This window comes from Pogona vitticeps, chromosome 2 (genome assembly GCF_051106095.1).
Source record: "Pogona vitticeps strain Pit_001003342236 chromosome 2, PviZW2.1, whole genome shotgun sequence".
Taxonomy (NCBI): domain Eukaryota; kingdom Metazoa; phylum Chordata; class Lepidosauria; order Squamata; family Agamidae; genus Pogona; species Pogona vitticeps.
The window spans coordinates 28,394,137-28,466,225 of record NC_135784.1 but is presented as its reverse complement, the minus strand read 5'-3'; the positions used below and the strand labels follow the sequence as shown (position 1 = coordinate 28,466,225).

Below are 72,089 nucleotides of genomic sequence, written 5' to 3'. Positions count from 1 at the left end.
TGCAGCAAGTGATTCTTTTTAGGGAAACCCTATGTCCGTTACGATCTCTTGATTCCGTGGTGTTGCATTTAGTATTCTCATCAGTGCAGCCTGCTTTCCAGATCGCCAACTTGCCCCCTAGATGAGAAAAATCAGCAATGTTAAATAGGAGGTTCAGAAGAGCAGTGACAGAAGCATGGGAGAAGAAGAGGGTAATATCAACTGGAACGAATTAAGGAAGGAATATCCCAAACCACTTTAAGCCCACTGCTGTGGGATTTAGGGAACTTACGGACATAAACTGCTTCCGAGAAGCACTGGTTCTTTCCACAAGTGTAGCAATCCTTGATTTCATTCCCCAGGGATGTATCCAAACGGCACCAAAGACCGTGGGCTGAGAAAGAAAAGACAACTCTAGTTTGGCCTTGCAAACATCTACATGATAGCCACAAACGGATGCCGGAAAAACAACATCCTAGGTCTCACTGTGGAAACACATGCCCAATACTTAGATTATATTTCACACTTCAAAGAAAATCCTTTTAGTGAACAAACAACATAAGCTGGGAGAAGTTGGATACCAACTCTTGCAGAAACAAAAATAAGTCACTGGATAAATACTAGGTTGACATGGCAAGAAGAAGCTAGGAAGCTGGGAGAGCTACTGAAGAGAAAACAACAACAACAATTGAAACAAAAGGAAATTGTCTGCAAATATAACCGCCCACCAAACAGCATACATGACTGCTCCAGGCAGGGAAGACCAATCAATGCATAATAAATAAAAAACTATTAACTATTAACTACATCAAAAGATGTAGGAACGGTGAAGCGGCAGGACTGAATGACATTGGGAGTGAGCAAATTAAGCATTTTGGGCAAAATACAAAAGAATGGCTCCTTCAACTCTTTTCAATAACCACGGGGCAAATAAACAAGTTCTAAAAGTACGGCAGAACATGAAAAAAATTGTTATTGTATGAAGAGGTATAGTAAGGTACAGGTAAAGGTTCCCCTTGACATTTAGTCCAGTCGTGTCCGACTTTAGGGCTCGGTGCTCATCCCCGTTTCGGAGCCATGGAGTCAGCATTTTGTCTGGAGACAGTTTCCGTGGTCACGTGACCAGCGCGACTAGACATGGAACGCCGTTACCTTTCCACCAAGGTGGTACCTATTTATCTACTCGCATTTTTACATGCTTTCGAACTGCTAGGTTGGCAGGAGCTGGGACAAGTGATGGGAGCTCCCTCCTTCGCTTGTATTCGATTTTACAACTGCTGTTCTTCTGACCTTGCAAGCACAGACGCTTCTGCGGTTTAACCCACTGCGAGGTATAGTAGGATAAAGTAATTGGTATAGAAAGAGCGTCATGGTGCAGTGGTTAAACTGCAGTACTGCTCACAGCCCAAGTTCAATCCCAGGGAGCCAGTTTAATGTTCATTCAGACTTCCATCCTTCCGAGGTCAGTAAATTAAGTACCCAGCTTCCTAGGGGGGGAAATGTGTAGCCTGCATAATTAAATTGTAAACTACCAAGAGAGTGCTGTAAGCTCTATGGGACAGTATATAAGCAGCATGCTTTGCTTTTCTAAGAAAAATAATAACAAGCAAAGAATCACCAGATCCCCACAGTTCCAAGCCAGTCTCCCTACTATGCCACTTGTGCAAAGTGAAAGAATGATACTAAATCATCTCATAAAACTGAACCTCTTCTAATTCCAGAATAGGCAGGCTTTATACCTGGCAACAGTCGTATAGCTCAAATCTTAAATCTAAGACAGCACACAGAAGATAGTTTTGAAACACCTAAAATAACTGGAGCAGCATTTGTTGACCTTACAGTGGCACATGATCCTCTCCATCATCAATCACTGCTTTAAAAAATCTGACCTCCTTACTAAAGCTCATAGTCTGATAGACATGGTCCCCATTCTACTTCAAAACTGAAGAGTCTGTTGTATTTCAAGACAGGCACAGGCACCAGAGAAATTGAAGGGACACATTCCCATTGGGTAGCATCGTTCACATTAGAAGACTTAATTTCTGCAATAGAAGGTATTTTCTTATATTACAGAAAAACTAAAGAAACAAAAACAAAAACAAACCTTTAAAACAGATCTGTGCTTTCCACTTAAAGAACAGAGCAGCAGAGAAGTTCCAAGTTAGTTGGGAAAGCAAGATTTTGGAACATAGCCCTGCCCTTACGTATTTGGGTATCACTCCAGATCAATCTCTGACTTAGAAGAACATCATCTAAACACCAGATAGTTGCAGCCAGAAATAACATATATAGGACACTGCCTGGGTCAGACTGGAGTGTACACTCACAAGAACAACAGCTTTGTCCCTGTGCTACTCCATAGCACAATATGCTATTGCTGTATGGTATAAATCAGAACATGCCAAACAAGTACATGTAGCTGTTAATTAATGATGCAAGGTTATCACTAGCTGCCTGAAATCCACCCCAATTTTTATAATCTATTACTAGGTTGGCATTGTCTCTCAGGGGGGCTAGCAAATACCAAAGAAAATAAAATTAGAGATTGCGTAACCCCTAACCCATCCACTTCATGAGCACCACCCCCTTAGATAGCTGCTAATAGCTTTTTAATGCTAGAGAGAGGTGCATGTGTGTGTGGGGGGGGTGTTGATCGACAAATGCGGCTAACTAATTTGGCTGGCTTTACGTATTTTGCCTCTTGACTTGAGGGGATAGTGTTTCCTGCTCCACCTCAGGCGGCTTAGTCACTTCTGCCAACTTTCCCCTAGAAGAACCTCTCAATTTGTCATTTCCCCTTTATTAAGCTAATGCAATCCTCTGTCAAGGGCATTAATGTCTGAATGACCTTCCTATCCAAAAATGACCCACTGAGACCTTCCCGATTATGATCTTCTCTGTAGGCTTCCCCTTGAGCCACTTTCCTCTTTACCTGCAGAGCAGAAGACCAGCATCACAAAGCCGAGCAGAAAAGTGATGTTCATCTTTGGGTATCTGAGTTCTGACCACAGAGGAGAACCAGGACGAAATGTGTTGAGACAGGTGCGTGAGGTCAATTTATTCATTATTCAGAAGTTGAGCAAGGAATACGAATGGGCGTTCAAGGAGGTGTCATTATGTTCTGGCAAAAAACATGATGTATCTAAATACACCGTCCCAGTTCTAGAAGAAAGAAGGTCTTCTAGAAACGGTGTCATGATGGCAACACAGACATTTGGTGATATCTCAGGAACACGTGTTGCAAAACGTTTTGGAATCCTTTTCCATGCAGGCAGGCATTCCAAACTTCCAAACTTCCATTTGCCCAAGTGCTCAGAGCACAAGTCCAAATTAATTACGGTAATCCCATCCCATTAATTCTGTCCCACTAAACGTGATGCTGATATTCTCCACTCACCACTCACTCTTTCAAAGTTCAGGCCATCTTCGCTTCCCAGGCTCCCACCGATCCCCTCCCTTTTATTCTTTCTTCCACACAAAGGGACATGTCGTCTTCGTCCCAATACTCATGTGGGTGTTCTCTCTCTACTACTGAAACCTTGTTTTGCCAGGGCCTCCGCCCCCCCCCCCAACATGAACAACTTAAAGGAAGGTGTTTGCAAAGAAGCTCTTTGGAAAAGCTGGTTTCTTTGTTTTCAGCCATTCCCAACTAGCCTGAATTAGCTGAGAAAAACATCCTTATGTTCTGCTAAAGCCACATCACTCACTCACACTTATAAGCTCAGGGACATCAGCTCTAAAGGGGGCAACTAGACTAACATATAATACAGGAAATGCTCCAGAACTGGGATAATCGTATTCACATTATTTTATGTTGATTACATGACATAGAAATCAATGCAAATTAGACTGGAGGTCCCTCTTCCCCCATCCATAGTCCTTCAATCAACAGTACAATAATCACATCTAGTCCACTCTCTGAAGGAAAGCACAGAACCTGATTGGTTACATCAGCAGTTAATTTCTGGCCCGACATGGGCACTGGATCCACACACACACACCCTCTGCAGTTTGATGAGGACCAGGAGTGGCAGACCTTTGGAGGCCACGTGGGCAGGCACCACTTTATGGCTCCTTGCCACCTGGGAACAGAATTGGCCCTTCAGCCCCTGAGCTTGGCCAAACCCCACATCCCACCCCCAACTCCCCTTAAGGAGATTCTTTTGTACCCAGAGATGACAGGTTCCTGCCTGCTGCCTCAAGATCACCTGGATCCACCGCAGTGACCCAACCTCCACAGAAGCTCCTCACCTCTCACCAGACAACCAATGAGCTCTGGCTGCAGCCAATGAGCTGAGGCTCCCTGTACATCATTTAGCCACACATGCTCCCAGTCCAATAGGTGTATTCCACTGTTGTGGAAGAGGAATGCCACTTTGTAGGAAATTTCTGTGTGTCGAATCCATCTACCCCTGCCGTGGTGTCAACCTGCACCCAATAGCCCTGGTCACCTTTTATGTCCACATTGCAAGAGTCCTGAGCACATCATCACGTAGTACGCGTCTTGACAACGACAGAAGACTGAACCAAATTATTGAGGCACCAGGCATGAATGAGTGCAACTAGTCATTTCCCCCTAGTTGTAGCAGCAGCACATCTAGTGGGCTATTGCAGCCAAGGTGGCACCACAAAAAGGGCATTATCTGGCTCCATCTCATGCCCCTTGATTTGCACACTGCTCCATGAAGCCCGAGGTTTCATCACCAGCCATTGGCTGTTGCATATTTAGCAACCTAATAAAAAATGCTACCTGATCAGCTAGATCTCATTCCATTGACCTGAATGAATGAATGAATGAATGAATGAATGAATGAATGAATGAATGAATTTACTCTAGTTGATTTCTGATTTTTTGTTCTGTTGATTATTTTATTTTATAATGTCATATCAATTTTATGTTGTGTTTTATGATTATTAATTGTGTCCAGTTCTTTGTTGTACACTGCTCAGTGTGGACCCAAGCCATATGGCACAGTTTAATACTGTAAAAAATAAATAAATTTTAAAAAATGTAAAAATGAGGTAAAAGAAACTTATTTATTTATTTATTTGTTTGTTTGTTTGTTTGTTTGTTTGTTTTTTTATTTTATTTATATCCCGCCTATCTGGTCACACAAGGACCACTCTAGGCGGGTTGGTTTTGCAAGTCAATGACCGCCACCTGCCAATCTCTTTTGTGTGCTCTGGGGGTAGATCTAGTGTTGCCACCTCCATCACCACCTGAATCCTAAAGGAATGGAAAGAAAAGTTGTCAGGTAGAAAACCCACCCTATCAATCACCTCCCTGGCAACACCTGCAAATTGGTATCTTATCCACAGTGTACCATCCGCATGTAATAAGACCGGGCCATCCCCTTGGAGGTGAAGCTCCGAGAAGGCCCACACTCCCCAGAGTGGACAAGGGCACCCCTTATTCCATGGTTTTGACCACACATGATCACTTTTGCCCGACTGGTCAATCTTAGATTATCTTAATAGTAGGGCCAAGTCCCCTTCCTCGAATAGCACATCCCACTAGTGCAGTGCTCTTCCTAGCTTGTCCTTTTTTGAACTGACCACCAGCTCCTCCGCCTGATTGCACCAAAGAAGACAAGCATGTAGACCGGATAGAGCAATTGGGACTCCTATTCGGACCAGCATATGTTGCCCAGATGCTTCAACAGTGCACATGGTATTCAAAAGGCAGTAAGGCTCCATCTACCTTCATCCCTTGGAGAAACCTGTTCCCAGCCAACTATGGCCTGTTAAATAAAAAATGAACCACAGGTGTCAGGGTGGCCCTGCACCTGGCTGAAGAAAAAAAATTGCTGCCAGGTGTACGTGCATTGTTTTGGGCGTGGGGCCCTTTGTCTGAAGATACCTACAGTACTATCTCTAGGCTCATAGAGGAGGCTGTGATACCATATCTAGAGTATCACTGCGTCCGCGGTGAGCCAAGAGACAGTAGGATCCTTGCTAGGAAAAAAGACCAGAATGTTCCCTATGTGTAAGCCTGCCAAGTCTACTAGGGCCAGCCTGCGTACCAGCTGTGTAACCCTTTTGGGTGACTCTCTGCTGACCACCTTGGCCCCTGCCTGGTTATCATATGACCACCTAACTTTTTTTATTCTTCAATGCCTTCTGCCAGAGCTTAACTGCTACTGCAATTGGGAAGAGCTCAAGGAAAGTCAAATTCTTGGGAATACTGGTCCCTGACCATTGCTGAGATCACCTCTGTGCATACAACCCTCCACCATGTGTGGGGCCCTTACATGACCAGCCAAAATTTATCATTATTTGTAAAATCAAACTTAAACTTGGACAAGAAACAAACATAACTACCCAAAGGTTATCATACTTTGAGATGTACCGTAAAAAAGGATGTATATGAGAATATTTTTTTTTTGAAAAAATCTTGTTTGATGTTGGGTCCTGTCCAGAATAGTGTTTTCTTTTTCTTTCTTTCTTTCTTTCTTTCTTTCTTTCTTTCTTTCTTTCTTTCTTTCTTTCTTTCTTTCTTTCTTTCTTTCTTTCTTTCTTTCTTTCTTTCTTTCTTTCTTTCTTTCTTTCTTTCTTTCTTTCTTTCTTTCTTTCTTTCTTTCTAAGGCAGTGTGGCCTTAAGCAAGCTGCATAGTCCCAGAATGTCTCCCACAAAAAAGGGGGGGGAGGAGGAATGGTAACCCACATCTGTGTATTCTTATCTAAAATCCCTGGAAAGGGTTGCCACAAATTTTTATTACAGAGAAAATCAAGAATTTAGATAAAGAAGATCTATTGAATTGTGTTATCTTTCTTTTTCTGTAGAACCCTTAAGACCATGTTATTTGGCCAGACCGGGGAGACAGATCTTCTGCCCCCCACATGCCTAACCGCACAGCCCCTTCGCGCATGCACATGAATGTGCGTGCACACCCCACGAGCAGCCTCACCCCTTCGCGTATGTGCATGAGTGCCTGTGCACCCGTGCAAGCGAGCACCGCCCCTTTGCGCATGTGTGCAAGCACGGGGGATGTGCTCTGCTCCCCTGCGCACAGACCCCGCCCCACACAACCAGTCTGTGGTGTCAGAATGGGTGGGGGACCACTTCTCCAGATAACCATCTGAAAGCTCCATCCCATAAACACCTGTCTGCCTTCTATTCAACAGAATATGTGGTAAAATTCTGAATTAAAATTATAACAATAAAAACTTCCAGCTACATAGCAGAGGAAAGTCCAGACAGAGGCCTATAGAGCAGATTAATATTTGACAAGTCTACCCCAACTAGGCCACTCTTTATTGTATAGTTAGTTTAATTAAATTTATCTCTTTTTACTTATAAATCTATTGAACCCTGACGTTGGCAAACTGATTTCCTCTGACACTGAACCCTGACAGAACCCTGACTGAGGTAAAAAGACAAGAAAAGGAATCTGAGGTAGAGAGGGAATCAATTGGCTACTCTAAGCGATTGGCATTCACTCAAAGTCCCTCCAATCCAATCCCCCCAAAGGTGTAATATGCAAGTTGCAATTCCAGCACAGTCCAGTCTCCTGGTTAACTTCAAGACCTTCTTCCAGGCCTTCTTCTAAGCCTTCATTTTGTGTTGCAATGCTTCCTGGAGGTAGTGGCGTTTCAGGAGCTCTATTTTAGAGACCATAAAGGGCAACAACAAACCCATCACCCCCAGGAAGCATTGCAGCAGCTTCCTCCCAAGAAGCAGGAAACAGGAAAACAGGAAACTTAGAGGAAGACCTAGAATGAGGCCTCCCTCTTGTCCAGATGAGTAGAAGGAAAAATTCTGCAGGCACATGTTTGTGGGTTGAAATTCTCAAAATTGGGGAATTCATGGAAAACCTAGTTTTTTGGTGTCCAAAAATTGGATGGGCCCACCCCTAATAAGCATAATTCTAGAGATGGCAGACTTGCCCTGTGGGCCAAGATCCATGTCATTGGCAGGAGTATATAGCTGCCAATTAAAGACTCCCTGCTGCAATCCAGGGGCTTGCCTGACCTGTGCTCAATGAGAGGGGTTCCATACAAGTGGGGAAAGCCTGAGAATGAAAGCAGGAACCCTTTAATTCCTCTTTCGTTTATTAGAAGCAGGTAAACACTTCAACCTCAGTGCATCAGAAATCTGGACAGCAGAAGAACAGGGAAACCATCTAATGCCATATCAGTCGTTTAAAATTGCAATTGATTCAGGGCTCATAGGGTTGAAGTGCCATGAAAGACAATGGCATTGGGCTAAACCCAATTGTTAGTTCCAGCTAGAGAAGACCCAGTGGTTCAATGAGATTTATGTAAGTGTTGAGTTGAGATGTCCAATAATGTCCTTGGGTCCACATTGGTTTGCACCAAGAATTGAATAGAGTGTTATCCCCCCTCCTAACCTGCCTTCCTTCATCCTTGCAATTTGCACAATAGCTGGAAAAGAATTTCACATGAGACTGAAGTTGTTTCGTTTCTGCAAAGGGCTGGGGAGAGAATTTGGACTTCATGTAAAACAAACATAAGCACGTACACACACAACCTGTACGTGCTAGAGTTGGAAACAGATAACACTGCTTTCTTGAGAAGACCCACACAGCTCTGTCAACATGCACACTGTTCTTAAAAGATTATCACATCCACTAATTAGGAGCATCAGACTTCCACAACTCTTCCCAGAAGAAGGCATTGCCGTAACATCAAGCTCACCCCATTGGCCGTTCCTGAATCTTAGAAAGTATAAATGGGGAAAGAGTTACGCTGGTACCCCAAGGTCTCTCCACTACAGAGGTTTCTGCAATCCCTGGCAAATTTACTCTTCTGAGCAGCTGAAGAGAGAGACTCAAAATGGATAAGATTTTTCTCTTTGGTTTCTCTTTTCTGCTTTTCTTCGTTATTGGTAAGAGACCGGGAGATGAAAGGGCATATAGGGCTGGGTTATAAATCTAGATGTTTCTCAGTCCTACAGCTTGCGATGGTATTTTCTTTCTTTCTTTCTTTCTTTCTTTCTTTCTTTCTTTCTTTCTTTCTTTCTTTCTTTCTTTCTTTCTTTCTTTCTTTCTTTCTTTCTTTCTTTCTTTCTGTCTGTCTGTCTGTCTGTCTGTCTGTCTGTCTGTCTGTCTGTCTTTCTTTCTTTCTTTCTTTCTTTCTTTCTTTCTTTCTTTCTTTCTTTCTTTCTTTCTTTCTTTCTTTCTTTCTTTCTTTCTTTCTTTCTTTCTTTCTTTCTTTCTTGAGATTTCCCAGACAAAAAGATGGCCTGAGTTTTTGTACTTGCAAAAACTTGCAAAAATTTGCTGATCCATAAAGTCCCTTCCAGCTCTGCTTTACTAAGGTGATTATCAGCAGCAGAATCTAGGGGTGCTTTTATGTCCTGCATACGTGTTTGGAATATCCGACTGTTCGCCATGAGAACAAAAAAGAGACTGTAACAATTTGGCTGGTGTTCTCATCTTTAGTGACCAAGTGATCATATTGTCAACTTCTAGGAGATTTATTTGCTCATGCTTGGGAGCGACAGGACTTGCCCTTGTTTCATTGCACCATTGCGGGGAAGGGGATGTGCACCAAAACTTTGTAGTTTCAATGAAAACTTTGTATTTCTACTAGAAACGTTGCTTTTTCTGCAAAATTTAAGGCTTTGCTCAAAACATGGGCTGTCTGGGGGGAATGCAGTCTTTTTCAGAAAAAAACAACCCAAAATATCAAAAATGCCCCAGTGCTCTCCTAATCTTAAATGGAGAAATCCTTTGGATGTTTTTAACGTGTATTAACAGAAAATAAAGTGAACATTTACATCCCAAGGGAAAAAAAATACTGGATTAGACCTTTGGTCTGATTTAGCAGGTTTCTTCTTCTTAAATCTCACATTTGATAGTAGCTTGTTTTAAATACAAGTTATATTTTAAATTTCAATATTATATTTATTTAAACTGTATAATTTGAATTTTATTGAATTTCTCTAATTTGGATATAATTATAATTGATGCCTATTGTAATTGTTTCATTGCTATTAATGTTTTTCCCAGTTATTATTTGTTAATTTTTATTACTGTTTTGCTGTATCACCTAATAGTATTTTGCCTATTTAGTTTTTCTTCTCTCTTTTCTTCTTATTTTTCTGACTGATATGGAGAGGAAGGCCTGCAGGCCCAGCGAGGGTTCTAACATCACGGTGATTACGGGTAAAGGGAGATATGGTGCTGGTACAATGCCTACTCGTGTTAGAAGAACAGTGAACAGATGTTTGAAGGCTGTTCACTGTTCTGGCACTGTGACCAACTGCCAATATCGAGGTAGGCAGCCTAGCTGGCCCTCTACTCTGAACCTGGTCCTGTTGAACGCCAGGTCTGTATCCAACAAATCCCAGCTAATTCAAGATCTTATTCTGGAGGAGGATGCAGACCTGGCATGCATAACTGAGACCTGGATGGGTGGGGAAGGAGGGGTTCCTCTGACCCTTTCCTGTCCTCCAGGTTATGCAGTCCAGCACCAGGACAGACTGGAGCAACGGGGGGGAGGAGTTGCCATTGTCTATAGAAAGTCTCTAGAGGTTACTAGGCGCTCCTCGGTCGTGAAGCCAGGTCGGGAGGCCCTTCATGTGCGAATTGGGGCTAGGGATGGTATTGGGATCCCTACCGGAGCTGGCGGACTTCGTCTCCGCGGCACTGTTGGAGTCCCCGAGACTTCTGGTCCTGGGTGACTTCAACATCCATGCGGAGGTGGAGGTATCCGGTCCAGCTCTTGAGTTCCTGGAAACCATGGCTTCCTTGAACTTATCCCAACATGTCAACGGCCCCACACACATGGGTGGCCACATGCTCGACCCGGTTTTTTCCACCGAGTGTAGTGAGCGTGGTCTAATGGTGACTGACTTTGTGTCAGTCCCCTTGTCATGGTCAGACCATCACCTAATAAAATGTAACCTCGCAATGGCACTCTCTCCTTGTAGGGAGCATGGATCTATTTTGATGGTCCGCCCTCAAAGGTTACTGGATCCAGTGGGTTTCCAGGATACCATGAGAGGGATTCCAGCAGAACTGTCTGGCGCTCCTGTCGAAGCTCTGGTTGATGGCTGGTTCTCCGTCGCTACTAGGGCCATAGACACAATCGCTCCCAAACGCCCTGTCAGAAGCAGAGCTCGGCCAGGACCCTGGTATAATCAGGATCTACGAGCAATGACGCGATTAAGGAGACGGCTAGAGTGCGTTTGGAGAAGGAAACCGACGGGTCATAATAAAATAGCTGTCAGGATCGCAACTAACCGTTACCTAGCCAAGGTAAAGGCTGCTAGAAGATCTTACTTCGCTGACCAGATAAGCGAAGCTTCCAACCAGCAGGCAGAACTTTTCTGTATAGTTCGCGATCTATCCGGAATTGGTCTGGGTGAAGGGCCTCCCTCTAGTATTTCACCTGACCAATTTGCAGCATTTTTAAAATCTAAAGTGGAGGCCATCCGTCGTGACCTTTCTCTTTTTTAAATACAATGGATCGAGCAGAGATGTTCAGCGCTCCACCTTGCCTGGTAATTCTTGACTCCTTTCAGCCTGTAAGACCGGACTTGGTAAACAAGGTGCTTGATCGCTGTCGGGCCACCACCTCTTCTCTCGACCCTTGCCCGGCCTGGCTAATCAAAGCAGCCAGGCCCGTAACAACCAAATGGGCCACCGCAATAATTAATGGGTCTCTTCAGGAGACACTCATTAGGCCCATTAGGAAGAAACCAAATTTGGCGACGGACGACATTGGCAATTATAGGCCCGTCACCAATGTTTCTTTCCTTAGCAAAGTGGTTGAGAGGGTGGTGGCAGATCAGCTTCAGGCGCTCTTGGACGAAACCAATGCCCTGGACCCATTCCAGTCGGGCTTCAAGCTGTGCTATGGTACAGAGACGGCACTGGTCGCACTGATGGATGACCTGCTGAGGGAGGCCGATGGGGCAATATGTCCTTGTTGGTCCTCCTTGACATCTCGGCAGCCTTTGATACCGTCGACCACAGTATCCTCCTGGGGAGGCTCTCTGAGTTGGGAATTGGTGGCCTGGCACTTGCCTGGCTCCGTTCCTTCTTGGAGGACTGACCCCAGAGAGTTCAGCTTGGGGAGAGTGTCTCGGCCCCGTGGAGCCTCAATTGTGGGGTTCCACAGGGGTCGATCATCTCCCCAATGCTGTTTAATATCTATATGAGGCCGCTAGGTGGGGTCATCAGGGTCTGTGGGGCATCGTGTCACCAGTATGCTGATGACACACAGCTCTACATCTCCTTTTCATCTACCTCAGTGGATGCCATACTGTCCCTTCGGCGCTGCCTGGAGACTGTACTGGAATGGATGCAGTCGAACGGGTTGAGGCTGAACCCGGACAAGACGGAGGTCTTGAGGGTGGGTGGTCCTTCCACCAGTGGTATAGGCAACTCCCTTTCTTTCGGGGGGACGACCCTTGTCGCAAAGAGTGAGGTCCGCAGCTTGGGGGTACATCTGGACCCGGCGCTTACCATGGAAACCCAGGTGGCGTCTGTGGCCTGCTCTGCCTATTTCCATCTATGGCGGATTGCCCAGCTGCGACCCTATCTTGATGGGGGGGCCCTCACTACTCTAGTCCACGCGCTCGTAATCTCAAGATTAGACCATTGTAACGCACTCTACGTGGGGCTACCTTTGAGGCTGACGCGGAAACCTCAGATGGTCCAGAATGCGGCAGCCAGGCTTCTTAGTGGGGTGAGAAAACACCAACATATCTCCCCCACTCTGGCTGCTTTGCACTGGTTGCCCGTCTGTTTCCGTGTTAATGATTACATATAAAGCCCTAAACGGTTTGGGACCTCAATACCTGGCAGATCGTCTTCTCCCACCCAGATCTACCCGAATCACCTGACACAGCCAGCAGGGACGGCTAAGGGGTCTGACGCCGAGGAAGGCCTGGAAGGAAAAAACGAAATCGGGCCTTCTCGGCGGTCGCCCCTCGGCTGTGGAACACACTCCCCACTGAAATTCGGCTGGCACCCTCGCTGGGCATTTTCAAAAGCCAGCTGAAAACTTGGCTATTCAAGCAGGCCTTCCCTTCAGTCAATTAAGTCATTCTTATTTTTCTTCTTTTATTCTTGCCATCTTGGGACTCTTTGCTTTAAATTAACTGTTAAAATCGTAAATTTATATTACATTTTATATCATTTTGTTTTTTAATGTAAAACTGTATATTTTAAATTGTTTTTATCTTCTAAGTTGTGAGCCGCCCAGAGTAGACTATGTCTAGATGGGCAGCATATAAATGCAATAAATAAATAAATAAATAAAAATAAAATAAATAAGTGATTATTCCTTTCACTTTTACCCTTCCTCCCTCACAGCCCAGGGACTCAGGTGTAATGAATGCGTCTTTCTGGATCCTGCAAACTGTCAAAGGCACAAAAGAGAATGCAAGCCAAAGTTTGGGGGATGTTCAACAACATCTGTCTATACTCTTGGTAAGGCACAGGAATGCAACATAAATAAACATTCAGTTGTCTTGCTCCACAGTCTAAAGAAACAGAGTTTTTTGAAGTCTGATCTTAACTTAATACCTCAAAGCTGTGTCATCAGTAACTACGTTCCCAGACTTGGCTGAGAAGCAAGAAGGTGTTTTTTTTGAGGAAAACCTATTAGTTCAAGAGGCACTTTTTAAATTGTACTTTCACATTTCATGTACCATTGAGCTGCTTTCTTCCTGTTCCCCCTAAAATCATTCCAGTGTGTCATAAACTCAAATTTTCAATGACATGCTCACCCACTCTGCCCTGAGGCATGGTCATAACCACACCTCCCCACCACCCCACAAGTGGGAAGATGTTATGTTCTCCCCTCCAGAAAAAAAAGGACATTGAATAGGGTGGGGGTGTTGCCATTTGTGGGGGTTTTCCACACTCACTAGAAGATTCACCTTAAGATTTTAGTGCCCTCTGAATTCTGGTGTTTTGGTACAAAGCCAAGACTGCTCCACCCCAGCAACAGCCCTGCCATCAATTCACATTTTCATCAATGTATACTTGTATGCAGGTTCATTTATTTATGTGTTTCAGTAATTATCTGCATCCACATTGCTCACGTATATCCTTGAATTTCTGTTTTCTTGTGTATTTGTCTGTTTTTTGGAGAAAGTTTGTCTTCAAATTATTAGCAATGTAGAACTTTCCTGGCTCTTCTTATCAACCTGAATGATCTCCAGTATAAACCAGTCTCTTTCCAGTCTGGGCCCATTTCTATTCAAACAGATGTCTGTTTCAATCAGTTTCATAATCCAAATTAGATTTTTAAAAAAAGCAGGATCATTTTGCAATTTTAAATATGTAATGTCCCCTAACATATGCATTTTGTATGCCATTCTGGCTAAAACATACATTATTCCATGCAGCTTTTTCCATTAGGCAGATTTTGGTAGGCAACTCAAAGTTTAGAAGCTATTTTTGAATCACGTTTGAGATCATAACATTCGGAGAAACAGACAAGCCCACAGAATACTATGATCTACCTGAGTTCACTAAGTGCAAAGTGGCTTGAGTAGCTGAAAAATAGGAAGAAAATGAAATGCTGCCCCGTCCCTCAGCACGCCATCCTAGCAGAGCTTACAACTACTCTGCCACTACCTTGCGCAGAACTTTGGTGGGAGTATATAAGCAAAAGCAGTGAGTAACAGTAAAAGCCTCCCTCAACAATTTGCACCTGTGGTGCTGAAGGTAAGGCTATATAATCCTAAAGGGAACAGTCCCAAATTCACATGTTTCCTTTCTTGCAGATGGTAAAAGATTTGACGGAATGCGATATAGGTGTGTCAACAATTGGTTTGAAAATCAGCGATGTAACACTACACAGAGGACCAGAAGAGGCATTTTTGTGACGAAATGCTGCGAAAGTGATCTGTGTAACGGAAAGGCTCCTTCCCCCTTTCCTCCTCCTGAATGTAACCAACCCTCTCCAGATGTTGAGTAAGCTGAAGATGCTCGAAGGCTGGACCTTAGTTCTCCTCTACAAGAGCAACGTCTGTCTCTCCCAGATTCCTGTTTGTGTCCTTGTGGAAAATTCTACTCATGTTTTTGTCCCTCTTTGCAATGCTTCAGAAATAGAGAGAGAAAAAAAAATTACCCGGTGCTAATGCCTGCAATCATTTCCATGCAGAAAATGCAACACGTGGTCTCACATTATGGGCTTGTTCTATTTGCACTCATTGGATTAGGTTGGAGTAGCTCCAGATCCATACGCTGGGGGGGGGGGAGGTGGGGTGAGAAGGCGTGCCCGACTTGGCTTGTGAACAGCTCTGTGGCAAGAATCTCACTACTTGCCTCCAATCACAGTGTTTGTTGTGAGGGGAGGAGATCTCTTTCCCCCATCCTCTGCACTTTTGATACTTTTAAAAATTAGCAACAGGATCATTTTTGAAAGAGCTTGCTTAGAGTTTAGCAGAAGTTGTGGCTTGTTTTTCTTCTTCCTTCATCCTACTCAAAACATAGCTCATCTCATATGGGACGATTGCTACCCTCCATTTCAAGCTATTCCCATCCCTTCCCTCCCTCTCCCGATCTCCTTCTTCCACATCTTCCTTGACCAACAACAACAGAGAGAGCCATCTGGTCCTTTTTATACAATACAAATGTAAGGGAGGTAATGCCTTTATTTAGACCATGAAAGGTTCTGTACAAGTTTTGGTGCATAAATTCACTTTTTCAGGCATACACCAATATCTTATGAAGAGTGCAGATAAAAAATATAAATTCTGCCAGGTATATTTCTCAGGGTCGACTAGTATCTCTCTGTGTGTGATGAAAAGCTGGTACCATGTATTTGGAATTTTCCAGTCAGCCTCCAGGACAGGAAGTAGTTCCTGAATATAACCACCCCATTCATTTTTCCTAGTTTGGAAATTAATTTTCCTTTTTGGTTAGGGAAGGGAAGGTCACACAGAAACTTAGCCATCCCCATCCTGAAACAGAAGGCATCCAGGGCCAAGATTGTGAACAGGAATCAAATGACTAGATCATTGACTCAGATTCTACCAGTCATTGTACACATCATAAAGATTTTTTTCATAAAAGAGACAGCATTTTTGTGTATGGCCCACTTTTTCATTAAAGCCAACCATTAATTTTTAAGATTTTTTTTGGGGGGGGGGAGAGAGATTGAGAAAAGACCATGAAAAGGAATATAAGCCTCTTTCATTTTCCCCTTTCATTACAAAATGAAAGCCGAATCCCTACTTTTGAGGTTTGTTCTCTTTTAAGCTTCTTTATTGACACTGAACAGAACAGGACAGAACACTGAACAAGGGCCGTTATGACCACATGAATGAGCAATTGGTCCCAGCACAGATCCTTGAGGGATCCACTGCTCACATGCTTCTATCCCTCCACTCTGGCTTGAGATTCTGGAGAGCCATTGATATTTAAAATGGAACAACCTCCTTTAATCTGGGGTTCTCCAAAGGTGGCAGGGAAGGGGCAGAGGGGTCCTGCTCCAAAGGGCAACAGGTTAGAGAAACCTAGAACAGAAAGTACTAGTTATTGCATCGCTCAAAACACTGAAAAACAGAAGACCTGTGTCTTAGTGGGTCATCTTTGCCTGAGATCACGGAGATGTAAATTCAAAAACTGTAATCCAATCTTCACCAAACTTGCCAGGAGTTCGGCATCTCTAATATTTAAAGGGGCTATTCTACTGCTCCAGGAACTCCCGAATTGCATGAACCACAAAGCCATTTCTTTCATCTGAAGGTTTGTGGTCCGTGGTTCATTAAGAGGGCTGCTTGTGGGTGGACAGCTATGTGGAGGAGGCAAAGGAAAGAAGTGTGCTGCTGGTGGTGAGTGGCCAATCACACAGAGGAGGAGGGGAAGGGAACGGCTCAGCGCCTGCGGAACACACCTATGCAGGTGCCACACTGAATTGTGTCAAACAGCTGGACAGCAGTTTGTGCCCATCCCTAGTTGACTCCAACTAGCTGCTCCATCCCTGATCTTTTTGGAATTACATTTCAGACTGGTCATACTGACTGAAATGTGCATCCAAGAAGTTATGGAAAGCAATCACCATGGAGTTCTAGTATAACCGGGTGATTTGGGATAGGGGTCTATTAAGTAAAATGCCAAATATATATATATATATATTAATTTAATTTAATTTAATTTAATTTAATTTCATTTCATTTCATTTATAAACCGCCCACACAACCCAAAGGTCTCTGGGCAGGCTTACAACATTTAAAATACAAACATTCCTGCTTCCTCCCCACAAACACAACAAAATGTCTGGCTAATAAATACTTCCAAACAACCATAAATAAGGCTTCGAAGATCCTGGACTGAAAAAAGAGAGCTTTTTCATTGCACGGCCATGTCAACGTCAAAATACGTATTCACCCTTTTAATGTTTTGCCCACAACATTTGATAAGAGATGATCTAAGAATGCTCAGTGGAATATGAAGTTTAGGAAACTCATTCTGTGATAGGACTTGCCAAGCGTTGCCGCAATGTGTGGACATCCGTTCCTTCCCCTTTCAGGCCGAGTAACATTCCTGGTTGGCAATTAATTATCGTACCCCCAAAATGCTTTTTTGTAACAGGACAGACATAACGCTCCTTTATGCTCACCCGTTTGCTGCTGCCTGCCATGAGTTCGGCCGAAGAAGATCTGGAATCTGAGAGGTTAATTACAGCTGAGGGAAATGCTGGGCAATTAGAAGCATAGACAGCTGAATCACCTCCAGATTCTCCTCCCCTAGTAGCCAGAGTGAGGGTTAAGCTTCGGTAAAGAGTCATGTCACAAAGGTCAGAGGCTCACATGAATGCTTCCCACAGGAACATCAGGTCAACCAGTCCTGAGTTTTAAAAGGATGGAAGGCTTCTAGGAGTTTGATGACTATTTTTGCTATATAATCTGCACCTAGAAGGCTTGGAAGCTTGTGGAAGCAACAAGTCAACACTCTGGCTCGCATCCACGCTCCTGCTTATCTTGGATCTTGTTCTCTGGACCCTTGGCTTTGGACTCTGACTTCTGACTACCGTTTGTGTTTTGGCTTTGGTATTTTGGTATCTGCTTTGCATCTTCTGGACTTCTGATATTGGACTGGCTTATTGGACTTTTGCCTGTTGAAACCCCCTGCGAACGTGACACTGCCACCGTGCAGATGTCTCTAATTTTTCTCTGTCACCACCCCACAGCTACCAAATAATTTTCTGAAGAAAACAGTCAACAGAAGAAAAGCTGATACACACATGCACACATGTCATATAAACAATCAGTGATATGAGATATGATACAGGAATGCAGTGTATGTGTGCATGTGCCTTTGGACAGAGACCCAAGATTCAGTCATGGCAAATAAATGGACACAGTATCGAGCAGGTGAACAGCTTCAAATATCTGAGGGTAGTACTACAGGCCTTGGGATCTGTGTGTGTGTTTAGTCGTTTAGTCGTGTCCGACTCTTCGTGACCCCATGGACCAGAGCACGCCAGGCCCTCCTGTCTTCTACTGCCTCCCGGAGTTGTGTCAGGTTCATGTTGGTTGCTTCGCAGACACTGTCCAGCCATCTCATCCTCGGTCGTCCCCTTCTCCTCTTGCCATCACACCTTCCTAGCATCAAGGTTTTTTCCAAGGACTCTTTTCTTCTCATGAGATGGCCAAAGTACTGGAGCCTCAGCTTCAGGATCTGTCCTTCAAGTGAGCATTCAGGGTTGATTTCCTTTAGAACTGATAGGTTTGTTCTCCTTGCAGTCCAGGGGATTCTCAAGAGCCTCCTCCAGCACCACAATTCAAAGGCATCAATTCTTCGGCGGTCTGCTTTCTTTATGGTCCAGCTCTCACTTCCATACATCATGACAGGAAAAACCATAGCTTTGACTATTCGGACTTTTGTTGGCAAGGTGATGTCTCTGCTTTTCAAGATGCTGTCAAGATTTGTCATCGCTTTCCTCCCAAGAAGAAGGCGCCTTTTAATTTCAGGGCTGCTGTCTCCATCTGCAGTGATCATGGAGCCCAGGAAGATAAAATTTGACACTGCCTCCATATCTTCCCCTTCTATTTCCCAGGAGGTGATGGGACCAGTGGCCATGATCTTAGTTTTTTTGATGTTGAGTTTCAGGCCGTTTTTTGCACTCTCCTCTTTCACTCTCATTACAAGGTTCTTTAATTCCTCCTCACTTTCTGCCATCAGAGTGGTATCATCTGCATATCGGAGGTTGTTGATATTTCTTCCGGCAATCTTAATTCCGGCTTGGGTTTCTTCCAGTCCAGCCTTCCGCATGATGTATTCTGCATATAAGTTAAATAAGCTGGGGGACAATATACAGCCTTGCCGTACTCCTTTCCCAATTTTGAACCACTCAGTTGTTCCATGACCAGTTCTAACTGTTGCTTCCTGTCCCACATATAGGTTTCTCAGGAGACAGATAAAGTGGTCAGGCACTCCCATTTCTTCAAGAACTTGCCATAGTTTGCTGTGGTCCACACAGTCAAAGGCTTTCGCATAGTCAATGAAGCAGAAGTAGATATTTTTCTGGAACTCTCTGGCTTTCTCCATAATCCAGCACAAGTTAGCAATTTGGTCTCGAGTTCCTCTGCCTCTTCGGAATCCAGCTTGTACTTCTGGGAGTTCTCGGTCCACATACTGCTGGAGCCTACCTTGTAGGATTTTGAGCATAACCTTGCTAGCTTGTGAAATGAGTGCAATTGTACGGTAGTTGGAGCATTCTTTGGCACTGCCTTTCTTTGGGATTGGGATGTAGACTGATCTTTTCCAATCCTCTGGCCACTGTTGAGTTTTCCAAACTTGCTGGCATATTGAATGTAGCGCCTTAACAGCATCATCTTTCAAGATTTTAAATAGTTCAACTGGAATGCCATCACCTCCACTGGCCTTGTTGTCAAATGCAAGGATAAGGCTAGAAACAGGATGCCTTAAAGAAGAAGCCTGGATTAGTATCCAGTCTATATATATGTGGCTAAAGGGACAGTTAAAGGCCCCAAAAGGCCTATTTTCCTCAATATTTAATGATAACTATCAATCTAAGTGGGTTAAATCGGTCCAAGGCTACTTGGGGAAAATTGGCCTCTCACCTCAGGCACTTATATCTTCTGGAATAGAGCAGGCAAAACAAATAGTCAAACAAAAGAATAGAGGACAATGAATATCAGACTTCTCTAGCATTCAAAACATGACAGCAAGGGCTTACATCAAAAACTGTATGGAACCGGCCAAATACCTAATGTCTTTGGAAATTAAAGGAACTAGAAGAGCCTTTACTTTGGCAAGGTGTTTGGCCCTCCCCCCTGCTGTAATAGAAGGGAAGTATAAAAATACCCCTTTTGCTGAAAGGTTATGCTCCTGCCGAGACCACAACTGCGATACAAGGATATCTGCAAGCAGGATCTGAAGGCCTTAGGAATAGACCTCAACAGATGGGAAACCCTGACATCTGACCGTTCAGCCTGGAGGCAGGCAGTGCATCACGGCCTCTCCCCATTTTGAAGAGGCCCTTGTCCAGCAGGCCGAGGCAAAGAGGAAGTCACAAAAGCAGCAAAACCAGGGAGCTGGACAGGGGACAGATTGGATTTGTCTTCAGTGTGGAAGAGATTGTCACTCTCAAATTGGCCTCTTCAGCCACACTAGATGCTGTTCCAAGTCCTCCATACAGAGCATGACACCATAGTCTTTCAAGACTGAAGGATGCCTATGCTCCTGCCACCTGAGGGAGATCGAAACCATACAGCATATGTTCTTCACCTGCCCATTGTATGAAGCAGTGCGAAAAGAGACTATAACCCCCTTAATAGATAGATTGCCAGGGAAATAGGCTTGAGTTCCTTCTCTCGGATGTTAATGTGCAGATCACTGTCGGGTTGCGAGGTTCTGTACTTCGACTGCGGAAGTCAAATACCAATTAGATTTCAGTTCCCAGTTGTATATATGCCAACACGTTCGAAGTGAATACTGAAAGTTAGAAATTTTAAGGTTTTATAAGGTTTTATACTCATGTGACTGGTCTAAGGACCGTAAATAAACTTATTGTATTGTATAAGGTAAAGGACAACCTGAGAATTACTCGACCTCTGATCAATATTTTGATATTGCAGCATGTGGTTGAGAAGTAGAGTTCCAGACTTCATGTGGCACTTTATGCTGTGTTTCTTGGTTTTGTCAGCATTTTACAGCATTTATTGGGCCAAGTTAAACAATAAGGGCGAAAGAAAGCAAAGCGTGCTGCTTATATACCGCCCCATAGCGCTTCAAGCACTCTCTGAGTGGTTTACAAGTTAATTATGCAGGCTACACAAATGAGCTGGGTACTTATTTTACTGACCTCGGAAAGATAGAAGGCTGAGCCAACTTCGAGCCGGCTACCTGGGATTTGAACCCTGGGTCGTGAGCCTAGTTTTTGCTGCAGTACATCAGTTTAACCACTGCACCACAAGGACAGATGTGTCTCAGAAATCTCAAGTGAAGTCTTGACTGGGGTGGCAAGCGGGGGATAAGATGGGGTGGGGCCACAGGCCGCTCTGGTATTCCTGGATGACAATTCCTATCGGTTCTATCCAGTAGAGTAAAGGATGCTGAATGATTGGCTTTGTATTTCAATAGCATTTGTAGGGGTATGTGTTCACCACCTCTGCTGTCAGATGTGCAGAATATCAGTTGTGATGATCAATGGGTTTCCTGGGTAGTAATAATTTGCAGGGAACAGCTGAGATCATCTTAGCAGCCCCAGTCATCAAAGCTATCCAAAAGAGATTCTGACAACTTTAGTAGAGTCTGTGTGATTCCCCACACACACACTTCAGCTGGGTCACTTGCCATCTAAAGATCATGCGCCAAGCTGTAGTGAGTTGGGATTTTGGCCGTGACTCCTCCATGCTCTTGCCTATACTTCTGTGACCAGCCCTCTGGTTTCAGAAGTTGACCCCAAAATCTCTGAGATCTCTAAGATCCTGTTGAACTGGCAACTCTAAGATCCTGTTGAACTGGCAATTCTTTTCCCTCAATTTTATTTTTTAATATATTTTTTAATTTACATCTCCACGATCAAAGATGACCCAATTAGATAAGGTTTGTTTTGCTTTTCTGTGGTTTGAGCAAATTAAAAACTGTTCTGGGCTTCTCTAACCCATTGCCCTTTGGAGAAGGACCCCTCTGTCACTCCCTACCACATCTGGAAGACCTCAGATTGGAGGAGGTTGTTCTGTTTGGATCATCAGTAGCTCTGCAGAGTCTGATGACAAGGAGGAGGGATGGAATCATGTGAGCAGTGGATCCCTCAAGGACCTGTGCTGGGACCAAGTGCTCATTCCCATGGTCAGAACTGGCCTTGAATCTGGGCTGAATACTGAAGTAACTCAGCTTTCTTGCCCAGAGACTTGTAAGACAGTGTTTCTCAACAGAGTCCAGACCAATAACATCCCCAGGACCACCATTGTTTGTTCAGAAACTTAGCAATCTCCTACTTGTCTCATAACTTGATTGAGAAGGGGGAAAAACAGAGAAAAATTCTTCCCCCTTTCTAGCCCTTATATGCAGAGCATCTGAGATCCTGGCCAAAGGGGAATTAGCTCAAGTGGTAGAGCGCTCGCTTAGCATGCGAGAGGTAGTGAGATCGATGCCCACATTCTCCAGCGGATTCTCTTCCTTTCTGTTTTGCTGTGCAAAGAACCAGGCTCTTGGGGCTCATGTTCTACCTACTGCCTTACGTCTGTCGGTTTCTCAGGATTTTGTACATCAATACTGTACCACCTTCCGGCTGGAGACTTAGCTCACGTGGATGTAAGACATAGTGGGATGGGCACATGTGTTCTCTAGCCAGATTTCTACTCTTTTTCTTTTGCTTTGCACAGAGCAAAGCTATTGGAATTTACAAAAAGTGTGAGAGAGAAATAAATAAATAAATAAATAAATAAATAAATAAATAAATAAATAAGTTAATAAGTTAATAAGTTAATAAGTTAATAAGTTAATTAATTAATTAATTAATTAATTAATTAATTGCGAAAAAGCTGTCCTGATAAAGAAAGGAGGGTGACTGAATGGCAGGAACGATCGCTCTGGTTGTGTCTGAGGAAACATCAACGAAAACGTGGAAGATGTTGTAATGTCAATCTGTAACATGCCTTCTCTTTAAGAGTTAACACTGAAAGAACCTCATGTGTTTCCTGTGACTAATTAGGCTTATAAATTTAATCTGTTTTACCCTGTTTCTTGATGGTGTGAAGCTACGGAGTGAGGCAGAAGCTTTTGTGTTTGCCTGTTTGTTGGTGTTACTGAAACTGCTGTTGCTTACTCTCTTCAACCATTTTGGTATGTAATATACTTTTAGTGTTATGTTTATTTCTTAGGGACTCCCGTTTACCCTTCCCTAAGAGATCTAGATAAAATATATATGAACCACTTATCTCGGTGTCTCACAGCCTCATTATTTTCCCAACAGAAGAAGCAGCCTGGGAGAAGCGTGACAACGACTTCAAATGCGCCATAGTGATGCTGCACCAGTTTCACCGCCAGAGAGCACATCAAGCCGATTCTGTACAATTTACACTGGTTACCAGTTGCTGTCCGGGCCCAATTCAAAGTGCTTGTTTTGACATATAAAGCCCGGATACTTGAAGGACCGCCTCCTTCCATATGAGCCTACCCGGCAATTAAGATCTAGCCGGGGGGGCCCTTTTGAAAGAGCCGTCCCTTAAGGAGGTAAGAGGGACGGCTTGTAGACAAAGGGCCTTCTCGGCAGCTGCCCCCAGACTATGGAACGCCCTCCCGCCTGAGATTTGCCTGGCGCCGACACTGATGATATTTCGGCGCCAGGTCAAAACCTTCCTGTTCCAGAAGGCTTTTAATTGAAATAACATTAACTGTGGGTCTTGATGATGGCAATTTAAATTTTAATTTGTATTTCAATCGTATTTTAATCATTTTATATTTTATTGTGTTGAATTTTAATTGTTGTAAGCCGCCCAGAGACCTTTGGGTAGAGTGGGCGGCATATAAAATAAATAAATAAATAAATAAATAAATAAATAAATAAATAAATAAATAAATAAATAAATAAATAAATAAATAAATAAATAAATAAATAAATAAATAAATAAATAAAATATGGGTGAGGGTCCCATATGAGCTGAGTGTTTTAGGTAGGATGAAGGACGAAGGATAAGGCACAACTGGCGCTAAACGCCAACCAAACTCTTCCCAAAATGGATCTGCTGCTAATTAAAAAAAAAGGAGCAGAAGGGCAGAAGAGGAGGGAGAGAGACGAGATCTCCTCTCCCCCCACAGTGAGCACTGCAATTGGAGACCGCTAATGGGATTCTTGCCCCACAGCTGTCCACGAGCCAAGCCAGGCACTCCTTCTCACCCCAATCCCTCTCTCCACCTCGGTGTTTTCCACAGACAAGAGTAATTTTGCAACGTTTTGGAGACACACTGATTGGCTTGCTTTCACTGCCTTTTGATGCTTGGATTACCAAATGTCTCTGGACCGGATCCAACCTAATCCTATCACTGCACAAAGAAGAAGCGCCTCATGTCAGAGCACACATGTTGCATTTTTTTTTCACCATGGAAATGATTGCATACATTACCACAGTATTGTAAATATTTTTTCCTCTATATCAGAAGCATCATAAGTTGGGACAAAAACATGAGTAGATTGTCCCCACCAGGACACAAATAGGAATCTGAGAAAAACAGACATTCTTGTTGTAAAGGAGAAAGAACTCCAGTTCTGAGGACCTTCCGCTCACTCACGATCTAAGGAGGGTCGGTTACATTCGGGAGGAGGGAAGGGGGAAGCCTTTCCGTTGCACCTGTCAGTCTCGCAACATTTCACCGACAAAATGGCTTTTCTTGTCCTCCGTAAAGTGTTGCATCTCATATTGTCAAATATGTAGTCAACACATCCATACTTCACTCCACCAAATCTTCCATCAGCTGCAGGAAAGAAAACATGTGGATTTGAGATTGTTCCCTTTAAGATTGCAGCCTGGCCTTTTTTTTACCACAGGGTCAGTTTGCTGAGGAAAGCTTCTACTGGTCTGCATTGTGTTATGAGTGACAGAATGTGTCAGACCGTGTGTGGGTTCCAAAAAGAGCAGCACCCCAGGCCTGAGAAGAAGATGGAGACATCGCAAGGGGAGATGGGATGGTGAGCTTGATACAAAATCTGCAAAGATTTGCAAGAGTTCCAAGTTTCTATATCAGCAGGCTTGGAAAGAACATTCTAAATGTGACTTATTCGTTCAGATACTGTAGAAAGAAAAGGAAGAAAGCTGGCTATAACCAGTTGTCCAGACAAGAAAGGTGAGGCAGGCTATCTGAAGCCAAGTCTGTGGCAGATGGAACAAACTTTACACGTGAAAGGAACAAGCTGTACACGTGTTGTATCTCTTTGGAATGCCAGCTCTTATGATTTGGCTACTACAGTGGTGCCTCGCTTTACGATCGCTCCGTTTAACGACGAAACTGCATTATGACAAACTTTTTGCGATCACTTTTGTGATCGCTTTATGATGTTTCCTATGGGGGAATTTCGCTTTGTGATGATCAGTTACCTGCTTCGGGAACCGATTCTTCGCAAAACGATGACTTTTTGGGCAGCTGATCGGCGGTTTCAAAATGGCCACCGGGTAAACAAAATGGCCCCCCGCTGTCTTCTGGGATGGATTCCTCACTGCACAGGCAACGAAAATGGGCGCCCTATGGAGGATCTTCACTGGACAGTGAGTTTCCAGCCCATTGGAACGCATTAAATGGGTTTCAGTGCATTTCTATGGGCTTTTTAATTTCACTTTACGACACTTTCATTCTACAGCGATTTCGCTGGAATGAATTAACATCTTAATGCGAGGCACCACTGTACCTGATTACTGTGCTAAGTCAAAACCTTAAAAAATTATAAGTTGCTTTAGACTGTGGATCAAGACATGATTTTGATGATGTTGCATTCTTATGCCTTACCGTTCTCATAGATGGTTGTTGTGATACATTTCCCAAGTTTTGCCTCACATATTTTATTGTGGGTTCGACAGTATTCTGGATCCTCATAATCACATGAATTACACTTGAGTCCCTGGACTGTAAGGAAGGAAGAGGAGAAATAATCACCTATAAAGGTAAAGATAAAAGTTTCCCTTAACATTTAATTCCAGTTGTGTCTGCCTTTAGCGGCCAGTGCTCATCCCCATTCATAAACTGAAGAGCCGATGTTTGTCCGTAGAAACTTTCCATGGTCACGTGGCCAGCATGATTAGGCACGGAACACCATTGCTTTCCTACCATGGTGGTAGCTATTTATCTACCCACATTTGCATGCTTTCGAACTACTAGGTTGGCAGGAGCTGGGACAAGCAACGGGAGCTCACCCCGTTGTGAAGATTTGAACTGCCGACCTTTCAATCAACTGTCCTGTGGCTCAGCAGTTTAACCCACAGGACCACCCACGTCCCAATCACCTACAATTACCCTTAAAATACATAAGCATCACACACGAGATTTAAGAAGAAGAAACCTGCTAAATCAGACCAAAGGTCTATTAACTCCAGTACTCTTTTTCTTTGGGATGTAAATGCTTACTTACTTCATTCTTTGCAGGTGAGGATTTTAAAAAGCCAAAGGTTTTACTCCCTTCTGGTTAAGATTAGGAGGGTGTTAGGTCATTTCCTACATTTTTTTGGCAATTTCTAAAAACATTGCCATTTCCCCTCTTTTAACAGCCCATGTTTTCTGCAAAGCCCTCTATTTTGCACAAGATAAAAATGGTTTAGTGTAAAACATAACGTTTTCATTTAATACACGTTTCTGCACATAAACCAATCAATTCCTTCTTCACAAAGGGATAAAAAGGGTGTGATAAAACAAGTCTTGTAGCTTCCAAGAATGAGCAAACAAGTTACCTAGAAGATGACGATTTTCACGTTTGTCAATGAGGATGAAAAACCCAGCAAAATTGTTACAGGCTTATTTTGTTCCCTTGATGCAAACTAGGTATCCAGGAAGAAGGGAAAATAAAATTACAGTATATATCTGCTTACTAGATTAGGGTCTATCTCATTTTTCCTTCACATTTAGAATCTCCCATAAACACTGAAAGATTTCCTGAAGGAGCACCAGGGAGAAATGCTAAGAACCATTCTCACCATCACCAATTTTTGTCTCTGAGAGCAAGGATTGCTGTATTGTTTTGGTGCGGTTGTCAATCTCAGGCTGTTCTAGTAGTCAGTTTCAAATGGCTGTGCTAGTCAGCCCTGTTGGCTGTGTTTGGTAACTCAACAGGGCCCATAACCTGTTGAGAGTTCTGGGAACTTGTGTAAGTTCCAATAAAATGCACAGTGGAAGGCCAGGTAACTTTAATTAGAAGTTCCCTTGTTTATCCACCCTCACCAAAGCCTTGCAGTTTTGATTAAAACAACACTCAGGAGGCGATTCTTAAGTGTGAAAAGGGTTTTGTATATTCAACTCACATGAACAGGCATTCAGAATATTTCAACTTGAAACAGAAGGAAAGTAGTAAAGGTAAAGGTTTCTTTTCTTCAGCCCATGTGGCTGGGAGGATCTCTGGGGTTCAGTGATCCTGCCTGGATATCTATCATCATGCAAGGCAAAGAAGGATCTGGATCACAAAATGGAGTCTCTCTAACCTCATGGTAAAAAGGGGAGTGACAAGGGGCGGAACTTATTTAACCTGGGAAACAACAAATCCCTCTGATTGGTTAGTATGTTAAACAGGCAAAATCAGTTAGTTTCTCATGCAGGCCCCTTCCTCCCACCTCTTGAAATTAGCATTTAGGTTGCTGATTAGCCAGCAAGCCCTGCATTGGATCAGGTCCTGAAACTGACAAAAGGCACTGATATTGAATCCTGCAGAGATGGGGATGAACTCCTGCCCAGGAATTCTAAAGAATTATTTGCAGTTTCATGGGTAGAAAGGGAGGTCCTTCTCTTGACTTGGAAATCCCAAGAAGGGAAGAAAGAAAGGCAGAAAATCCCATAGATAGCTATGGGACTGAGAAGGAGGTAGATTCATAACCTTGCCCTGTATGCCCATTCGTCTTCTGCTTTCTTACCGATAATGAAGAAAACCAGGGAAGAGAAACCAAGGAGAAGCAGCTTATTCATACTGGGTCTCTCTCTCTCTTCAGTTGCTGAGAAGAGTGAATCTGGCAGGGATTTCAGAAAATCTCTGTACTGCACAGACCTCGATGAACCAGAGCAGCTCTTTCCCTATTTATACTTTCTAAGACCTGAAGTTATGGCAATGCTTTCCTCTGGGATGAGTTGTGCAACTATGATACTCCTAATTAGCTGATACGATAATCTTTTGGAAACAATGTGCATGCCATCTCCCATGCTGGGAGGGACAGGTTGTGCTTTCTTTTTTGTTGTTGTTGTTTCTTTGCACAATGTCCAGGTTCTCTCTGCAGCCCTTTGCTGAAACAACAAAACTTTGTTGATGCAATGGAGTCCGGTGTGAAAATCCTTTCCAGCCATTGTGGAGGGATGATGTAAGATAGGCTAGGAGGGGGGCCTAGCAACACTTGTTGTAGTTTTGTGGTGGGCCTGAATACTGTTTGTAAGTTGCATTTTTTTCAAAAGTTTCCCTACGTGGTCCATGACAGAACCTCTACTTATTTTCTTTTGCCTAATGCACAACCCAGACATTGCAATGTACAAAAAAATATGAGAGAACATGATTTGAAGGAGTTGAGAGTTATAAGAAAAGCACTGAAACAGGGAGTGATTCCGGAGCAAGAGTAAGAGCTAGGTTGGAGCTGAGCATCGCACTTGGACCCTCAGAGAGGGTTGCTGAATCCCCCCTTGAAGAAGAGGCAAGGAGTCCAGGGCTTGGATCAAGGTAAAGAGAGCGAGAGGGAGAGCTCCTGGTCCAAGAAGGTGGTGCGGGAAAGAAGGCTTGAGGAAAGTGGCAAGTGACCTCGCACAGTGCCTGGCTATACGGGTGACTCCTCAATTTTATCCATGCATGCACACTAAATTAACGTTATGAGGAAATCCAGATTTGAACAAGCCTCTTATGTAGAAGTGGGTGGCATGTGGCATATATACTTTAGATCTTATGTAATAGAGTGCATCCCTGAACCATATGATTTGGCAAGTCTCACTGCTTCTTTGCAGTTCAGCCCGAATCAGCTGAGAAGAGGAACACCATGCATCCACACCTTTACTTTCCGTAAAGCCGAGCATCACCTTCTTCCTGGCAACCTATTTGGCAAGTTTGGTTTGTTCTTTCTAGCCGATCTCCACCTGATCTCAAATAATCACAGAGGGAGGCATTGGGCACACAAACTTCTCCATAGCCTGTGAAAGCCACGCCTGTCTTCTTCTTTTGGTACATTATTCAGGGGTGACAAGGTCCAAAATATTTCCCTTGTTGCAAAAAAGCAAACAAAGGAATAGTGAAAGAAAGAAAAAGGAGCTCTAACTCTGCAATACGACTTTGAAGGATCGAGCTCTCTGCACACTAGAAAGGCCTTTGTCCAATTACCCCTCCAGGGCTCTGTCCCGCCCAACTGACTAGGGCTCTTTCTTATCACCTCCTCACACAGAGGTTCTTTCTCTTATCTCACATCCCACCTCCCCAGGTAATATCTCTCTGTCCCATGAAACTAAGTGCTCCGTTCTCCTTACATGACCAGGTATTCTTTTGCTTCCCTCATCCTCTTCTTAAGTGGGGGCTTTGATGATTCATCTTTCCCATGCATTGTTGCCTGCATCTGGATTTTCTTTGCTTCACCTCTCTTCATTCTGGGAAGGTTTTCAAGGGTTTTCAGCATGAGTGCCAGAAAATACAAATATGAAACGCCAAACAGAACAACCTGAAAGAAAAATTTCCTTCCATGTAACATGGAAGGACGGTGCCCCCAAAATACAAAAATATCCCCCACAAAGAAGTGTAAAATTTTTACTCTCCACATCTCTAAGCAAATGTTAAGTGCAAACTACATGGTGTGAGCATGCATTTTAGCAACAACAACTTTGATGATGTTAAGAAGGATGATGAGGGCATAGTCAGTAGCCAGTGGAGAAAGAAATAAATATTTGCCAACTCTGCAAAGCATCAGGATTTCCCTCCTTTTCTTCCCCATTCTTAGGGGTTGGTTACAAGCCATTCATGTGATTTTGAATCACTGTGTGCATTCACTATGAAAATTATTTCTCCAATATAAAGTAGGGGCTAAAAACTGCTACGGTAAACTACAAGTGAAGTTTTAAATAATTTCATTAATCAGCATGTTTGAAGAATATGTTTCCAGTGTTGTACAGTGGTGCCCTGCATAGCGAATTTAATCCATTCTGGATTAACCTTCGCTATGGGGAAACATTGCTATACGGATCAAAAAACCCATTGGAACGCATTAAACATCATTTAATGCATTCCACATGGGCCCAAAACTCACTGTTCTGTGATGTTTCCCCATGTTCCGGTGGCCATTTTGGGTGTTCGGCAGCCATTTTGGGTGTTCTGGCGGCCATTTTGGGTGGTTCTGGCGGCCATTTTGGGTATTCTGGTGGCCATTTTGGGTGTTCCGGCCACCGCAGAACAGCTGTTCCCCCCTCGCTATGTGAAGAAACATCGGGTGAAGAAACATCATTATGCGATCGCATTAGCGATCGCAAAATCAGCATCGGTATGTGGATTCATCGTTAAACGGTGCGCTTGTTATGTGAGGCACCACTGTATACTAATTTGTTTTTCAGTTCTCAGGGTTAGAATGCTTGCATTTCTCTTTCTTTCTCTTTTAAAAATAAATATTAGAGCCTGTGTCCTGAGCACACTCCTGTACTGCAGTGAGTCCTGGACCCTTCATGCACGGCAGGAGAGAAAGCTGAACACGTTCCATATGCGTTGCCTCCGACACAGTTTTGGTATCGCCTGGCAAGACAAAGTTCCAAATAGAGTAGTCCTAGATCAAGCTGGAATTTGTTGCATCTGTACATTAATGAAACAGCGACGTCTACGTTGGCTCGGGCATGTTGTAAGAATGGCTGATGGTCGGATTCCAAAGGATCTCCTGCATGGAGAATTAGTGCAGGAAAATTGTCCCAGAGGGAGACCACAGCTGTGATACAAGGATATCTGCAAGCGGGATCTGAAGGCCTTGGAAATGGATCTCAACAGATGGGAAACCCTGACATCTGAGCATTCGGCCTGGAGGCAGGCGTTGCATCACGGCCTCTCCCAATTTGAAGAGAACCTTGTCCAGCAGGCCGAGGCAAAGAGGCAGTCCCGAAAGCAGCAAAATCAGGGAGCTGGACAGGGGACAGATTGTATTTGCCTTCAGTGTGGAAGGGATTGTCACTCTCAAATTGGCCTTCTCAGCCGCACTAGACGCTGTTCCAAGTGATCCATGCAGAGCACGATACCATAGTCTCTCGAGACTGCAGGATGCCTATGATTAAAGGGCATATCCCTACAGAGATGCAGTGCTGTAGTTAAAATATTAAAAAATATATAGTTTTAATGGATGGCAATATCCTTGCTGTTTGAAGCCCAAGACCACACACAGAAAGACAGCATTTAGTACGACGGGGTGTTCACATTGCACAAAAAGATGAATAATCAATTCCAGAAATGTGTTAAATTAAAAAGTCCCTGACAGCCTCTTCAAAAAAAAAAAAAAAAACAAAAAAAAAAACACCTCAACTATCCAACAAACAGCAACAGAGTACGGACAGAGTTCTGACTCCTGTCCTCTGAAGATGCCGGCCACAGAGACTGGCGAAACGTCAGGAAGAACAACCTTCAGAACATGGCCAAAGAACCCAAAAAACCCACAACTGTCTCCTTTCTTAACCTTTATATTACAAGTTAATTTATCATTTATAGCTATATTCCATATTTCATTATACCATTCATCCATTTGAAATTCAGATTTTGATTTCCATTGCCTAGCTATTATTAATCTCGCTGCTGTTAATAAATTACACATGTAGTCCTCACGGCAGGTCTGGCCCTCTTCACACTTCTTATGTGTAACCATCCAGGAAATTTTAAATGAACTTAACTATACGTTAGCAGAACTTTTAATTATTGTCAGTACTGTGCCTTCAAGAAATGATTGTGTCAGTTCACTATGAGAGAGAAAAAAAGATCCAGTCTGGGAAATCAAATAACAGCATATTTTGGCAGGTGTTTTGGTAATTGATGTCCCTTCATTTGTCCCAAGGAAAGAGAGGGATGTGTCTTTAACAGGTTGTGAAGAACTGCATATCTCCAATGTTCCTTTGCTGATTATTGGAGACTGAGGATGACCAAGCCAGACTTGCAGAACAGTATGCCAGGAAGAAGGAGAGGCTTGGGTTAATGAAATTATCAAAAAGTGTGAGTGCTTGACGTTCCTCTTCTCAATTTATGCAGGACGGTCACAGTTGAACTGAAAACAAGCAAGTGGGATTGCCAAAAATGTCAAGGCTTGGAAAGGTAGCTATGACGGAACTAAGCAGATCCATAAGAGTTAGGATGGATTGCTGGGGATGAAATCCAAGATCATACATTTGACTTTGGATTTCTATGCATGGATGTGAAAGCTGGACAGTAGAGGAAGATAATTTCTGATATTTTTGAAATGTGCTGGATGAGATTCTGCACATACCATGGATCCTTGGAAAGTTTCTGCAACACATTAGGCGTGAACACTCCCAAGGAATTCACATGACTAAATGAAAGCTCTTTGAGATGCATCATGAGTAGAGATGTAAAAAGAATTTTTTAAAAAATATTTGTTTCATATTGGGTCCTGTTGAGAATAGTACTTTCATTTTCATGTTTTTCTGTACAATAAAGGGATCACATTTTTATTTTTGTTTTGTCATTCATGTTTTTTGATACTAGTTAATTTAGAAGCCCTGGCCACATGACCACGGAAACTGTCCACAGACAAACGCTGGCTCTACGGCTTGGAAACGGAGATGAGCACCGTCCCCTAGAGTCGGACACGACTGGACTAAATGTCAAGGGGAACCTTTACCTTTACCTAAGAACAATTGTCCAGATATGGAGAGAGATGGGACAATAGAGAATCAACCTACTTCAACAGGAGGTAGTAGAACAAACAACCACTCACAGATTGGCACAGTCACAAAGTGAATCCTCCTGCTGGTCCACGCCCTGACAAAGAAGAAAAAAACAAAACAGCCCTCCCAACAAACCTATGAAAACATACGTATTTAATTAAATAAGTGCAGAATGATTTAATCAAGTAACTTTTTGAACAAAAATTAATTTGCAAAAGCAGCCCTCCCACATACAGAAGGGAAAACAGGCAAAAAGCAAAACACAAGAACAGCAAGAAATAAAAAATCTACCCACAAAGCCCGTTCTCTATTTCCCAAACATGAAGATAAGCGAGCAAACAAATAAAGGCCCCCAGCCTGTGGTAGGGTGGAATGCGCTTCTATGGATTTCAGATCCTTCAACACGTTCAGCACTCCTACTTCCCCCTGAATTTTCTGACTGGTTGCTGAATGAACCAGCATAGCTTTGAATAGAGCTCATATCAGTATTGGATGAAACATTTTTAGGTGATTTGACATACAAAGAGGAAAAGAACGGTTAAAGGGGGAAGGAAAGATCTGACATACAGAGAATGAAAGAAAAGTAAGATAAAAAAAGGAATACAGCAAAGAACATGAAACCTTTGTGTTATCTTTTGTTGTTATGAATCATTCATGGTTTAGAGGTTCTCTTTGATAAATCAATGAAGGAAAATGGAAAAAAGAGAAGTACCTCTTCTCCCTGCCCGCTTCATTAAAACATGAAAGGGCCATCTCTACAACGATTGGTTTTCACTGAAAATACTTTTTTCCAGGGATCTGTCCTTGGTATTGAAAGACATACATCACACATTTGTTTGATTTTTTGCACCCTTGATTGAATCAGCAAACTTAGCATCCCAACAGAGGCTTTGAAGAGAAAAAAGATCTCAGTTCCTTGACAATCTGGGAAGCAATCTAGGGCTGGCTAACACTGACCAAAATCCTGTGTCCTCTTTTTTCTGCTTTAGCATCATCTGTAAAGCAGCTCCAGAAGGTTTTCCAGTCCACCACAGCAGGTTGTTGTGATCCAAGAGGGAAAAGGGAAAAGTTGCCCTCTTTGGATTCTGCTTTTATTGACTAATCAATAATACAGTGGTGCCCCCAAGACAGGCACTCCGTTTAATGACGAAACCGCTCGACGTCAATATTTTTGCGATCGCAAATTTTGCTTTGCGATGATTGGTTCCCTGCTTCGGGAACCGATTCTCACAAAGCGATGATTTTTTAACAGCTGATCGGCGGTTTCAAAATGGCAGCTCGGTAAACAAAATGGCCACCCGCTGTTTTCTGGGATGGATTCCTTGCTGCACAGGCAGCAAAAATGGCTGCGCTATGGAGGATCTTCGCTGGACGGTGAGTTTCCAGCCCATAGGAACGCATTAACCAGGTTTTAATGCGTTTCTATGGGCTTTTTAAAATCGTTTTACGACATTTTTGTTCTACAGCGATTTTGCTGGAACGAATTAACATCGTAATGCGAGGCACCACTGTATTGGCAAACATTTTTGTAGCTCAGAATGCCCAACAGAATCATGCACAGCCATCACAACACAAGGTGATATATTCTGTAGAGAATCTGTCCTATGCCTGCTACCCCATTATTATGCCACTAATTGTGATCTGACCATGCCACCCATGAAAGGGTGTCCCATTGCCCATGGAATAGAAGCTTTGGATTCCTGCCTCACCTCACTTCCAGACAGCACATGTAATGAAAATAGAAAAAGAATAATATTTATTGTTGGTTTTTCTCATTGGGCATTTTTAAAAAATGATTTCAAAATATGTTTTGCAACAGGTATTCCTGTTTGTCAGAATATCAGCAATTGTCCAGTTCATCATCATGATCCTGTTTCCAGTAGAACTCCTTTCTTCGAGAACTGAGGGAGCCTGTTTAGATACACCATGCCTTTTGCAAGAAGAACATATGACCTCCTTCCCCTCCCACTGCTTGCTCAACATCTGTTCAGGGTAGAGAATAAACTGACCTCACATGCCTGTCTCCACACATTTCGGCTTTACTCTCCTGTGCGGTCAGAACTCCGAAACCCAAAGATGAACAGCGCTCTTCTGCTCGGCTTTGTGATGTTGGTCTTCTGCTCTGCAGGTAAAGAGGTAACTGGCTCAAATGGAAGCCTACAGAGAAAGCTTGTAATGGTGGGGAAGGCATCAGTGGGTCATTTCTAGGAAGGAAGGTCATTCAGATGTTAGTTTTCATAATAGAGGTTTGCATTAGTGAAGCAAAGGGGGAAACGGAGAATTGATGCAGTGGTTCACCTAAGAGAAGCCCACCCAGGAGCAGTCAATACTCAAGGCAAGAAACAAAATATCTCAAGCTAATCAAATTAGTTGCTTACATATCTGGATAAAAAAGAAATCACATTGAAAGCTAGAGGTGAAACCACTGGTGACATTTAGGAAAACATATCACAACATTTCCTAGCTCTTTTCATTCCTTCCACCCTCTCCCTTGTTTTTTGAAATCAGAAACGCTCCCTTCATCTTTTGGTGAATGTACCACCATCTCCTCTTCTTTTCTCTCAGGGTGTTGGGCCTGGCAGTCGGTGGCTTTGGTTATGAAAATTCCTAGTCACATACCATATCTGGCAGGAGTTGAGACTCTGGCTCCTGGCATCAGTATTGGCAAAAACTGGAGGGCCAACCTCAGTCTTTCCATCATCAGGAAGCATAAATAAAGAAATGCTACAGTGTTGAAAAGTTACTTTATGAGACTCGTCGTCATTTAGTCATTTAGTCGTGTCCGACTCTTAGTGACCCCATGGACCAGAGCACGCCAGGCCCTCCTATCTTCCACTGCCTCCTGGAGTTGTGTCAAATTCATATTGGTTGTTTCGAAGACACTGTCCAGCCATCTCATCCTCTGTCGTCCCCTTCTCCTCTTGCCTTCACACTTTCCCAACATTAAGGTCTTTTCCAGGGAGTCTTCTCTTCTCATGAGATGGCCAAAGTATTGGAGCCTCAGCTTCAGGATGTGTCCTTCCAGTGAGCACTCGGGGTTGATTTCCTTTAGAATGGATAGGTTTGTTCTCTTTGCAGTCCAGGGTACTCTCAAGAGCCTCCTCCAGCATCACAATTCAAAAGCATCAATTCTTTGGCGGTCAGAATATGAGACTAGAGATCTCTAAATTTCCTTGCTTGCATAGTGCTGCAGTTCTAAAAAGTGATACTTCTAGGCTCTGTAGCTTCAAGTTCAAACGGTGTGTCCTCCGCTGGTATTCTTGAGTGCTCCTGTCCATTCTCGCATGTTCTTGCTAAACCTTTTGAGTACAGGGTATCTGGACCTGTGGGAACAAAACCATTTAGGAGAGAAGCTGAAGAGAAGGGATTTACACAGGAAGGAATAATCATTGTACTGAACAGCAGACAGCAGAATGACTTAAATAGGTCATCCAACACCACTAATATGAAAAGATACAATGGTGACAATGCCGTTACTTAACTATCCAGAGACAATTCCCCCTGGTTTAGAAGTCAGTGCAGGCATTTGCTGTTCCATATCAGCCACATGCCTTGGTGTGCAACAGCTAATGCCTATCATGCCTACTCAACTTCTGGTGATCCACCCCCAAGATGGACACCAGTGAGCCTAGGCTGGTGTACGTTTTCAGTTGAATTCCAGCCAGTGGCTCTGAAAATGGAGGAAAAATTTTAGTTAAGAAGTCCAGGAGAGCTGAGAGGGGTCAAAACAAAGGATATCTAGTCCAACGTTCTGTTCATGTGGTGACTGATCAGCTGCCTCCCTGGAGCCCACACGGAGAAGTGCAGGAAGAAACTGTCTCTGATCCTTGAGGTAACAGGTGACCTTGGGAAGGGGGCACCTTCGAACTGTACAGTTTTGCAATCCTATTCAGCTGTAGATGCCTGTATTGGCAAGAAGTGGATAAGAGGATAATGTGGGAATCTTCCAGTTCTTTGATTTTAGGAGTTAATCACAAACTGCTATGGGTGGCTTTTGTCTTTTCTATAGATTGGCATAATTTCCCTTTAAAGCTGGCCAGGTCAGGGGTCATGAGATATATATTGAGGTGCCAGCAGCAAAGAGAGAGGAAGGCAAGAATGCCAAGGCACGTGGGCATACGGTTCAGCCAGTTTTCCTTCTACTCCCGGAAAAGGGCACTGCCAGTCTGTGACAATAAAGTTCAATACTAATTAGGTCTATGGGATCATCATTGCCCCCAAAGAGCAGCCTTCATAAAAGCAGAAGGGACAAACCATGTCATAGGGAAATCTTCTGTCAAAATGTCATTCCCAGCCCACGTATGTCAAGCATCATGCTTCTTTCTTTGCTCATGCTATCAACACAGTGTCAGGTCCTATCACTGATCGCTACCACCAGCAGGATGATTTTTGGCATGGTTAGCCTGTGGCAATTTCACCTGGTGATGTCCCCCTTGAGAAGTCTCTTCGCCCTACGGAAGGAAGTAAATCCTAATGCCTTCCCATAATATTTATTTCATTTTATTTTATTTAAAAACATATTCTGCCTGTCACATACACCCAGCTCCTCTGTAGGTTTTCCCTAACAAACCGATTTGCCTTTGGACATGACAGTTTCTCTTGTCTCCACTTTCGCTGCCACCAGAGGAAATCCTTCCTCAGTTACGAACTAGGACCGCAGAATCACATGTGTCAAATTATCATCATCATAGGCATCCTTCAGTCTTGAGAGACTATGGTAACGTGCTCTGTATTGAGGAGTGTCCTCTCCAGAGCATGAAGCCTGGGTAAAGTAGTATGGAGGATAGGCTGTTACCTAAGCAGCAAATCCCCCCTCTCCACATCGCTGAAATGGTCCAATGAAAAGGCAAGAGCCAATGCAACTGGTTCCAGCAATTTCGCAGGAGTTGCCAGAAAAACACGAACTGCCTCCGGGATTCTGGCTCTGGATTTTGCCTCGAGGTTAACTCCTGAAGCCTTTTCCATCAATGGATATAGCCAAAAGGCAGTGGAGGTTTGAAACTGGATATAGTATTGTTTATTAATAGATTAACATATTTAAGAATCAAAGAAATCATAGATGGAATTGTATTTGGTATTCATTAAACTTCATTTAGCTTAGAAATATGGTGATTATTTTGTATTTAATTTCAATCACTTTATAACAGTTGCATTCAGTTCTCTTATACCTTTTTTTACAATATTTTTTAAATTAAATTCTTCCAGTTACCTAACTCTTTCCCTAACTCCTGACTAACTATCCTATCTCATCACTAACCGAAGCCCCTAATTCCTGTCTAACTGAAATCCTAACCCTAACTGAACTTTAACTGTCTTCCATTCTCTTCTTATATTTCCTTGGTTCCGCCCTCCTGCTCAACCATTGGTTGCTAAATCAGTGTTCCGTTGTGATGGACAGGTGTGGTTCCAGGCCTGTCCGTCACACTGCCATATAGCGTATCACTTCTCAGTGGCTGACAGCAGTAGAGACAATATAAAGGCAATTCAGTTTAGAAGAATCAAGGCATTAAAACTACATGCATGAATTAGAAACAAAATCACCACAGGAATAATATTTTCCAGGTAACTGCCCTTAGTGGTATCATCACCAGATCCAAACCACTTCTTTCATTCTCTTGAAATTAGAGAGCTGGTGATAGATATGGCTACAACTGGGAACAAGCATGATTACATTAAATATGATTTATGATACTACTTATGTTATTACTTTCCAACCTATGACAGATGGTTCCTGTTGGGCTTTATTCACTAATTACTGAGGCTGAATCTCTATTCTTCAACATGAGATTCCCTCTCATAGTCTCCCTCTCTGTTTTCACACAGATCTTTCATAATGATTCTGTTTGTCATCCTCATCATAATGTGACATCAAGTCAATTGTGACTAATGATAACCTTCAGAAAGGTTTTCAAAGTAGAGAATATTCAGAAACAGTTTATCATTCTCTTCTTCTGTGGACACTCTCGGACTGTGCAGCTTGCCCAAAGCTACACAGGTTGGCTTTTCTCCCAGTTGGCACAGTAGATAATTGATCGCCTAACCTCTGGAACTCATTTCACATGCTAGCAAGGTTATGCTCAAAATCCTGCAAGGTAGGCTTCCAGTATGTAGACCGAGAACCAGAAGTACGAGCTGGATTTCGAAAGGGCAGAAGAACTAGAGTCTAAATTGCTACATGTGCTGGATTATGGAGAAAGCCGGAGAGTTCCAGAAAAACATCTACTTCTACTTCATTGACTATGCAAAAGCCTTAGACTGTGTGGACCACAACAAACTATGGCAAGTTCTTAAAGAAATGGGATTGCCTGATCACCTTATCTATCTCCTGAGAAATCTATATGTGGGATAGGAAGCAACATTTAGAACTGGATATGGAACAACTGATTGGTTCAAAATTGGGAAAGGAGTATAACAAGGTTGTATATTGTCTCCCTGCTTATTTAATTTATATACAGAATACATCATGTAAAAGGCAAGATTGGATGAATCCCAAACCAGAATTAAGATTGCCGGAAGAAATATCAACAATCTCCAATAAGCAGATGATACCACTCTAATGGCAGAATGTGAGGAGGAATTAAAGAACCTCTTAATGAGGTTGAAAGAAAAGAAAGAGGTGAAAAAATGGTCTAAAGCTCAACATTTTTTAAAAAAGAGTAAGATCATGGCCAGTGGTCCCATCACCTCCTGGGAAATAGAAGGGGAAGATATGGAGACAGTGACAGATTTTACTTTCTTGGGCTCCATGATCACTGCAGATGGTGACAGCAGACACAAAATTACAAGATGCCGGCTTCTTGGGAGGAAAGTGATGACAAATCTTGACAGCATCTTAAAAAGCAGAGACATCACCTTGCCAACAAAAGTCTGAACAGTCAAAGCTATGGTTTTTCCAATAGCGATGTATGGAAGTAAGAGTTGGACCATAAAGGAAATTTAGAGATCTCTAGTCTCATATTCTGACCGCCGTAGAATCGATGCTTTTGAATTGTGGTGCTGGAGGAGACTCTTGAGAATCCCCTGGATTGCAAGTAGAACAAACCTATCAGTTCTAAAGGAAATCAACCCCGAGTGCTCACTGGAAGGACAGATCGTGAAGCTGAGGCTCCAGTACTTTGGCCATCTCAGGAGAAGAGAAGACTCCTTGGAAAAGACCCTGATGTTAGGAAATAGTGAGGGCAAGAGGAGAAGGGGATGACAGATGATGAGATGGTTGGACAGTGTCATCGAAGCAACCAAGATGAATTTGACACAACTCTGGGAGGCAGTGGAAGACAGGAGGGCCTGGCATGCTGTGGTCCATGGGGTCACGAAGAGTCGGACGTGACTTAACGACTAAACAACAACAACCTCTGGCTCCACATCCCAATACCAAAACTATGCCATCCTTCCAAAGTCCAGCTCCATCTGGTTCTCTCAAGCTGAACCACATCACTACATGCCAACAACACCTCCCTCCCTCTCGACTAACCTTCATCCATTCAGAAACACTCCCTGCACCAGGCATGCTGTTCCTGGTGCTCATGTCCCGTACATACCACTGGACATATTTCTCTCCAGGCCAGGGACAAAACTGATAGATCAATGGAACATCCTCTAGGCCAGTGGTCCCCAACCTTGGGCCTCCAAATGTTCTTCGACTACAGCTCCCAGAAGCCTTCACCATCACCTCTGCTAGCCAGGATTTCTGGGAGTTGATGTCCAGGAACATCTGGAGGGCCAAAGGTGGGGACCACTGCTCTAGGCAGAAGAGAAGCTATCATTTTGATGTTTGTAAGTGCATGCACTTAATTATTCTTTCCGTCTCAGCCCAGGGCATTTGGTGCTATATAAAAGGAGAGTACTTGTATGAAGGCCCAACCAACTGCTACGCTTGTGGAAAGAATCAATGCTTCAAGACAGCATATTATAAAGGTAAGTTTCAGGAAAACCCTCCCCCCCAAACCAGTGGGCTTCAAGTGGGCTGGAATATTTGGTGGGGTCCCTTCCTTAATTTGTTTCACTTGACATCACTCACCCTCTTCCTCTCCCTTATTGGTCTTCAGTATTGCTCTTCTCATGCTTCCGTTTAACCTTTCTCACACAGGACCTAAATTGATTTACTGGGAAGCAGGCTGCACCGATGACAACATTCAGTGCAACGCAACAGAAAAAATATTTAAGAAGGAAATTCTTACTGGCCAAAAGAGAACCACTTGCTGCAACAGAGCCGATGAGTGCAATAGGGCGAGTCCCGCAAGTTTCCTCCGATGGAATCAGTTCCATGAAGACCGAAAGGATCAGTAGTTAAACGAAACAAGGCCACAGGCTGTGTCTATTATCACCCTTGCCTCATGCACCCATACTCCCTTCAGGAAAACAAGCCTCACTACAGTTGGTGTTCTCTAGATCATGAACTCTTGAATGAAATCATTCCTGCCCTATGGTGATTGGTTTCCTCTCGGAACTGTAGAATAACAGAATGGAAGATTTGGGAGGGAAGCCAAAGGCCATCTAGTCCAAACCCCAACTTTGCATGAATCCATAGCTGAATCACCTGCAGACAACGGAAGTCTGAGGTACTCTGTTCCCCCATTACAAAATCCTCAAGATACCTTATTTAGATAAAGGAAAAAGTTAAGGTGTGTCCCAATCTGCAGTGGGCCATCCTTAAAGCACTCGTTCTCCGTGACTCTCCCTGCTTCCATTCTCCCCAGGTCCATATCTGAAGCACTTTCCCTGCTGCTCATTTTCCTTCTTTAATCTTTTGAATCCACCTTTCCTTTGAATGCACTTCTGTATTCATCTGAAGTGAACGCTTATTTTTATGCAGAGCCTGGATGGCCGTTTCCAGTAACCTTCTGACACCGGGATTCCAAGTAGTCTGAGGATGGGTCCTTGTGTTTGATCCTGTTTCTTCCTTTTCTTCTTCATCCCTCTTCTTTCCCATATGGTGCCACCTTCCATACCACAGAAATGTACCTTCTGACCTTTTTCATTTTACTCTGGAAAGTGTCATGAATCCTGCTGATCCTTTCTAAACAAATCTATTCTAATAAAGAAAAGAGAGCATCTGTTTCTTAGACTGGTCCAAGTCCATGAAACTGAGGCATGCGAACCATGGCAGGGTTCACCCTTATTTCTTTTCTTTTCTTTTTTTTTAAACATATATTAATGCGAAGTAATTGAAACCTCTTTGTAGCCTGGAGTTCTGTCTTCAGTCGTAGGGTGTCAGGTGTCCATGGAAGAGTTTAACTCATCGGCAGGACGAGTCAAAAGACCAGTGTTCAGCCCATGGGCAGGGCCATTTAGACATTCCAGTTCCAGAACGGTTTGGCTTCAAAGATTAGGACTTCTGAAATTGCCTCCTTGTCAGATTGTCCTTATATGGTTTGAAAACCAATTCACCCTTTAGCAATCAATCAATCAATCAATCAATCAATCAATCAATCAATCAATCAATCAATCAATCAATCAATCAATCAATCAATCAATCAATCAATCAATCAATCAATCAAGAAACAAAAACAAAACGAGGGGGGAAATAATCCTTCTCTCCTTTGTGGATCACTCTGAAGGTCCATTGTGATTCCTAGAAATTTCTGCCCACAGGTAGATGAGGTGGTGATGAGGAAAAGGTAAAGGGCAACCTGAGAGCAAATGATGAATCAAATGTTAAAGGAATGACAGCCCGATTCAGTATAAAGAAGCCCTCAGGATAGATTTGATCCCTGCACAGGTTAGGCATCCTTCAGTCTCGAGAGACTATGGTATCGTGCTCTGCATGGAGGACTTGGAACAGCGTCTAGTGTGACTGAGAAGGCCAGTTTGAGAGTGATAATCCCTTCCACACTGAGGACAAATACAATCTGTACCCTGTCTAGCTCCCTGATTTTGCTGCTCTCATGAATGCCTCTTTGCCTCGGCCTGCTGGACAAGGGTCTCTTCAAATTGGGACAGGCCATGATGCACCGCCTGCCTCCAGGCTGAACTCTCAGATGTCAGGGTTTCCCATCTGTTGAGAACCATTTCCAAGGCCTTCAGATCCCGCTTGCAGATATCCTTGTATCACAGCTCTGGTCTCCCTCTGTGGCGATGTCCCTGCACTAATTGTCCATACAGGAGATCTTTTGGAGTCCAACCATCAGCCATTCTTACAATATGCCCAAGCTAACGTAGACGACACTGTTTCAGTAATGTATACGTGCTAAAATTTCCAGCTCGATCTAGGACTACTCTATCTGGGACTTTGTCCTGCCAAAAATGCGTCGGAGACAACACATATGGAATTTGTTCAGCTTCCTCTACTGCCGTGCACAAAGGGTCCAGAACTCACTGCAGTACAGGAATGTACTCAGGACACAGGCTTTATAGACCTGGATCTTGGTGTATGCCGTCAGCTTCTTATTGAGCCATACTCTCTTTGTGAGTCTTGAGAACATGGTAGCTGCTTTGCCAATGCGTTTATCGAGCTCAACATCTAGGGAGAGAGTGTCAGAGATTGTTGAACCAAGGTGCGCAAATTCATGAACAACCTCCAATTCTTGTGTGAAGATGGCAATAGAGGGAGGTGAGTCCACGCCCTAGCCCATGGCTTGTGTTTTCTTCAGGCTGATTGTTAGCCCAAAGTCTTGGCAGGCCATTCTAAAACAATTCATGAGTTACTGGAGGTCTTCTGCAGAGTGGGCAACAATGGCTGCATCATCGGCGAAGAGGAAGTCCCACATGCATTTCAGCTGGACTTTGGTCTTTGCTGTCAATCTGGAGAGATTAAACAGCTTTCCATCTGATCTAGTCAGGAGATAGACACCTTCTATTGCAGTTCCAAAGGTGTGCTTCAGCATGACAGCCAAAAAGATCCCAAAGAGGGTCAGCGCAAGGACCCAGCCCTGTTTCACTCCGCTTCGGATGACAAAGGGATCTGATGTTGAGCCATCAAAAACTACAGTACCCTTCATTCCCTCATGAAAGGACCTGATGATGCTAAGGAGTTGAGATGGACATCCAATCTTTGGAAGTATTTTAAGTCAAAGGAATTGTAAGATCTATGAAGGACACAAAGAGTGGCTGTTCTTGTTCCCTGCATTTCTCCTGCAACTGTCTGAGGGAGAATACCATGTCAGTGGTGGATCTATTAGCTTGGAATCCACACTGTGATTCTGGATAGACTCTATCTGCAAGCACCTGGAGCCTCTTCAGCACAACAGGGGCAAGCAGCTTCCCTACAACGTTGAAAAGAGAGACGCCACAGTAGTTATTGCAGCTGCCTCTGTCTCCTTTGTTCTTGTACAATGTGATGATATTTGCATTCTTCATAACTTCAACAGGGATGTTATCCTTTCCAGGTGCTTTGCCGGAGGCGAGGGAATCCAAGGCCACTTTTATTTCTGCTATGGTTGGTTTGTTGTCCAACTCTTCCAAGACAGGCAGGCACTCAATATTTAATGCTTCATTGGTTACTACATTCTCTCTGGAATATAGCTCAGAGTAGTGCTGCACCCAGCGCTCCATCTGCTGTGCTCGGTCCTGGATGATCATGCTGTGAGGTCAGAGCAGAGAGTGAGCCATCCTCTTGCGAACAGGACACAAAACAGACGAAAGAAATAATAACAACAGGAAAAGAGACGGAAGCAGAATAGGGAAAAGAACAAGCAAGTGATACACGAGCTGAACAAAGTTGAAGCAATAGGTTCTGTTAATAAAAGTTCTTTTATTCAAAATAACGACTCATCTTTCACAGTTCAAGAAGGGGAACAGCCACAGGGAAAGTATGAACCTTCTTACACACACCTGTAGCAGACTTCAAGGGAGCAGACTTCTTCTGTATTGGACATAAAGCCTGCTTGATACCATCATATATTCCCTTGATGTTACCTGTGTCCGCTGCTAACTGTATCTGAGAGCAGAGCTGGAGCCAATAATCGTTGGAACATCTCCTGGCAGCCTGTTGGACTTGGCTACAAGCAGCTTGAAGAGGTTGCAAGTTGTACCCGCTAGGACAGGCTTTGTATGCTGCTAGAGCTCTCCTCTTATCCTCTATGGCTGGCATCAACTCCACCGAATGGGCTTCGAACCAGTCAGCTGTCTTTTTGGTCTTTCCAAATGTGGACAAGACGGTGTTATAAACAGCATTCTTGAAATGTTCCCATTGTTCAGGTGCATTTGCCTCAGCCGGGCTTAGAAGGGTTTCCTCAAGCGCTAGGGCAAATTCCTCCACTTTTCTTTGATCACGAGTCTTGCTGATGTCAATATGTGGTCTTCCTTCCTTTTTCGTCTGATACAATCTCTTTGTTCGCAATTTTATTCTACTACTGATCACTCCCTGCACAACATATTAATATAATGTAGATTATTGGGCTGAAGTGCTGGTATGTGCATCTCACACTATTGGTGGATCAGATTGCCTCGTGTGATGTGCACGTTCTGACAAACTGCTACAGGTGCAGTTTGTCAGAACGTGCACATCGCACGAGGCAATCCAGAGCACAGAGTGCTGTCCTCTGAAGATGCCGGCCACAGAGACTGGCAAAACGTTAGGAAGAACAACCTTCAGAACATGGCCAAAGAGCCCGAAAAAACCCACAACAACCATTAGATCCCGGCTGTGAAAGCCTTTGCGAATACATTGCTATGGGTGGCTTTTTCTTTTCTATAGATTGGTGTAATTTCCCTTTAAAGCTGGCCAGGTCAGGGGTCATGAGATATAAATTGAGGTGTCAACAGCAAAGAGAGAGGAAGGCAAGAATGCCAAGGCATGTGGGCCTCCGGTTCAGCCAGTTTTCCTTCTACTCCCAGAAAAGGGCACTGCCAGTCTGTGACACTTAAAGTTCATTACTAACTAGCTCTATGGGATCATCATTGCCCCCAACAGCAGCCTTCATAAAAGCAGAAGGGACAAACCATGTCATAGGGAAATCTTCTGCCAAAATGTCATTCCCAGCCCATGTACTGTATGTCAAACATCATGCTTCTTTCTTTGCTCATGTTATCAGCACAGTGTCAGGTCCTATCACTGATCACTACCACCACTACCACCAGCAGGATGATTTTTGGCATGATTAGCCTGCGGCAATTTCACCTGGTGCTGTTCCCCTTCAGAGGTCTCTTTGCCCTACAGAAGGAAGTAAATCCTAATGCCTTTCCATAATATTTATTTCATTTCATTTTATTTAAAAACATATTCTGCCATATAGGTTATGGCTTCAGGGTGGCTGTCAACAGTAGAAACAATATAAAGGCAATTCAGTATAGAAGAATCGAAGAATCACCCACTGATGCCTTCCGCCCATTACAAGCCTTCTCTATAGGATTCCCTTTGAGCCAGTTACCTCTTTACCTGCAGAGGAGAAGACCAGCATCACGAAGCCAAGCAGAAAAGCGATGTTCATCTTTGGGTTTCAGAGGTCTGACCGCACAGGAGAGTAAGGCAGAAATGTGTGGAGACAGGCATGTGAGGTCAATTTATTTTCTACCCTGAACAGATGTTGAGCAAGGAGTGGGAGTGGGAGTGGGAGTGGGGGGGGTGTCATATGTTCTTCTCACAAAAGGCACGGTGTATCTAAACAGGCTCCCCCTTTTCTGGAAGAAAGACGTTTTACTGGAAACATGGTCATGATGATGAGCTGGACAATTGCCGCTATTCTAATACATGGGAACACCTGTTGCAAAACATATTTTGAAATCTTTTTTTTTAAAAAAATCCGCTGTAACAAAAAAACAGTAGCAAATATTGTTCTATTTTCATTAAGTGTGGCTCTGGATGAGATGTTAGACAAAAATCCAAAATTTTACTAGCTCCTTGTATTTCCTCAAAACCTTGTGTTTTCTTTGTTAGGGCAGATTTTTTCCACTTCCCAGGTGACGTGGGCCATCATAGATGTGCAATCATAGAAATGTAGAATAATTGGGTCGGAAGGGGCCTACAAGGCCATCCAGGACGAACCCCTGCTCAATGCAGGAATCCAGATCACAGAAGAGATAACATATGGTGGTCCAGTTTTCTCTGGAATGCCTGCCTTAATCAGGAGAGAGCAGGTGTTAGACGCTTAGACAGGATGCTTGATTCCCTCAAGTGTCCTACAGAGACTTATAGACCGCCTGGGAAACGGCCTGTTTGAACTCCTGTCCTCTGAAGATGCCGGCCACAGAGACTGGCAAAGCGTTACGAAAAAAACCCTCCAGAACATGTCCAAAAAGCCTGAAAAACCTAGAACAACCATCATATCAATGTTCATTTGCATATCAAAGTCTGGCAACATCAGCTTATTTCCCTATCAGACTTCTATTTATCTACATTGCTTATACACTCCATATGAACAAAGGCACTGTGAAGTTCTCGTAATATCCAAAAGTCTTATTGTTATGAAGAGAACTGTAGGCACAAAACTGAAAACGTATTTTTTTTAAAGGAACACAAATTGCAGGCAAATACTTCAGAATACAGGAGCTTTCTAGCCTATAAAAACAGTTTTAAAGAGCAAAAGACAGATGATGCATCTCTTAAAATATTAAAGCTCTTAAAAATAAAATTATATTAAGTAAAAAAAAGCATTACAACTTTCAATAAAAGACACGGGAGGGTATTTGATCTTTTAAAATTAAAAACATATAAATCAAAAAGGATTTCTTAGCCTCTAAACATGTTAAAAGCAGGGTTATCAGTAACTGACATTAGTCTCAGGCAGGCTGGAAAGAGAAAGCTCTCTGTATTCTTTTTTCTTTAATTTAGGAGTTTGATTTTTTTTTTGCCTTTATTTGCTTGCTTGCTTATCTTCCTGTTTGAGATACAGAGAGGGGTCTTTGTGTGTGTGGATTTGTGGTTGTAATTAGGTTTTGTGTTTTTAATTGTGTTTCTTTTTACAGTTTTTTCCCCTCTGTGTGTTTCCTTAAAATTGTTGTTGTTGTTTGGTCGTTAAGTCGTGTCTGACTCTTCGTGACCCCATGGACCAGAGCATGCCAGGCCCTCAGGGAGGCTGCTGGTCAGTCACCACATGAACAGAACATACAGATATGTATTTCTTTTATGTTGTTAGGCGCCTAGAGTGGTCCTCACACGACCAGATAGGTGGGAAATAAATAAATAAATAAATAAATAAATAAATAAATAAATAAATAAATAAATAAATAAATAAATAAATAAATAAATAAATAAATAAATAAATAAATATCCTTTGATTTGACCCCTCTCAGCTCTCCTGGTCTTCTTAACTAAAAATTGTCCTCCATTTTCAGAGCCACTGGCTGGAATTCAAGTGAAAACGTGCACCAGCATAGGTTCAGTGGTGTAAATCTTGGTGGTGGATCACCACAAATTAAGGAGTCAGGATAGGCATTAGCTGCTGCACACCAAGGCATATGGCTGATGTGGAACAGCAAATGCCTGCACTAACTTCTAAACCAGGGGCAGTTGGCTCTGGATAGTTAAGTATTGGCATTATCACCAATGTATCTTTTCATATTAGTTGTGTTCAGTACAATGAATTACTCCTTCCTATACTCCAAAATGGAGGCAGTGACAGATTTTACTTTCTTGGGCTCCATGATCACTGCAGATGGAGACGGCAGCCCCGAAATTAAAAGACGCCTACTTCTTGGGAGGAAAGTGATGACAAACTTTGACAGCATCCTTAAAAGCAGAGACATCACCTTGTCAACATAAGTCCGCATAGTCAAAGCTATGGTTTTCCCTGTAGTGATGTACGGAAGTGAGAGCTGGACCATAAAGAAAGCTGACCACTGAAGAATTGATGCTTTTGAACTGTGGTGCTGGAGGAGGCTCTTCAGAGTCCCCTGGATTGCAAGGAGAACAAACCTGTCGATTCTAAAGGAAATCAACCCGGAGTGCTCACTGGAAGGACAGATCCTGAAGCTGAGGCTCCAATACTTTGGCCATCTCATGAGAAGAGAAGACTCCTTGGAAAAAACCTTGATGTTAGCAAAATGTGAAGGCAAGAGGAGAAGGGGACGACAGAGGATGAGATGGTTGGACAATGTCATCGAAGCCACCAGAATGAATTTGACACAACTCCGGGAGGCGGTGGAAGACAGGAGAGCCTGGCGTGCTCTGGTCCATGGGGTCACGAAGAGTCGGGCACGACTAAACGACTAAACAATAACAAATACTCCAAAATGTGGGTGATCACAGAACAAAGGAAGGCTAATTGCCTTAGAGAAAGTACAAGGGAGTCAACAACAGATGTCCGAGACAGAGGAGTCTCAAGGCAACGCCCTGAGAACTCTTTTTATTGACTTAGCATGAGTTACATAGTATGTTGTTAGAATTCAGATAGGATACTAATCGCAACTAGGATTGGCTGAAATAACTCGTTGATCTTATGCTCTACCTCTAAGCAAAAGGGCAGAATAAGGGTTTACCCCACCTGCTGGCAGCTGCCACTTCCTGCCAGGAGTGTATGCACATCACTGGAACAGAATGCAGCTACAACCTTTAAGCAGAAGTTTCCCACACAAAAGTTTTAGCAAGAACATTCTCGAATGGACAGCAGCACTCAAGAATACTAGCGGAGGACACACCGTTTGAACTTGCATCTACAGAGTCTAGAATTATAACTTTTTAGAACCGCAGCACCATGGAAGCAAGGAAATTTAGAGATCTGTAGTCTCACTAGAGGTTGTGTGAGGCATCAGAATTGTGTATTTTCTTGAATGGAATATGGGTGCGTCAGGCAAGAGTGATATTCAGGGCAGCCTATATCCTGTTTTGTTTAATTGCTGATCCTTTAGGAATTAATAGAGTTGATGCCATCAATGGAATCTGGGTGGTTTCACAGCATTGCACTCATCCGAATTGCAGCAAGTGATTCTTTTCAGGGAAATCCTATGTCCGTTATGAAATCTTGGTTCTGTGGTGTTGCATTTAGTATTGTCATCAGTGCAGCCTGCTTTCCAGATCGCCAACTTGCCCCCTAGATGAGAAAAATCAGCAATGTTAAATGGGAGGTTCAGAAGAGCAGTGACAGAAGCATGGGAGAAGAAGAGGGTAATATCAACTGGAACGAATTAAGGAAGGAATATCCCAAACCACTTTAAGCCCACTGCTGTGGGATTTAGGGAACTTACGGACATAAACTGCTTCCGAGAAGCAATGGTTCTCTCCGCAAGTGTAGCAATCCTTGATTTCTTCCCCCGGGAATGAATCCATACGGCACCAAAGACCCTGGGCTGGGAAAGAAAAGACAACTCTAGTTTGGCCTTGCAAACATCTACATGATAGCCACAAACGGATGCCGGAACAACAACATCCTAGGTCTCACTGTGGAAACACATGCCCAATACTTAGATTATATTTCACACTTCAAAGAAAATCCTTTTAGTGAACACACAATATAAGCTGGGAGAAGTTGGATACCAACTCTTGCAGAAACAAAAATAAGTCAGTGGATAAATACTAGGTTGACATGGCAAGAAGAAGCTAGGAAGCTGGGAGAGCTACTGAAGAGAAAACAACTACAACAATTGAAACAAAAGGACATTGTCTGCAAATATAACCTCCCACCAAACAGCATACCTGACTGCTCCAGGCAGGGAAGACCAATCAATGCGTAATAAATAAAAAACTATTAATGGGATATTCAGAGTGAATCCAATGAACTTTCCACTGCCTCCATATTGGCAGAACAAGAGGAAGCCATCAAAAGATGTAGGAATGGTGAAGCGGCAGGACTGAATGACATTGGGAGTGAGCAAATTAAGCATTTTGGGCAAAATACAAAAGAATGGCTCCTTCAACTCTTTTCAATAACCACGGGGCAAATAAACAAGTTCTAAAAGTACGGCAGAACATGAAAAAATTGTTATTGTATGAAGAGGTATAGTAAGGTACAGGTAAAGGTTCCCCTTGACATTTAGTCCAGTCGTGTCCGACTTTAGGGCTCGGTGCTCATCCCCGTTTCGGAGCCATGGAGTCAGCATTTTGTCTGCAGTTTCCGTGGTCACGTGGTCAGCGCGACTAGACATGGAACGCCGTTACCTTCCCACCGTGGTGGTACCTATTTATCTACTCGCATTTTTACATGCTTTCGAACTGCTAGGTTGGCAGGAGCTGGGACAAGTGATGGGAGCTCCCTCCTTCGCTTGGATTCGATTTTACGACTGCTGTTCTTCTGACCTTGCAAGCACAGACGCTTCTATGGTTTAACCCACTGCGAGGTATAGTAGGATAAAGTAATTGGTATAGAAAGAGCCTCGTGGTGCAGTGGTTAAACTGCAGTACTGCTCAAAGCCCAGGTTCAATCCCAGGGAGCCAGTTTAATATTCATTCAGCCTTCCATCCTTCCGAGGTCAGTAAATTAAGTACCCAGCTTGCTAGGGGGGAAATGTGTAGCCTGCATAATTAAATTGTAAACTACCGAGAGAGTGCCGTAAGCTCTATGGGACAGTATATAAGCAGCATACTTTGCTTTTTAAAGAAAAATAAAAACAAGCAAAAAATCACGAGATCCCCGAAATTCCAAGCCAGTCGCCCTACTATGCCACTTGTGCAAAGTGAAAGAATGATACTAAATCATCTCATAAAACTGAACCTCTTCTAATTCCAGAATAGGCAGGCTTTATACCTGGCAACAGTCGTATAGCTCGAATCTTAAATCTAAGACAGCATACAGAAGATAGATTTGAAACACCTAAAATAACTGGACCAGCATTTGTTGACCTTACAGTGGCACATGGTCCTCTCCATCATCAATTGCTGCTTAAAAAAATTCGACCTCCTTACTAAACCTCATAGACTGATAGACATGGTCCCCATTCTACTTCAAAACTGAAGAGTCTGTTGTATTTCAACACAGGCACAGGCACTAGAGAAATTGAAGGAAAACTTTCCCATAGGGTAGCATCCCTAACATTAGAAGACTTTATTTCAGCAATAGAATATATTTTCTTATATTACAGAAAAACTAAAGAAACAAAAACAAAAACAAACCTTTAAAACAGATCTGTGCTTTCCACTTAAAGAACAGAGCAGCAGTGAAGTTCCAAGTTAGTTGGGAAAGCAAGATTTTGGAACATCGCCCTGCCCTTACGTATTTGGGTATCACTCCAGATCAATCTCTGACTTAGAAGAACATCATCTAAACACCAAACAGATAGTTGCAGCCAGAAATAACATACATAGGACACTGCCTGGGTCAGACTGGGGTGTACACCCACAAGAACAACAGCTTTGTCCCTGTGCTACTCCATAGCACAATATGCTATTGCTGTATGGTAAAAATCAGAACATGCCAAACAAGTAGATGTAGCTCTGAATTAATGATGCAGGGTTATCACTAGCTGCCTGAAATCCACCCCAATTTTTATAGTCTATTACTAGGTTGGCATTGTCTCTCGGGGGGCTAGCAAATACCAAAAAAAAATAAAATTAGAGATTGCGTTAGCCCCTAACCCATCCACTTCCTAGATAGCTGCTAATAGCTTTTTAATGCTAGAGAGAGGTGCATGTGTGTGTGTGTGTGGGGGTGTTGATCGACAAATGCGGCTAACTAATTTGTCTGGCTTTAGGTATTTTGCCTCTTGACTTGAGGGGGTAGTGTTTCCTGCTCCACCTCAGGCAGCTTAGTCACGTCTCCCGACTCTCCCCTAGAAGAGCCTCTCAATTTGTCATTTTCCCCTTTATTACGCTAATGCAATCCTCTGTCAAGGGCATTAATGTCTGAATGAACGTCCTACCCAAAAATGACCCACTGAGACCTTCCCGATTATGATCTTCTCTATAGGCTTCCCCTTGAGCCAGTTTCCTCTTTACCTGCAGAGCAGAAGACCAGCATCACAAAGCCGAGCAGAAGAGCGATGTTCATCTTTGGGTTTCTGAGTTCTGACCACAGAGGAGAACCAGGACGAACTGTGTCAAGATGAAATGTGAGGTCAATTTATTCATTATCCAGAGGATGAGCAAGGAATAAGAGTGGGTGTTCAGGGAGGTGTCATTATGTTCTTCTGGCAAAAAATATGATGTATCTAAATATGAAGTCCCAGTTCTAGAAGAAAGAAGGTCTTCTAGAAACAGTGTCATGATGGCAAGACAGACATTTGGTGATATCTCAGGAACACTTGTTGCAAAACGTTTTGGAATCCTTTTCCATGCAGGCAGGCATTCCAAACTTCCAAACTTCCATTTGCCCACGTGCTCAGAGCACAAGTCAAAATTAATTAATCCCATCCCATTAATTCTGTCCCACTAAACGTGATGCTGATATTCTCCACTCACCACTCACTCTTTCAAAGTTCAGGCCATCTTCGCTTCCCAGGCTCCCACCGATCCCCTCCCTTTTGTTCTTTCTTCCACACAAAGGGACATGCCCTCTTCGTCCCCATACTCATCTGGGTGTTCTCTCTCTCCTACGGAAACCTTGTTTTGCCAGGGCTTCCCCCCCCCCAAACATGAACAAGTAAAAGGAAGGTATTTGCCAAGAACCTCTTTGGCAAATCTGGTTTCTTTGTTTTGAGCTATTCCCAACTAGCCTGAATTAGCTGAAAAAATTATCCTTAAGTTCTGCTAAAGCCACATCACTCACTCACACTTATAAGCTCAGGGACATCAGCTCCAAAGGGGGCAACTAGACTGACATATAATACAGGAAATGCTCCAGAACTGGGATGATCGTATTCACATTATTTTATGTTGATTACATGACATAGAAATCAATGCAAATTAGACTGGAGGTCCCTCTTCCCCCATCCATAGTCCTTCAATCAACAGTACAATAATCACATCTAGTCCACTCTCTGAAGGAATGCACAGAACATGATTGGTTACATCAGCAGTTAATTTCTGGCCCGACACTGGCACTGGATCCACCCCCCCCTCTGCAGTTTGATGAGGACCAGGAGCAGCAGTCCTTTGGAGACCGCATGGGCATGCACCACTGTATGGCTCCTTGCCACCTGGGAACAGAATTGGCCCTTCAGCCCCCGACTGGTCAATCTTAGATTATCTTAATAGTATGGCCAAGTCCCCTTCCTCGAATAGCACATCCCACTAGTGCAGTGCTCTTCCTAGCTTGTCCTTTTTTGAACTGACCACAAGCTCCTCCACCTGATTGCACCAAAGAAGACAAGCAGAGCAATTGGGACTCCTATTCGGACAGAGCAATTGGGACTCCTATTCGGACCAGCATATTTTGCCCAGATGCTTCAACAGTGCACATGGTATTCAAAAGGCAGTAAGGCTCCATCTACCTTCATCCCTTGGAGAAACCTGTTCCCAGCCAACTATGGCCTGTTAAATAAAAAATGAACCACAGGCGTCAGTGCGGCCCTGCACCTGGCTGAAGAAGAAAAATAGTGCTGCCAGGTGTACGTGCATTGTTTTGGGCGTGGGGCCCTTTGTCTGAAGATACCTACAGTACTATCTCTAGGCTCATAGAGGAGGCTGTGATACCATATCTAGAGTATCACTGCGTCCGTGGTGAGCCAAGAGACAGTAGGATCCTTGCTAGGAAAAAAGACCAGAATGTTCCCTATGTGTAAGCCTGCCAAGCCTACTAGGGCCAGCCTGCGTACCAGCTGTGTAACCCTTTTGGGTGACTCTCTGCTGACCACCTTGGCCCTTGCCTGGTTGTCATATGACCACCTAACTTTTTTTATTCTTCAATGCCTTCTGCCAGAGATTAACTGCTACTGCAATGGGGAAGAGCTCAAGGAAAGTCAAATTCTTGGGAATACTGGTCCCTGACCATTGCTGAGATCACCTCTGTGCATACAACCCTCCACCATGTGTGGGGCCCTTACATGACCAGCCAAAATTTATCATTATTTGTAAAATCAAACTTAAACTTGGACAAGAAACAAACATAACTACCCAAAGGTTATCATACTTTGAGATGTACCGTTAAAAAAGGATGTATATGAGAATTTTTATTTTTTTTTTGAAAAAATCTTGTTTGATGTTGGATCCTGTCCAGAATAGTGTTTTCTTTTTCTTTCTTTCTTTCTTTCTTTCTTTCTTTCTTTCTTTCTTTCTTTCTTTCTTTCTTTCTTTCTTTCTTTCTTTCTTTCTTTCTTTCTTTCTTTCTTTCTTTCTTTCTAAGGCAGTGTGGCCTTAAGCAAGCTGCATAGTCCCAGAATGTCTCCCACAAAAAAGGGGGGGGAGGAGGAATGGTAACCCACATCTGTGTATTCTTATCTAAAATCCCTGGAAAGGGTTGCCACAAATTTTTATTACAGAGAAAATCAAGAATTTAGATAAAGAAGATCTATTGAATTGTGTTATCTTTCTTTTTCTGTAGAACCCTTAAGACCATGTTATTTGGCCAGACCGGGGAGACAGATCTTCTGCCCCGACATGCCTAACCGCACAGCCCCTTCGCGCATGCACATGAATGTGCGTGCACACCCCACGAGCAGCCTCACCCCTTTGTGTATGTGCATGAGTGCCTGTGCACCCGTGCAAGCGAGCACCGCCCCTTTGCGCATGTGTGCAAGCACGGGGTGTGTGCTCTGCTCCCCTGCGCACAGACCCCGCCCCACACAACCAGTCTGTGGTGTCAAAATGGGTGGGGACCACTTCTCCAGATAACCATCTGAAAGCTCCATCCCATAAACACCTGTCTGCCTTCTATTCGACAGAATATGTGGTAAAATTCTGAATTCAAATTATAACAATAAAAACTTCCAGCTACATAGCAGAGGAAAGTCCAGACAGAGGCCTATAGAGCAGATTAATATTTGACAAGTCTACCCCAAATAGGCCACTCCTTATTGTATAGTTAGTTTAATTAAATTTATCTCTTTTTACTTATAAATCTATTGAACCCTGACGTTGGCAAACTGATTTCCTCTGACACTGAACCCTGACAGAACCCTGACTGAGGTAAAAAGACAAGAAAAGGAATCTGAGGTAGAGAGGGAATCAATTGGCTACTCTAAGTGATTGGCATTCACTCAAAGTCCCTCCCATTCAATCCCCCCAAAGGTGTAATATGCAAGTTGCAATTCCAGCACAGTCCAGTCTCCTGGCTAAGTTCAAGACCTTCTTCCAGGCCTTCTTCTAAGCCTTCATTTTGTGTTGCAATGCTTCCTGGAGGTAGTGGCGTTTCAGGAGTTCTATTTTAGAGACCATAAAGAGCAACAACAAACCCATCACCCCCAGGAAGCATTGCAGCAGCTTCCTCCCAAGAAGCAGGAAACAGGAAAACAGGAAACTTAGAAGAAGACCTAGAATGAGGCCTCCCTCTTGTCCAGATGAGTAGAAGGAAAAATTCTGCAGGCACATGTTTTTGGGTTCAAATTCTCAAAATTGGGGAATTCATGGAAAACCTAGTTTTTTGGGGTCCAAAAAATTGGATGGGCCCACCCCTAATAAGTATAATTCTAGAGATGGCAGATTTGTCCCGTGGGCCAAGATCCATGTCACTGACAGGGGTATATAGCTGCCAATTAAAGACTTCCTGCTTCAATCCAGGGGCTTGCCTGACCTGTGCTCAATGAGAGGGGTTCCATACAAGTGGGGAAAGCCTCAGAACGAAAGCAGGAACCCTTTAATTCCTCTTTCGTTCATTAGAAGCAGGTAAACACTTCAACCTCAGTGCATCACAAATCTGGACAGCAGAAGAACAGGGAAACCATCTAATGCCATATCAGTCATTTAAAATTGCAATTGATTCAGGGCTCATGGGGTTGAAGTGCCATGACTCCTTGAGCATCAAAGACAATGGCATTGGGCTAAATCCAATTGTTAGTTTCAGCTAGAGAAGACCCAGTGGTTCAATGAGATTTATGTAAGTGTTGAGTTGAGATGTCCAATAATGTCCTTGGGTCCACTTTGGTTTGCACCCCCTCCTAACCTGCCTTCCTTCATCCTTGCAATTTGCACAATAGCTGGAAAAGAATTTCACATGAGACTGAAGTTGTTTTGTTTCTGCAAAGGGCTGGGGAGAGAATTTGGACTTCATGTAAAACAAACATAAGCACATACACACACAACCTGTACGTGCTAGAGTTGGAAACAGATAACACTGCTTTCTTGAGAAGACCCACACAGCTCTGTCAACATGCACACTGTTCTTAAAAGATTATCACATCCACTAATTAGGAACATCACACTTACACAACTCTTCCCAGAAGAAGGCATTGCCGTAACACCAAGCTCACCCCATTGGCCGTTCCTGAATCTTAGAAAGTATAAATGGGCAAAGAGTTACACTGGTACCTCAAGGTCTCTCCACTACAGAGATTTCTGCAATCCCTGGCAAATTTACTCTTCTAAGCAGCTGAAGGGAGAGACTCAAAATGGATAAGATTTTTCTCTTTGGTTTCTCTTTTCTGCTTTTCTTCGTTATTGGTAAGAGACCGGGAGATGAAAGGGCATATAGGGCTGGGTTATAAATCTATATGTTTCTCAGTTCCACAGCTTGTGATGGTATTTTCTTTCTTTCTTTCTTTCTTTCTTTCTTTCTTTCTTTCTTTCTTTCTTTCTTTCTTTCTTTCTTTCTTTCTTTCTTTCTTTCTTTCTTTCTTTCTTTCTTTCTTTCTTTCTTTCTTTCCTCCTTGAGATTTCCCAGACAAAAAGATGGCCTGAGTTTTTTTACTTGCAAAAACTTGCAAAAATTTTCTGATCCATAAAGTCCCTTCCAGCTCTGCTTTACTAAGGTGATTATCAGCAGCAGAATCTAGGGGTGCTTTTATGTCCTGCATACGTGTTTGGAATATCTGACTGTTCGCCATGAGAACAAAAAAGAGACTGTAACAATTTGGCTGGTGTTCTCATCTTTAGTGACCAAGTGATCATATTGTCAACTTCTAGGAGATTTATTTGCTCATGCTTGGGAGCGACAGGACTTGCCCTTGTTTCATTGCACCATTGCAGGGAAGGGGATGTGCACCAAAACTTTGTAATTTCAATGAAAACTTTGTATTTCTACTAGAAACGTTGCTTTTTCTGCAAAATTTAAGGCTTTGCTCAAAACATGGGCTGTCTGGGGGGAATGCAGTCTTTTTCAGAAAAAAACAACCCAAAATATCAAAAATGCCCCAGTGCTCTCCTAATCTTAAATGGAGAAATCCTTTGGATGTTTTTAACGTTTATTAACACAAAATAAAGTGAACATTTACATCCCAAGGGAAAAAAAATACTGGATTAGACCTTTGGTCTGATTTAGCAGGTTTCTTCTTCTTAAATCTCACATTTGATAGTAGCTTGTTTTAAATACAAGTTATATTTTAAATTTCAATATTATATTTATTTAAACTGTATAATTTGAATTTTATTGAATTTCTCTAATTTGGATATAACTATAATTGATGCCTATTGTAATTGTTTCATTGCTATTAATGTTTTTCCCAGTTATTATTTGTTAATTTTTATTACTGTTTTGCTGTATCACCTAATAGTATTTTGCCTATTTAGTTTTTCTTCTCTCTTTTCTTCTTATTTTTCTGACTGATATGTAGAGGAAGGCCTGCAGGCCCAGCGAGGGTTCTAACATCACGGTGATTACAGGTAAAGGGAGATATGGCGCTGGTACAATGCCTACTCGTGTTAGAAGAACAGTGAACAGATGTTTGAAGGCTGTTCACTGTTCTGGCACTGTGACCAACTGCCAATATCGAGGTAGGCAGCTTAGCTGGCCCTCTACTCTGAACCTGGTCCTGTTGAACGCCAGGTCTGTATCCAACAAATCCCAGCTAATTCAAGATCTTATTCTGGAGGAGGATGCAGACCTGGCATGCATAACTGAGACCTGGATGGGTGGGGAAGGAGGGGTTCCTCTGACCCTTTCCTGTCCTCCAGGTTATGCAGTCCAGCACCAGGACAGACTGGAGCAGCGGGGGGGAGGAGTTGCCATTGTCTATAGAAAGTCTCTAGAGGTTACTAGGCGCTCCTCGATCATGAAGCCAGGTCTGGAGGCCCTTCATGTGCGAATTGGGGCTAGGGATGGTATTGGGATCCCTACCGGAGCTGGCGGACTTCGTCTCCGCGGCACTGTTGGAGTCCCCGAGACTTCTGGTCCTGGGTGACTTCAACATCCATGCGGAGGTGGAGGTATCCGGTCCAGCTCTTGAGTTCCTGGAAACCATGGCTTCCTTGAACTTATCCCAACATGTCAACGGCCCCACACACATGGGTGGCCACATGCTCGACCCGTTTTTTTCCACCGAGTGTAGTGAGTGTGGTCTAATGGTGACTGACTTTGTGTCAGTCCCCTTGTCATGGTCAGACCATCACCTAATAAAATGTAACCTCGCAATGGCACTCTCTCCTTGTAGGGAGCATGGATCTATTTTGATGGTCCGCCCTCAAAGGTTACTGGATCCAGTGGGTTTCCAGGATACCATGAGAGGGATTCCAGCAGAACTGTCTGGCGCTCCTGTCGAAGCTCTGGTTGATGGCTGGTTCTCCGTCGCTACTAGGGCCATAGACACGATCGCTCCCAAACGCCCTGTCAGAAGCAGAGCTCGGCCAGGACCCTGGTATAATCAGGATCTACGAGCAATGACGCGATTAAGGAGACGGCTAGAGTGCGTTTGGAGAAGGAAACCGACGGGTCATAATAAAATAGCTGTCAGGATCGCAACTAACCGTTACCTAGCCAAGGTAAAGGCTGCTAGAAGATCTTACGTCACTGACCAGATAAGCGAAGCTTCCAACCAGCAGGCAGAACTTTTCCGTATAGTTCGCGATCTATCCGGAATTGGTCTGGGTGAAGGGCCTCCCTCTAGTATTTCACCTGACCAATTTGCAGCATTTTTAAAATCTAAAGTGGAGGCCATCCGTCGTGACCTTTCTCTTTTTTAAATACAATGGATCGAGCAGAGATGTTCAGCGCTCCACCTTGCCCGGTAATTCTTGACTCCTTTCAGCCTGTAAGACCGGACTTGGTAAACAAGGTGCTTGATCGCTGTCGGGCCACCACCTCTTCTCTCGACCCTTGCCCGGCCTGGCTAATCAAAGCAGCCAGGCCCGTAACAACCAAATGGGCCACCGCAATAATTAATGGGTCTCTTCAGGAGACACTCATTAGGCCCATTAGGAAGAAACCAAATTTGGCGACGGACGACATTGGCAATTATAGGCCCGTCACCAATGTTTCTTTCCTTAGCAAAGTGGTTGAGAGGGTGGTGGCAGATCAGCTTCAGGCGCTCTTGCACGAAACCAATGCCCTGGACCCATTCCAGTTGGGCTTCAAGCTGTGCTATGGTACAGAGACGGCACTGGTCGCACTGATGGATGACCTGCTGAGGGAGGCCGATGGGGGCAATATGTCCTTGTTGGTCCTCCTTGACATCTCGGCGGCCTTTGATACCGTCGACCACAGTATCCTCCTGGGGAGGCTCTCTGAGTTGGGAATTGGTGGCCTGGCACTTGCCTGGCTCCATTCCTTCTTGGAGGACTGACCCCAGAGAGTTCAGCTTGGGGAGAGTGTCTCGGCCCTGTGGAGCCTCAATTGTGGGGCTCCACAGGGGTCGATCATCTCCCCAATGCTGTTTAATATCTATATGAGGCCGCTAGGTGGGGTCATCAGGGGATGTGGGGCATCGTGTCACCAGTATGCTGATGACACACAGCTCTACATCTCCTTTTCATCTACCTCAGTGGATGCCGTACTGTCCCTTCGGCGCTGCCTGGAGACTGTACTGGAATGGATGCAGTCGAACGGGTTGAGGCTGAACCCGGACAAGACGGAGGTCTTGAGGGTGGGTGGTCCTTCCACCAGTGGTATAGGCAACTCCCTTTCTTTCGGGGGGACGACCCCTGCCGCAAAGAGTGAGGTCCGCAGCTTGGGGGTACATCTGGACCCGGCGCTTACCATGGAAACCCAGCTGGCGTCTGTGGCCTGCTCTGCCTATTTCCATCTATGGCGGATTGCCCAGCTGCGACCCTATCTTGATGGGGGGGCCCTCACTACTCTAGTCCACGCGCTCGTAATCTCAAGATTAGACCATTGTAACACACTCTACGTGGGGCTACCTTTGAGGCTGACGCGGAAACCTCAGATGGTCCAGAATGCGGCAGCCAGGCTTCTTAGTGGGGTGAGAAAACACCAACATATCTCCCCCACTCTGGCTGCTTTGCACTGGTTGCCCGTCTGTTTCCGTGTTAATGATTACATATAAAGCCCTAAACGGTTTGGGACCTCAATACCTGGCAGATCGTCTTCTCCCACCCAGATCTACCCGAATCACCTGACACAGCCAGCAGGGACGGCTAAGGGGTCTGACGCCGAGGGAGGCCTGGAAGGAAAAAACGAAATCGGGCCTTCTCGGCGGTCGCCCCTCGGCTGTGGAACACACTCCCCACTGAAATTCGGCTGGCACCCTCGCTTGGCATTTTCAAAAGCCAGCTGAAAACTTGGCTGTTCAAGCAGGCCTTCCCTTCAGTCAATTAAGTCATTCTTATTTTTCTTCTTTTATTCTTGCCATCTTGGGACTCTTTGCTTTAAATTAACTGTTAAAATCGTAAATTTATATTACATTTTATATCATTTTGTTTTTTAATGTAAAACTGTATATTTTAAATTGTTTTTATCTTCTAAGTTGTGAGCCGCCCAGAGTAGACTATGTCTAGATGGGCAGCATATAAATGCAATAAATAAATAAATAAATAAATAAATAAATAAATAAATAAAAATAAAATAAATAAGTGATTATTCCTTTCACTTTTACCCTTCCTCCCTCACAGCCCAGGGACTCAGGTGTAATGAATGCGTCTTTCTGGATCCTGCAAACTGTCAAAGGCACAAAAGAGAATGCAAGCCAAAGTTTGGGGGATGTTCAACAACATCTGTCTATACTCTTGGTAAGGCACAGGAATGCAACATAAATAAACATTCAGTTGTCTTGCTCCACAGTCTAAAGAAACAGAGTTTTTTGAAGTCTGATCTTAACTTAATACCTCAAAGCTGTGTCATCAGTAACTACATTCCCAGACTTGGATGAGAAGCAAAAAGGTGTTTTTTGGGGGGGAAACCTATTAGTTCAAGAGGCACTTTTTAAATTGTACTTTCACATTTCATGTACCATTGAGCTGCTTTCTTCCTGTTCCCCCTAAAATCATTCCAGTGTGTCATAAACTCAAATTTTCAATGACATGGTCACCCACTCTGCCCTGAGGCATGGTCATTAACCACCCCTCCCCAACAGCCCAAAAGAGGGAAGATGTTATGTTCTCCCCTCCAGAAAAAAAAGGACATTGAATAGGGTGGGGGTGTTGCCATTTGTGGGGTTTTTCCACACTCACTAGAAGATTCACCTTTAGATTTTAGTGCCCTCTGAATTCTGGTGTTTTGGTACAAAGCCAAGACTGCTCCACCCCAGCAACAGCCCTGCCATCAATTCACATTTTCATCAATGTATACTTTGCAGGTTCATTTATTTATGTGTTTCAGTAATTATCTGCATCCACATTGCTCACGTATATCCTTGAATTTCTATTTTCTTGTGTATTTGTCTGTTTTTTGGAGAAAGTTTGTCTTCAAATTCTTGGCAATGTAGAACTTCCCTGACTCTTCTTCTTATGAACCTGAATGATCTCCTGTATAAACCAGTCTCTTTCCAGTCTGGGCCCGTTTCTATTCAAACAGATGTCTGTTTCAATCAGTTTCATAATGCAAATTAGATTTTTTTAAAAAAGCAGGAACATTTTGCAATTTTAAATATGTAACGTCCCCTAACATATGCATTTTGTATGCCATTCTGGCTAAAACATACATTATTCCATGCAGCTTTTTCCATTAGGCAGATTTTGGTAGGCAACTCAAAGTTCAGAAGCTATTTTTGAATCACATTTGAGATCATAACATTTGGAGAAACGGACAAGCCCACAGAATACTAAGATCTACCTGAGTTCACGAAGTGCAAAGTGGCTTGAGTAGCTGAATAATAGGAAGAAAAGGAAATGCTGCCCCCATCCCTCAGCACGCCCCCCTAGCAGAGCTTACGACTGCTCTGCCACTACCTTGCGCAGAACTTTGGTGGGAGTATCTAAGCAAAAGCAGTGAGTAGCAGTAAAAGCCTCCCTCAACAATTTGCACCTGTGATGCTGAAGGTAAGGCTATAGAATCCTAAAGGGAACAGTCCCAAATTCACATGTTTCCTTTCTTGCAGATGGTAAAAGATTTGACGGAATGCGATACAGGTGTGTCAACAATTGGTTTGAAAATCAGCGATGTAACACTACACAGAGGACCAGAAGAGGCATTTTTGTGACGAAATGCTGCGAAAGTGATCTGTGTAACGGAAAGTCTCCTTCCCCCTTTCCTCCTCCGGAATGTAACCACTCCTCTCCAGATGTTGAGTAAGCTGAAGATGCTCGAAGGCTGGACCTTAGTTCTCCTCTACAAGAGCAACGTCTGTCTCTCCCAGATTCCTGTTTGTGTCCTTGTGGAAAATTCTATTCATGTTTTTGTCCCTCTTCACAATGCTTCAGAAATAGAGAGAGAGAAAAAAAATTACCCGGTGCTAATGCCTGCAATCATTTCCATGCAGAAAATGCAACACGAGGTCTCACATTATGGGCTTGTTCTATTTGCACTCATTGGATTAGGTTTGAGTAGCTCCAGATCCATACGCTGGGGGGGGGAGAGGTGGGGGTGCGAAGGCGTGCCCGACTTGGCTTGTGAACAGCTCTGTGGGAAGAATCTCACTAGTTGCCTCCAATCACAGTGTTTGTTGTGAGGGAAGGAGATCTCTTCTCTTTCCCCCATCCTCTTCACTTTTGTTATTTTTTTTATTAGCAATAGGATCATTTTTTAAAGAGCTTGCTTAGAGTTTAGCAGAAGTTGTGGCTTGTTTTTCTTCTTCCTTCATCCTACTCAAAACATAGCTCATCTCATATGGGACGATTGCTACTCTCCATTTCAAGCTATTCCCATCCCTTCCCTCCCTCTCCTGATCTCCTTCTTCCACATCTTCCTTGACCAACAACAACAGAGAGAGCCATCTGGTCCTTTTTATACAATACAAATGTAAGGGAGGTAATGCCTTTATTTAGACCATGAAAGGCTCTGTACAAGTTTTGGTGCATAAATTCACTTTTTCAGGCATACACCAATATCTTATGAAGAGTGCAGATAAAAAATATAAATTCTGCCAGGTGTATTTCTCAGGGTCGACGACTATCTCTCTCTGTGTGATGAAAAGCTGGTACCATGTGTTTGGAATTTTCCAGTCAGCCTCCAGGACAGGAAGTAGTTCCTGAATATAACCACCTCATTCATTTTTCCTAGTTTGGAAATTAATTTTCCTTTTTGGTTAGGGAGGGGAAGGTCACACAGAAACTTAGCCATCCCCATCCTGAAACAGAAGGCATGCAGGGCCATGATTGTGAACAGGAATCAAATGACTAGATCATTGACTCAGATTCTACCAGTCATTGTACATATCATAAAGATTTTTTCATAAAAGAGAGAGCATTTTTGTGTATGGCCCACTTTTTCATTAAAGCCAAGCATTCATTTTTAAGATTTTTTTTTTGGGGGGGGTGGAGATTGAGAAAAGACCATGAAAAGGAATATAAGCCTCTTTCATTTTCCCCTTTCATTACAAAATGAAGCCGAATCCCTACTTTTGAGGTTCATTCTCCTTTAAGCTTCTTTATAGACACTGAACAGAATAGAACAGGACAGAACACTGAAACAAGGGCCGTTATGACCACATGAATGAGCACTTGGTCCCAGCACAGATCCTTGAGGAAACCACTGCTCACATGCTTCTATCCCTCCACTCTGGCTTGAGATTCTGGAGAGCCATTGATATTTAAAATGGAACAACCTCCTTTAATCTGGGGTTCTCCAAAGGTGGCAGGGAAGGGGCAGAGGGGTCCTGCTCCAAAGGGCAACAGGTTAGAGAAACCCAAAACAGAAAGTACTAGTTATTGCATCTCTCAAAACACTGAAAAACAGAAGACCTGTGTTTTAGTGGGTCATCTTTGCCTGAGATCACGGAGATGTAAATTCAAAAACTGTAATCCAATCTTCACCAAACTTGCCAGGAGTTCGGCATCTCTAATATTTAAAGGGGCCAATCTACTGCTCCAGGAACTCCCGAATTGCATGAACCACAAAACCATTTATTTCATCTGAAGGTTTGTGGTCCGTGGTTCATTAAGAGGGCTGCTTGTGGGTGGACAGCTATGTGGAGGAGGCAAAGGAAAGAAGCGTGCTGCTGGTGGTGAGTGGCCAAACACACAGAGGAGGAGGGGAATGGAACAGCTCAGCGCCCGCGGAACACACCCATGCAGGTGCCACACTGAATTGGGTCAAATAGCTGGACAGCAGTTTGTGCCCATCCCTAGTTGACTCCAACTAGCTGCTCCATCCCTGATCTTTTTGGAATTACATTTCAGACTGGTCATATTGACTGAAATGTGCTTCCAAGAAGTTATGGAAAGCAATCACCATGGAGTTCTAGTATAACCTGGTGATTTGGGATAGGGATCTATTAAGTAAAATGCCAAATATTTATTTATTTATTTATTTATTTATTTATTTATTTATTTATTTATTTATTTATTTATTTATTTATTTCATTTCATTTCATTTCATTTCATTTCATTTCATTTCATTTCTAAACCGCCCACACAACCCAAAGGTCTCTGGGCGGCTTACAACATTTAAAATACACACATTCCTGCTTCTTCCCCACAAACACAACAAAATGTCTGGCTAATAAATACTTCCAAACAACCATAAGTAAGGTTTCGAAGATCCTGGACTGAAAAAAGAGAGCTTTCTCATTGCACGGCTATGTCACCCTTTTCATGTTTTGCCCACAACATTAGATAAGAGATGATCTAAGAATGCTCAGTGGAATATAAAGTTTAGGAAACTCATTCTATGATAGGACTTGCCAAGCGTTGCCACAATGTTTGGACATCCGTTCCTTCCCCTTTCAGGCCGAGTAACATTCCTGGTTGGCAATTAATTATTGTACCCCCAAAATGCTTTTTTGTAACAGGACAGACATAACGCTCCTTTATGCTCACCCGTTTGCTGCTGCCTGCCATGAGTTCAGCCGAAGAAGATCTGGAATCTGAGAGTTTAATTACAGCTGAGGGAAATGCTGGGCAATTAGAAGCACAGACAGCTGAATCACCACCAGATTCTCCTCCCCTAGTAGCCAGAGTTGTGGGGAAAATTTATGCTGTTATGCTGTTACAATGTATATGTCTGTGGCAGTAGCAAATGTATATATCTATGGCAATGGCAGGCCTCATGCTAAAACTGCAAGTCACTAGCTTCCAGTAACATGATTCATTAACCTGCTGTCTATTGTCTCTGGATAATGTAGATAAAGTGTCTACCTCAGGAATGTTTACATTGTCTGTGTATTTGAAGTTAGCTGTGTCTGTTTACTATTAACTGTCTGTTTACCAGCCTGTCTGTTTACCAACCACTCTGTTTACTGATGCCTTTGTATTCAAGGAAATTACCTGGCTCTGTTTACCAGCACTCTGGTTACTCTGTTGTGTATTCAAGGAAATTAGTTACCTCTGTATTGATTAACTAGTGCAAAGGTAGTAGAGTACAATAAAAAAGGGGGCGTGGCAAAGGAGGGAAGATTCCTCTGGACAGATGCCTGAGGGTAAGCTGTCCTTGTTCATCCGGATCCCGCCCTGAAACATACCCCTGAGCGCTCATCTCCTTTCTCCTTGCTGGTCAAGAGGGGAGGGAGGTTTCATCTGCAGATCCCGAGACTGGCTTCATCTGCAAGACCCCTACTTCCCCTCATCTTGCAGATCCCGACAAAATGGTGCCCTCTCTGAGGTAAATTCACCTACTCATCACACCCGGTATGGAAGGGCTACAGCGCGCGCACGCATCCTCTGGATCCCGATGAGTAGGACTGAGGACAACTTTCGACAATTCGCATTCATCTCGCCTGGCACAGGCCCCAAGACGCGTCAATCATCCGCAAGGATCCCTCGGTTGAGTGGAATTTGTCAAGTAAGACACCTAGAACCTACACCTTTAGCAAAATGGGGACTTGTTTATCGAGTCTGCAAGAATATGTACAGGACCAGGAATGGTCTAAAATAGACAACTATTTTCATGAACAGCCAATAATTAAAGAAGAAGTGATTTCTACATGCTCCAAAGTGCATATTTGCCTTCAAGGCACATGCAACATTAAACAACTCCCTCAAATTCTGCTTCCACTCCCTTCAGCCTCTTTGGCTTGCCTGGAGCAGCATGAGAACACCTCCTGGAAAACTCAGTTGCCTCCCAGTTCTGTCGTCCCTCAGGCAACTGAGATTGATAACCATCCTTCAATGGATACAACAGGTGCTTGTGCAGAAACTGGTGTCATTTCTGCCCCTCCTGTCATTGAGGGAGCAGCAGAAGCACAGAGAGATGCGCCAGCTGTTTCTGCTAGTTGTGAACTGCCCACATCTCAAGGCATTCGCAAACTGCAAAGCAGTGGCAAAGACAATGGGATGGACTCTTTATCTGCCCCATGGCTTAATGACTGCAAGGCCTTGATAAAAGATTCCTTTCCATCAACAGAAGGACCCATTTGCCCTAAGCAAGTAGAAATTAATGCTGGTGCATCCCCTGATGGTCCTCTAATGTTTATGGGAGGAGCTGCATTTGCTACTGCTGTTCAGCTAGGCTTCACGACAACAGCTCTAACTCAAGCAGCAGAAGTATCTATAAACGCATTCCAATCAGCAAATCAAACTGCATGCCTGACTCCCTTGCTTGCTGGTCTGAAAGAAGCAGCAGCTACCTCAGTGACTCCGCCGGTTCAGCCAAAGTTGCATTATGTCCCAGCGAATTGGGACCCAGGCCCAGATTTCTTTGATATCATAGACTGGGGGTACAAAAGCAGCTTTACAAACATTAGATGCATCATATAAGGAAGGGGAGGAAGAAGAGAATCTAAGGGGGGTAACTGTTACACACCAACATGAAGCTTGTTTTGAACTGCTTTTTCCATGTGCATAATCCTGTTTGGATGAAAAATCTTACTCAGCCGGACATGGCAGTTATACAGATCACCAAAGAATGCCTCCCACCTGGCCAGTAGAGAGACTAATGCTGCATATTGGGGTGGGAGGAGGCGAACCAGAAAGTTTTCTCCCATCACCTTCCAATTTGGAGAAAGACTTGTTACAACTGATTTCTCCCTGAATGTTCATCTGCAAGCTGTGGTTTGCTACCTGTTTGTTTTTCTTTCTGCAGGATAAGAGTGCATGACATGTGTTTCCTCTGTTAGCCAGATCTTAAAGTATTGAATTTTAGAGAAGCAATTCTTAGTTTTATGCTCAGAATTAACTGCAGTTAGCCTTTGAGTTTTTCCTAATATGAATTTAATTTTGTTGTAGACACTGCATGTTTATTCTTTTACATGTCACAGTTTTCCTTGAAAATTATTTTCTAATGTAATATGAAAACTTTGTCTGTTTATCCCTGAGACAGAGAAGTATATTATTCCCTACAAGTAGGCCCCACAGTAGGCAATTTTGTACACTGTGATGCTGAATCTGGCATGCTTGCCTGTAGAAACATATTTTCAGTCCAGGGGAAATTTAAAGGCACTAGCAGGCAACTTTTTAATTCAGTCAGTTGTACAGTTTAAGAACTTTACCCCAGAGCCAGGCAGATGCATACAAGCACCATTCTTTACTACTCATCCCTCAAAATAAGTTTCTGTTCTGTTGCCAAGCTCTATATGTATCTCTCCAGTCAAGTGTCATACAAGAAATTCATGGTGTGTGTGTCTTCAGTGGGGAAGTTGTCTGTGTCACATATTTCTATGCAAAAGTTCTGTATACCTTAAAGTTTTTTGCTTTTGCCTCTTAGCAGTATGTTGTGCTTATATATTTGAATAATATGTTTTCAATATGCTTTCTTTTCCTGAAAATTGTTATTACTCTTGTTATGCAATCTTATTGTAATTGTAATTTTAATTATCCAATATTGTGTTTTCTTTAATCTACACTGTAAATTTAATTCTCTTGCCAAGATTCCAGGTTTATTCCATCAAAACAATGTTTTAAAGTTGTAAAGAAAGAGTTTTGGCTCTCAGCGCAACAAGGAAGCAGGTTTGGCTATTTGAATGCTTTCCTTATTCCCAGTGGCCTGGAACATGCTATTCCGCCCTCTGCTGAAGATGAGCCTGACTTCATGCCATCATACCAGAACTCCTTGGACTCAGAATATTCAAGAGTCGACAACAGCCATTGTCTTCAACAAAATAAATAAAAAACGGTTGGGATGTCGGGAAAATTTATGCTGTTATGCTGTTACAATGTATATGTCTGTGGCAGTAGCAAATGTATATATCTATGGCAATGGCAGGCCTCATGCTAAAACTGCAAGTCACTAGCTTCCAGTAACATGATTCATTAACCTGCTGTCTATTGTCTCTGGATAATGTAGGTAAAGTGTCTACCTCAGGAATGTTTACATTGTCTTTGTATTTGAAGTTAGCTGTGTCTGTTTACTATTAACTGTCTGTTTACCAGCCTGTCTGTTTACCAACCATTCTGTTTACTGATGCCTTTGTATTCAAGGAAATTACCTGGCTCTGTTTACCAGCACTCTGGTTACTCTGTTGTGTATTCAAGGAAATTAGTTACCTCTGTATTGATTAACTAGTGCAAAGGTAGTAGAGTACAATAAAAAAAAGGGGCGCGGCAAAGGAGGGAAGATTCCTCTGGACAGATGCCTGAGGGTAAGCTGTCCTTGTTCATCCGGATCCCGCCCTGAAACATACCCCTGAGCGCTCGTCTCCTTTCTCCTTGCTGGTCAAGAGGGGAGGGAGGTTTCATCTGCAGATCCCGAGACTGGCTTCATCTGCAAGACCCCTACTTCCCCTCATCTTGCAGATCCCGACACAGAGTGAGGGCTAAGCTTCGGCAAAGAGTCATGACACGAAGGTCAGAGGCTCACATGAATGCTTCCCACAGGAAAATCAGGTCAACCAGTCCTGAGTTTTAAAAGGATGGAAGGCTTCTAGGAGTTTGATGACTATTTTTGCTATATAATCTGCACCTAGAAGGCTTGGAAGCTTGTGGAAGCAACAAGTCAACACTCTGGCTCGCATCCACGCTCCTGCTTATCTTGGATCTTGTTCTCTGGACCCTTGGCTTTGGACTCTGACTTCTGACTACGGTTTGTGTTTTGGCTTTGGTATTTTGGTATCTGCTTTGCATCTTCTGTACTTCTGATATTGGACTGGCTTATTGGACTTTTGCCTGTTGAAACCCCCTGGGAACGTGACACTGCCACCGTGCGGATGTCTCTAATTTTTCTCTGTCACCACCCCACAGCTACCAAATAATTTTCTGAAGAAAACAGTCAACAGAAGAAAAGCTGATACACACATGCACACATGTCATATAAACAATCAGTGATATGAGATATGATATAGGAATGCAGTGTATGTGTGCATGTGCCTTTGGACAGAGACCCAAGATTCAGTCATGGCAAATAAATGGACACAGTATCGAGCAGGTGAACAGCTTCAAATATCTGAGGGTAGTACTACAGGCCTCGGGATCTAGGCTTCAGCATAGTAAATTTGTGGCAGATCAGGGAGAAAGATCGGCAAATAGCATAGTAAAATTCCATCTCTCCCAAGGAGGGTCCTTTATACCAGCAGCCCTCAAATTGTATAAAGCAAAGGCATTAGCTCAGCTGCTGTACGGCTCATTCATGGGCCCACCCAGCTCTCACTTTGCATCACAAGAAATAGTTCAATCCACATTTCTAAGAACTGTACTCCAGGTCCCAAGATGTGTGTCAAATGCAAGGATAAGGCTAGAAACAGGATGCCTTAAAGAAGAAGCCTGGAATAGGATTCAGTCTATATATATGTGGCTAAAGGGACAGTTAAAGGCCCCAAAAGGCCTATTTTCCTCAATATTTAATGATAACTATCAATATAAGTGGGTTAAATCGGTCCAGGGCTACTTGGGGAAAATTGGCCTCTCACCTCAGGCACTTATATCTTCTGGAATAGAGCAGGCAAAACAAATAGTCAAACAAAAGAATAGAGGACAATGAATATCAAACAGACTTCTCTAGCATTCAAAACATGACAGCAAGGGCTTACATCAAAAACTGTATGGAACCGGCCAAATACCTAACGTCTTTGGAAATTAAAGGAACTAGAAGAGCCTTTACTTTGGCAAGGTGTTTGGCCCTCCCCTCTGCTGTAATAGAAGGGAAGTATAAAAATACCCCTTTTGCTGAAAGGTTATGCTCCTGCCGAGACCACAACTGCGATACAAGGATATCTGCAAGCGGCATCTGAAGACCTTAGGAATAGACCTCAACAGATGGGAAACCCTGACATCTGACCGTTCAGCCTGGAGGCAGGCAGTGCATCACGGCCTCTCCCCATTTTGAAGAGGCCCTTGTCCAGCAGGCCGAGGCAAAGAGGAAGTCACAAAAGCAGCAAAACCAGGGAGCTGGACAGGGGACAGATTGGATTTGTCTTCAGTGTGGAAGAGATTGTCACTCTCAAATTGGCCTCTTCAGCCACACTAGACGCTGTTCCAAGTCCTCCATACAGAGCATGACACCATAGTCTTTCAAAACTGAAGGATGCCTAACTATGCTCCTGCCACCTGAGGGAGATCGAGACCATACAGCATATGTTCTTCACCTGCCCATTGTATGAAGCAGTGCGAAAAGAGTCTATAACCCCCTTAATAGATAGATTGCCAGGACGTTCGGAGGGAAATAGGCTTGAGTTCCTTCTCTCGGATGTTGATGTGCAGATCACCGTCGGGTTGCGAGGTTCTGTACTTCGACTGCGGAAGTCAAATACCAATTAGATTGCAGTTCCCAGTTGTATATATGCCAACATGTTCGAATTGAATACTGAAAGTTAGAAATTTTAAGGTTTTATACTCATGTGACTGGTCTAAGGACCGTAAATAAACTTATTGTATTTTATAAGGTAAAGGACAACCTGAGAATTACTCGACCTCTGATCAATATTTGATATTGCAGCATGTGGTTGAGAAGTAGAGTTCCAGACTTCATGTGGCACTTTATGCTGTGTTTCTTGGTTTTGTCAGCATTTTACAGCATTTATTGGGCCAAGTTAAACAATAAGGGCGAAAGAAAGCAAAGCGTGCTGCTTATATACCGCCCCATAGCGCTTCAAGCACTCTCTGAGTGGTTTACAAGTTAATTATGCAGGCTACACAAATGAGCTGGGTACTTATTTTACTGACCTCGGAAA

The 72,089-nt window shown here is 43.4% G+C and overlaps 4 long non-coding RNA genes across 4 annotated transcripts; 2 read left to right on the top strand and 2 right to left on the bottom strand.

The window, feature by feature from the left end:
- Positions 1 to 8,087: 8,087 nt before the first annotated feature.
- LOC144587569 (uncharacterized) lies at positions 8,088 to 15,035 on the top strand. Its single transcript, XR_013542715.1, has 3 exons — positions 8,088 to 8,827; positions 13,269 to 13,385; positions 14,690 to 15,035. It is a non-coding gene; the product is annotated as an uncharacterized LOC144587569 (long non-coding RNA).
- A 9,495-nt stretch (positions 15,036 to 24,530) lies between these two features.
- LOC140704094 (uncharacterized) lies at positions 24,531 to 27,553 on the bottom strand. The gene is made up of 3 exons (XR_012083215.2): positions 27,386 to 27,553; positions 25,884 to 26,000; positions 24,531 to 24,857 (listed from the first exon to the last, which is right to left on the bottom strand). It is a non-coding gene; the product is annotated as an uncharacterized LOC140704094 (long non-coding RNA).
- Positions 27,554 to 48,883: 21,330 nt separating this feature from the next.
- LOC144587568 (uncharacterized) lies at positions 48,884 to 53,316 on the bottom strand. Its single transcript, XR_013542714.1, has 3 exons — positions 52,696 to 53,316; positions 50,013 to 50,114; positions 48,884 to 49,858 (listed from the first exon to the last, which is right to left on the bottom strand). It is a non-coding gene; the product is annotated as an uncharacterized LOC144587568 (long non-coding RNA).
- Positions 53,317 to 56,679: 3,363 nt separating this feature from the next.
- On the top strand, positions 56,680 to 63,294 carry LOC140704297 (uncharacterized). The gene is made up of 3 exons (XR_012083393.2): positions 56,680 to 57,231; positions 61,570 to 61,686; positions 62,994 to 63,294. It is a non-coding gene; the product is annotated as an uncharacterized LOC140704297 (long non-coding RNA).
- The last annotated feature ends 8,795 nt before the right edge of the window (positions 63,295 to 72,089 follow it).